The 72,089-nt window shown below is 50.7% G+C and overlaps 2 protein-coding genes and 1 long non-coding RNA gene across 7 annotated transcripts in view; all 3 read left to right on the forward strand.

Moving 5' to 3' along the window:
- Nucleotides 1-1,903, forward strand: part of LOC146583104 (uncharacterized) — a 3,332-nt gene extending 1,429 nt beyond the window's left edge. For 4 of the 5 annotated variants that reach the window (XR_014891276.1, XR_014891283.1, XR_014891280.1 and 1 more), the window contains 4 exons: nt 370-515; nt 921-1,091; nt 1,234-1,400; nt 1,546-1,903. This is a non-coding gene — a long non-coding RNA (uncharacterized LOC146583104). The remainder of the gene's footprint in view (nt 1-369; nt 516-920; nt 1,092-1,233; nt 1,401-1,545) is intronic. The other variant, XR_014891282.1, reaches the window with a different exon arrangement.
- Nucleotides 1,904-4,287: 2,384 nt separating this feature from the next.
- LOC146583105 (uncharacterized) lies at nt 4,288-32,163 on the forward strand. Its single transcript, XM_085279893.1, has 4 exons — nt 4,288-4,820; nt 6,798-6,875; nt 29,474-30,055; nt 30,941-32,163. Exons 1-4 carry the CDS (start codon nt 4,701-4,703, stop codon nt 31,772-31,774), a joined length of 1,614 nt encoding a protein of 537 aa, XP_085136019.1. The 5' UTR covers nt 4,288-4,700; the 3' UTR covers nt 31,775-32,163.
- A 9,153-nt stretch (nt 32,164-41,316) lies between these two features.
- On the forward strand, nt 41,317-42,249 carry LOC146583106 (ubl carboxyl-terminal hydrolase 18-like). Its single transcript, XM_085279908.1, has one exon. It carries the CDS (start codon nt 41,317-41,319, stop codon nt 42,247-42,249), a length of 933 nt encoding a protein of 310 aa, XP_085136034.1.
- Nucleotides 42,250-72,089: the final 29,840 nt, after the last annotated feature.

Genomic DNA, 72,089 nt, shown 5'->3' on the forward strand with positions numbered 1-72,089 from the left:
TGCTCATGTAGGTTAGCCTGCTTTATTTAATTTTGTGTGAGCTGCAGTACACAACATTAAAAAGTTAATGTGACATTAGGTTGGTGGCGCGAGGAACTCCAACCTAAGTTTAATATTTATTAATTTTTTAAGTGGGAAGGGGAGTATGGTTTTTTTTTTCCTTTAATACAACGTCTTCCAGGGTCTTTTTCATAGGAAAACCGTGTAACGTCTGTGTTAGGTTGGTCAAAAGAGCAATTAGTTGAATTATTCTCGAAAAGATGGGTTGTGTGTTTTTTTTCTTTTATTTACTTATGTAAATATATTTTTCAAGGGTTAAATAAATGCAACGTTAAATTAACAATTGTCTCTCTGTCTTTTCCCGCCCAGTGTGGTACATTGCTGTCCTCCTGCCCTTGCTGGCTGCGCTGACAGTGTGATGTAGCCTCAGTGTTTGTGTTTAAAGGCTTTTTCCACCAAGATGTCTGTTGAGAGAGAGATGACCTTACCCATCACACCAAGGGTAATAGCGCTCGGTAAATAAATAGTTTCCTCTTGTAATATTTTTGTAAAAAATCTATGTAATTATTGTGGTATTTGTACCCACAACAACTTACTTAACAGGGGTTTGTCTGTTTTATATTGTATAAAAATAGAATACACAGAGTTTGCTGCTGTTTCTCGTATTATACACAATGACCAACAGGAAAAAAAAAACAGCCTAACATTTCAGCACAGGCCAAAATGCCAAAACATTAGGCAGTTTTTTCCTGTAATTGATCATAATTTTCATGACATAATAAATAATAAGAGAAACAGCAGCAAACCGTGTGGATTCTATTTTTTTTTTTACAGTGTGAGGCCTGCTATCCAGCATTCTTGTGGAAACCTTATTTGTAAGGGTGAGCACATTGTCTTATTGGACTCTTGTCTGTTTTTAGGGAATAATTTCATGTCTGCAAGCCGCTGGATGATCAGTTTGGAGGGCAAGGTTATGAGCCTGAGCAGATGCATGACTTTACCAGCACCCTTGCTGTCTTCTTTGCGTCATACTACGTTTTCAACCTTGAGTATCAGGAGTCAGCGTCCATCACACTGGAGATGATACAGAGGTAAATACTTTACACCATTAAAGCTTACACCATTTAAGAATGAAATATATGTGATAGCTTGACTACAGTTGCAGAAACATATAGGTTTGCTGTAATGTATGTTTTAATTTTGAAATTAAAGCAGCCCTTTTTCCGTTAAAAGGTTCTTTTGTGAGGATCAATCCAGACATGGGAACAAAATGCCCTGCAAAACTTGGTACAAGCTGCAAGACAGGTCGTGTCGTAAAGAGGAAGGTTACAAGCATCAGCCCTCAGATCACCACCTTCCTCCAGCGGCTCTCTGAGTTTGAATGGAGGACTTCCAACTAGGTAAGAAGAGATGATAATATCTTTTACATAGCTGATAATTATATACATACTGTACACTCCATACAACAGTATGAATGATCTCAGACAGATGTGAACAAGTGAATAACCTGAGCAAACATGAATATTGATGATGTGTCTTTGACAGGTGGTGATAAAGACTACGCTGAACCCGACCATCCTGGTAACGGAAATCTAAATCCCATGTCACATTCTATTTCCTGGGACCCACTGATAATTATTATATTTTGTAAATGATTTTTGTTTTACAATTGTAATAGTTTATTTAATGTTCATGCTGGTGGGTTTGTCCTGTTTTTAGTGGAATGAAAAACTGTTTTCCTTAAAAAAATCAGACACAGAAAGGTGAAGGACTGTGTAGTTTTCATGTACGCTTCTATTTATTTTGGTTATTGACATTGTTTTTATTCAGTTGAAAAATGTTTTTCTTGTTAAAAAAATATCAACAAAAAATTATCAACAATAAATGTTGGTTTAATTCACTATTCTGAGACTACTTTATTGAATTATATTGTTTTTTGTAAATCAGAATCAGAATACTTTATTGATCCCTGGGGGAAATTATTTTTTGTTACAGTGCTCCATTTTAAACCAACATTAAGACAAGACAGACAATACGTTAACTAAGAATAGTACAATATATATATATATATATATATATATATATATATATATATACATACATACATACATAAGTCACTTATAAATAATGATTTGGAAAAGAAACATGTGTAGTTGTAGCAGCAAACAGTGTGTTAAGTGGATGCGTTGTACAGGGAGATGGCCACAGGCAGGAATGATTTCCTGTGTCGTTCAGTGGTGCTTTTCGGTAATCTCAGTCTCTCACTGAACGAGCTCCTGTGACTGACCAACATGTCATGGAGTGGGTGGGAGGTGTTATCCAACATTGTCTTTATCTTGGACAGCATCCGCCTCTCCGACACCACCTTGAGGGAGTCCAGCTCCATCCCCACAACATTGCTGGCCTTACGGATCAGTTTATTAAGTCTGTTGGCATCTGCGACCCTCAGCCTGCTCCCCCCAGCATGCAACAGCATAGAGGATCGCACTGGCCACCACAGACTCATAGAAAATCCTCAGCATTTTCTGGCAGATGTTGAAGGACCTCAGTCGCCTCAAAAAATAGAGACGACTCTGGCCCTTCCTGTAAAGTGCTGTGGTGTTTTTAGCCCAGTCCAGTTTATTGTCAATGTGTACTCCAATGTATTTATAGTCCTCCACAATGTCAACACTTGACCCCCTGGATTGAAACAGGGGTCAAGTGTTTCCTGGTCTTCCTGAAGTCCACGATCAGTTCCTTGGTCTTTGCCACGTTGAGCTGCAGATGATTCTGCTCACACCACGTGACAAAGGAGTCGACCACAGCCCGGTACTCTGTCTCATCATCCCTGCTGATGCATCCAACCACCGCAGAGTCATCAGAAAACTGAAGATGGCAGGTCTCTGTGCAGTGGCTGAAGTCTGTGGTGTAGAGGGTGAAGAGGAAGGGGGAGAGGACAGTCCCCTGTGGTGCCCCCTGTGTTGCTGATCACCTTGTCAGACACACACTGTGGGAGACGTACATATTGTTCTTAATGGATGGTCGTCAGAATTTACACCCTTTTATGGTCCTCGGGACCCAAAATGGTCCCCATGCAAAAGGTGATATAGCAATGGATTTTATGAATTTTTTTTCACATCAGATCTTTTAAACAACTTTAGACCTATCCACTGATATAAAGTTTTTCATAATTTTTTTAATAATTTTTAGGTTTTTATGGCTTTATTGTCATAAAAACCCCTGTTTTTTTGGGGGTAAAAAATCATAATATGCAATATTTTTAAAAAATGAGTTGCAAATGGAACTACTTGGCATGAGGTTATTAGAGCCTTGGATAGGTAAAAAATTCATAACAGAATTGATTTGGATACTTTATTATTTTTGGAGCAATAAGAGTTTTTCAAATTTACACCCTTTTATGGTCCTCGGGACCCAAAATGGTCCCCATCCAAAAGGTGATATAGCAATGGATTTTATGAATTTTTTTTCATTTTTTTTCACATCAGATCTTTTAAACAACTTCAGACCTATCCACTGATATAAAGTTTTTCATAATTTTCTTTATATTTTTTAGGTTTTTATGGCTTTATTGTCATAAAGACCCCTGTTTATTTTTTATTTATTTATTTTTTTTGGGGGGGAAACCCGTAATATATATTATAAATATATTCTCAATCACATTCACACCACTCTCTTATATCAGTTCCACTACATCGAGACTATTTTATGGTGGTCAGCTGTTTTATTGTCATGCATTTTGCATAATAAGATAACCATGTCCTGCATTCAAAACCACTGAAAATGTCTATGGTGGTGCTGTACCTAATATTGTGCTCATTTGATCCAAAACATATTTTTCCTTTATTTTGAAGCCTGAGGCTTAGATCCATTAGGTATTCACGAGAAAAAAATTATCACATGTCAGGATTACAGTATATCGAAAATATGTGATTATAATGGGAGTCAATGGGACCCAAAATGGTACGAGGACCACAGATGGTAACACTTATGTGAATCTCCTTTACTATACACAACACCATAGAGGGGATCAATGAATTTTAAAAATAATGCTAAAATGCACATCCTAGCCAAGTTTCATGCAACTAGTCTTTAAAATGACTGATATATTGAGAATCAAAAATCCAAGGGGACCCAAAAGGGTCCCTTTTTTGACTATGACCATCTGAGGGTTTTAAATGTTCTTATATCGAATATGAATGTTAATATTATTTCATATGCTGTAAAAACACAATTACAGTCTAAACAAATTATACTGTACACAATTACAGTGTTATACCATAAACCACATTTGCAGTACAGTGATACTATAAAACTTAATCACGGTAAGTCTTTCTAACTGTAAACCACATTTACAGTAAAGCTGTTGTTATACTGTAATATATGTTTACAGTAAAGTGGTTGAACTGTAAAACATCACAACAGTAAAGATACTGTAGATCAGTAATTCCAGTAACTTACTGGCAATAGTGAGGCCCCCCCGTGTGGTTCTGGGATCTTTGCTCACCGTTCTCATGATCATTTTGACCCCACGGTCAAAAGACCATCAGTGGTCTTGTATGTCTTCCATTTTCTGATGATTGCTCCCACAGTTGATTTTTTTCACACCAAGCTGCTTGCCTATTGTAGATTCACTCTTCCCAGTCTGGTGTAGGTCTACAATACTTTTCCTGGTGTCCTTCGAAAGCTCTTTGGTCTTGGTCATGGCGGAGTTTGGAGTCGTCCCCGACCTGCAGTTCCAACCTTCCCGACCTGCAGTTCCAACCTTCCCGACCTGTAGTTCCAACGTTCCCGACCTGCAGTTCCAACGTTCCCGACCTGCAGTATGTTAGTTTCTATGTGCAATATTAGTTCTTGTCAATCCTTGTCACTACTGTATGTGTTGACATTGCAATCACCATTTGTCAAATAAAACAAAAGAAATACACAAAGGGGTTACCGCGTATCAGCTTGACTGTGTCATCGGCTATGTGTGAGTACGTGTGCTGTGTAATACCAAAACGTTCACAGACTCGGTTTATAGTACGTACAAGACAAACTTTATTTGGTTTCATGTACAGTCTGGGGTAGTAACAACAGATGTGATCTTTCCGTGACCAACAGTGTACAATTATGTTCGGGAGATCACATTGACAAAATGGAGACATTCACTCAAACACAACCACCGTTCTGACTCCAGGGCTCTCCTGATCGGTGCTAGTACCAACGTGCACCCACACAGGTCCGTTAAGGTGAACCATGCCTGTTGCCGTTATGAAGACAGATGCATCTCCTCTGCATATCGTCAGCCCCCCACGGACCTGATCGGGGCTTCCCGCCCTGCGCGTCTTCACATTAGCTGGAGGTTGAAACCATTGTTTGCTCACAGGGTTAAGAGAAAACCAAAACTTGTCATATTGTAAATCCGGGGCGATGGGGCGTATGTAAAAGTCCACTATCATGGAGCCATCTACCTCATTGTTCACCCCAGTCTGTGGTTCGAGTTTCGTGTACCCAGGCCTTTCCATCACCTCTAGTTCTTCGGCCACCAATCTACCATTCGGTTCTATGAAGTTAGAGGCGATAATGCATACGCCGTGGTCGCGCCGATCGGGGTCCGCGCCGGCAGTGTAGACGACACAGGAGCGTTCGTCCTTGTTAAGGTGCACTCGCAGTTCATCACGTTTAGCTGGGCCTTTTGCAAGCGAGTCCAGGTTGTCGTTCACCACAACGTCGCCTTTTGCCGTAATGTGGTACGTGTCTCCCAAACGCACACTCCCACTGCATGTGGACACTACAATGTCGGTCGGCAATGAGGTGAGGTCACACCCGAGTGAACATGGGTAGGCTTCCGATTTACAGAGGTCGAGGTGGATTCCAAGCTCCACGCGTCCCTTGACGTTAATGTCATCTATAGGAGTATTGCAACCCGTACCTCTCGGGCATACTTTAACGAGGAACACATCACCATCGTATGTCTTGACAGGTACCGCGACCTTCGTGCCCATGGTTTCAGAACAATAGCAGCACTCACACAAGTCAGCAGCTGGCTTTATATTCTTCATCGGCAACACGGCTGTGGGTCGGCGAGAACCGTGTTGTGGGTCGGCGAGGACCGTGCTGTGGGTCGGCGAGGACCAGATTTGCTGTGTGTGTGTGTGTGTGTGTGTGTGTGTGTGTGTGTGTGTGTGTGTGTGTGTAACATTGGCATTTACTCAGATCCAAGGCAGGCCAAATGTCTGTGATACAACCTACACGCAAAGGACACACATTCACAATATACGGGTACACACGTCTGTTTTATTTCCAAGTGTTTCAGACTTTACAGCGTTTGCAGACCCAGTATCCATCATCCCTGCATTTGGCACAGGTGAATTTCTGACATGTTCTCTTGCACCTGCATGACACAATGGAAGATCTGTGCTGAGAGTCGAGGAAGGTGTGAATGTGTGTCTTTTATATGTACAGGTCAGTCGATGTGTGGCATATAGATACGGCAGGCATTTCTGAAAGTTTTAACACAGAGGTTTGGCCTGCCTTGGATCTGAGCAACTCCGAGTGAGCAAATGTAAATGTGCCAGGCCTCAAGGATAATGGGTGGTTTGCACAACAAAAAACCGGAGGAGAAACAAGCTGACGACCTGTGAAAATCTCAGCATGGGTGATTAACACTTCGGGACTTGCACCAGAAAATAAAAAAGCCAGTAATTCTAGGGGGTGTTGGGTTTAGGGAAGTTACGCAAATTTGCGCAGGTTAGTAAACCTAGTGTTGAAGCAGACCGTGTAATTGATTGTGATTTTTTTCTCGAATATACACACAGGAGACCGCTTCGTCCAGTTCACACCAGTTCACACCAGTTCAAGCACAGGATTCCGCTTCAGTTCCGTTCAACACACAGGTAAGAGTGTTACCTTTCCCACGTTGTCAATCTGTAATGCAGCCAACACGTCTCTCCAGTTGTAATAGAATGTAGGTTTGAAGCAGCACGCCGTGCCTTTAAAGCACACTGTGTAATTGTGATATTCTCCAATGTCGACTTGTGGTATTCCAAGGTCAGGTGACAACTTTATGTTGAAATAGTACACGGGTCCAGCTGGCGGTGGCTCTAGGTACAGTGATTCTGAGCTCAGCATGCGTGACACAGAGCTAGACTGGTTGAACAGCAAACACAATATGCAAGCCGTAGGGCTTGCTCCATATGTGTTCGCGGTGTCGTTGTCACACCTCGCGACGTCGGCGTACGCTTGAGGTGATATCAACGCTCTCAGCGGCCGGCGTTTGCCGTCGGCTGCGCTGACCAGCATGCCTTTGCAGTTATGTGCGTTTGAACAAAATGGCAAACGTTGATCGTTTAACATTTGCAGTAACAGGTCTCTATTGTACGTGTGTCGAACGAGGGCTCTACCCGGTATAGCTCTCTCTGCGAGAGACGCCATCAGGGGCTTGGGGTTCTTAGCCAGCAGTTCCATTATGGTCAGCACCGGAGTGCAGCTTGTGCACAGAGCCGATCCCTGAGTGGAATCACACGCACACGGCTCGGACGCGGCGTGCGTGTCATGAAACAATACTTTGATGTCAGATGGAGAAATGTGTCTGCTTTGCGACACTTTGCGCAGTACACGATGTCTGATCTCCTGTCTATAACGGTCCACTTTGCTCACGTCGCAAACGCGCCGTGTGTCATCCGCCGGGCAGTCCGCCGCAGATCTCGTCTTTGGCCACAACGTGCACATTTCACGACGCTTGCCGCGTGTAGTCTCTCGTGAACATTTGACACAAGGCTCGCCCGCGCTACGCCCGGCCGAGCATCCGGCACAGAGCCAAAGACAGCACACTTTTTCCACAGCATCCTGAAAGGTCGAGCATATCCCGCACACAAAGCGCGACATGACCTCACACGACGTGAAGTGCGGCTGACTTAAGTACCATGTAGGATTGCCTCCTAAACACATGCTGCAAACTCTCACGTTGCAGGGACACCGAAGCTTGACGCCTGCTCTGTGTCTGTCTTTGCTGCTTTTCACCAAGGTCACCCGACACACTAGGCACTTCGAGTCATTGCTGTTGTGTTTTTTGTGTCCGGGTTTACCCAGTCGGCCGCTCCGCGTGTCTTTGTAGCTCGTCGTAGATACGCGCCTGTACAGGTTCGTAGCTTTGCACACAGACCTGACCAGAGCGTCTTTGCGTTTCGTCTCGCAATCTCTCAGCAGCTCTTCTGGAACCCGAGTCGCGGACAACGAAGCGTTTTCGATGGCGAACCGAGGGCTTTGCTGTGCTCTATTCAAAGCACTGTCGCTGGAGCCCATGCCTGTGATAGATGACATGGTCTACGTCCCCGGGGCGGAAGGCTTCCGTCTGACTGAAATGATGTCGGCGGCCCCGTGTTCAGATCACAGGTTCAACTTTGCTCACAGCGTACACGTACTGCTGCAGCGGACCTCCGGTTCGGCAAAGGTACGCTGTCCTTGTGATCAGCGTACAGACGGCAAAGCCGGTGATATAGTGCGACGAGTCGATCACGTGAGACACGACCGGGTCTCCGCGAGAGCAGCAGCATATCGAGCGCGATCCGGAGGCAGGCCGCTGTGGGCCTTCGAGATGAGCCAAGTCGTCACAGCGTACAGATGGATATTGAACCATCGCAGCACGGACTACACCAAGTGTTGCGACGCTGTGGTTGTGTATCAGATACAGAGATCCAAGTGGCTGCCTCCGGGGCTTTACGTGTACAGAAGAAGGCCTACGCACTTTGGCTGCACAGTGGACAGACCCGTAGCTGTGATTGAACAATTCAACCTTAACCGAACAGCCGTCGACCCCGAGCTGCCGAACGCCATAACGATTGACATGTTCCCGGGCTGCGATAACTACAGCGCCATGTACATTGTGATGCGCAAACAGAGTAGGCTCACGCCCGAGTACGGCAATAGGATATTCGGAGAGGCCGCAGCGTTGGGTATCGTGGAGTCGGTGCATCCACCCGGATACATGTCAGCCTCCGAGCGTTACGAAGTGGCCATCAGGACAGAGAGGATGTATGTGTTAGACCTACGGTGGAAGGCGTTCGACACCAGAACGAGATGCGTCCACGCCATACCCAGGATCAAAGGCATGAAAGCCATCTTATGGTCTAACCACAACGGCGATGTACAGAACACAGAATGCAAAGTGTTGAGTTGGCTCTTTGGCCACTCCAACGAATTGCCCTCGGACGTGCAGATGGTAGACTACACTGCCGAAACTCTCGGAGTCCGGTATATACTAGTGGACATGGACACATTCACCGGCGTTTTACCGCAGCCTCCTCGCGCCGGCATGTCGTTTTTCACACACACACATTTCACCGGCGATTTAGCCACAGCTACGGCCGCAATCGGCCACGTTACGGGCCCTAGAAGCAGGATGGGCTCGCCTTGTCAAGGTAAACCGCTCGACGTCTGGTACACGTTACCCTCAATGGGTTCGTGCCATCCAACGCCTTACACTTGTGGCGATAGATACGCAGACGTGAACATAACAGATGAGATGAAGGCAGACTTGATCGAATGGACACTCAAAACAGACGCCGCTGACTGTCAAGGCCTTGCCGTTCAGCACACACTGTATTACCACTGGGAGACCGCTCAGTACAAGATGATGTTGTGTCACACTGTACCAGACGCAGACACTTCGCTTAACATGTTCAGGCTTTGATCGTCGTATTGTGCGATACTCTAAGCTGTCTCCTTCGTTTGGAAATTTGTGTGTGTGTGTGTGTGTGTGTGTGTGTGAATAAATTGCCACTGCTGGGGCTACCATCAGACAAAGACTGAGGTAGTACACCATCAGGCAAAGACTGGGGTAGCACTATACACTATTTATAAAGCACACTATCATCTAGTCCATACTGTTTCACGCTTTGTATTTCAGGACAGTGTCATGGCTCAACAGGATTATGGTGTTACAGAGTGGAAGCGCATTGCCAAAGCGCTGCATTCTGGAGCCTTGCACAACGACATGACTTTCGAAACGACCCAAGACGCTCTCAACCATCTGTACTATTACCAGGAGTCATACATCGCCGCGGTCAGCGGCCATGACCATGGACAGTATCGTGATTTCTGCTACATTCATAAAGACAAACCGTGTCGCACTCATCAATGTCAACTTAAATTGAGTGTGTTTTTTCCCGGGGTAGCCACTGACAATCGATGCGCATTGTGCAATGGCGTGACAATGGCCCCGACCGCCGACGGAACCGTCGCCTACGGGATCGAGAACAGAAGACCGTGGTGTGAGATGTCGGATTTGGAACAGTTGTCTCTGAAACACTTGGAACACTTAGCTGTGTACCACACGCCATATTTTGTGATGTTGTTTCTGGGGTCAGTGAAGAACAAACGACACGTGTTACACAGCGATCAGGCGAGCAGGCAGGAACTGGTGCTTGTCATCTACAGCAAGTACGGGCACGGAGAGACGCCATTGACCTTTCACGATAGACAGAATAAGGATATCACTTTCCTAAAGCTGTGGTGGAGATACACGAACCGACAAAGCTCTAAGGTACTGAATCTCAAGATCCCTTATTATCTTGAAATGCCCAACACCACAACCCACGGCACGTGGAACCCTGTACACGACAAATTTGCAGATAGAACACCGGAGCCCCTCTACTCGTTTGTCAAGAGTGCGTGCATATGCCGCGACGTGTGGTGCGAGGACGACGCGTACAACGCTCCGCTATGTTCGTCTCCGACATTACAAAGCGTCGCACGTGCAAACGACAACTCTGTCGTGTATTCGCTACAGACACCCGTGCCTAAGCTTCACATCAATACAGTCTTGGACGCCACTGTGACAACGTACAACACCAGAGATTGGGAGTCCTTAGGTATGTCGTTGCCGTGTTGCAAACCGCTCGCCCCCAGGCTGGACTCGCTGGTGTTGGAGGAGTCTGTGGACTGCACCGTGCTGTCGCTGCGTGCAATTGTATCACTACACGAGATCTGGATTCCTCTCGAGTCGTGGCTGTCGCCGGAACACTGTAACGACAATCCCATTCTACCCGTGACCAGGCACAGGGTTGCCGCGGGCGTGTTGGGCTGCTTCAGAGATATCTACGAGAAGAACACAGTGCCTCCCAGGCAACTGTATGCTACCCACCGAGACTTGATCAAGACGTTGCTAGTGAACACGCGCACGTGGGACGTCGTGTCTCTATTACCCTATGTCTGTATGAATAAGATGTACAGGGCAGTAAACAGTGCGGCGGACGAGACGAGCCTGAGGAAGGCCTGTTGTGGGATAATGGTGCAGATATTGCTACCCCTCACCGGTGATGTCGAGAGTGCAGTGGACAGTTGGTGGAGTAGTGACGCGTCGGACAGTGCCGATACTATCGAGTCGCAGTTCTTACTCTTGTGCAAAGAAGGCTTCCGTGATCTGAGCACTTGGGACGCGTTACAACCCGAATCGTTTGGCGTCCGATGCATGTCGATAGTGGACGGCGGCTATGTCTGGCTGGGCGACAGCGTGACGGACGACAGCGTTATGAGAGATCGGCTGTCGGAGATCGGCCTGACCGAACCTGTCCGCGTCACCGTCATCGAGATACCACCGAAGCAAACCGTGCCATCTGAAGGATCTCTCACCGCGCCGATCCACAGGCCTGGCACAAGAGTGCTAGAATGTTTCAGAGGACTGGCAAGTGCACTCACAGTGAATGCTATGTGTGTGTCTATGCCCAACGACATGATAATACGCCGACATGAATTCCGTCGTAGCCAAGCTAGTAATAATGCCTACCACGGACCCGGTAAGAGGCCCTTGGCTCCTGACAGCGGCAGCGATCCGCAGGACAACGGCAGCGCTCGACCTAAAATGTCTTATGTTGAAACGCACACCGATGAGCCCATCATCATAGAGCTAATGAACTTTCCCCATAACAACGACACCCACAACATCACATTTCCAAGTATAGGGGACAACGTTGTCCCGAGCGAGCCATGCCATTCCATCAGCTTTTCATTCGACAGCCGCTTGTTCGACACTGGGACCTCGCTGGCGGACGTCGATGATTTAAACGCTGGATATCCGCTGATGGCACACATCGAGGATCTCGATACTATAGACGCTTCCGCGCTGATGCTGCACAACGCCACAAATCATTCCTACGACATCGTTGCTCCAATGCTGAACATGGAGGTAGACGGCGAGGAGGTAGACGCCGAGGAGGTAGACAGCGAGGAGGTAGACGGCGAGGAGGTAGACCCCTACGATGTAACCTCTTTTGATGTCAACACCATGATCTCGAGCTTGTTTCCCAATGTAGCGGCCGACAAAATGCATGTTAGAAATGGCGAAGACTGTGACATATTGGCTTTGAGTAACACAGACAAACGCAAGAAGCAAACGGTGGCGCCACAGTGTGAGCAGATGGGTGGTTGCGATGACACGCCAGCGGGTCCGAGTCATGGAGACGACCAGCCAACCCAGGCCGTACATGACGTCCGACTCGAGAGCCCTGTGAGCGGTGACAGTGCACGGCGCGCCCAAAGAAATCCACTGCCGACAGACGACGCATCGGCGATCGAACTACCTGACAGTGTCCTGTACCCAAGCGAATACACATCGGACGAGCCAGAAGTACTGCGTGCTACAACCGAAGCCGATCTGAGGTTCTTAGATAAAGTGCCAAAATGGAGGTCTAACGGAGTGCAGTACAGTCACCTGAACGATGCACGCTACGGGACGACGCACTCGCCCTACTTCACAATGGCTTTCACGACAGCCTTCGAGATCCAGAAACACAAAGGCTATGCCACTAAGCTAATGCTAAGGAAAACCCCCGACACGCCTCAAACCAACCCCACCGTGGGCTTAGAGAAAGTCGTTTGCACGCACGGTTGCGATGCCAACGCTCAGCAGGCGTCCGATGTTTACAGAACAGCTGTCGAGGATATCAACTCGAACTACATTATGGGCATATACGTATGTTCTAGACTGACGAGAAAATTTACCCGTCCGAAGGAATTCACCTACACACGATCGGATATACCATCGGTGACAATAAACTGCAAGACGGGCGCTAGGGTATACTACGCAGTAGATCTATCGAAGCCACCCGAGCGGGGGTTTCGCTACGTGTGTCTACACGTCAACGAATTCCCGATCGGCATGAGAATAGATTCCATTCTCGACATCAAGAGCACAGAAGCCTTGTACTTGGGCCACGTACTGACTACACAGAACGTCGCCGGGCTTTTGATCCACAGGATTTTCTCCGAAGACGCAGAGTTATTGGAGACTGTACTGGACATGCACACGCGGTTGCAGATACACCCGTTTGTGGCAAGGACATTCGCCTTGCACCTCATGAAGATGCCCTTCACGGACACAGGCGTCACCGGGGCCTTTGTCGGGGAGCATGTGGGCGAATGGAATTTAGGGAGTCCAGACGGATTGGCAAATATGACCGACAGCCAAAAGTGTACGCTGGCGTACCACGTCACCACTTGTCTTATCAAAGCACAAATCCTCACAATGAGTATACTCGGGTTTCCCCTGTTGAGACTACACCCTGGTAGGATATGGAGAGACGGCGCGCGCTTCAAAGTGGATTTGCTGGCATGTCTGCTCGATCACATCACGTCCAAACTGATTTCGCAGGTCTGCGTGCGCAAGAACGCGAAAGAGGACTTTGACAGTCCCATTGCGCCAGTGCCGGGTGGTGTGCGTGCCATCACCGACACGCTCAGAACGTTAGACCTCGACCGATTTGTACCTCAGTGGGAAAACCTGCCCGACGATTACGAAAACGACGTTCCCGATGGCGACATAGAGGTTTTCTATAGTATGTATGAGCAGTTAACACAGCAAGACGTGCGGGACGTGCACATATTGTCTCTCCTGGGTGAATGCGAAACATATCAGCCTTTCACTGTACCGACGGCAAACTGCCGGTCTGCACCGTTTGCGCCGTTTCATGTGCAAATACACAATCAGTACGTCAAGTGGAACAAGGTCATAATAGTCGAACCGGTACAGGCAGCGGACGCTCTGCCACTGCCTACGTTGATCCCACAACATTCATCGAAAAATAAACAACGTTCTTCTTTGACCACACGGCGTCGTTCTTCGACCACAACGAGGATTCCTGCACGTGAGCCCAACGAAACCGCTCCTGCTCAAAGACAGCTTCCTGCGCCAAGACCATCCAAAAGCAGAGCCCCCCGCAGGTCAACAATTTCTACACCGACCCCAGCCGTGTCACAAGCACGAGCATCCCGCCAGAGAGCAGATGCCGTGTCGCTACCACGAACACCACCTTCCCTCGAAACAGAGCAACCTCCCCAACCCGCATCGCCCGTCCCTGACACTGAGCGCAATCATAGCTACGTGCACGCATTGAACTGCGGTGTTGACTATATGAACACACGTCACAGTGTTTATTACGACTGATTTGTCTCCCTGTTCACTTTGACCAGTACATGTATATATGAATGCCAATTTATGCGCGTGCACGCCTGTGTGTTTGCTTTAATGCTTTAATGAGTGCCTCACAGTGTTTATTACGACTGATTTGTCTCCCTGTTCACTTTGACCAGTACATGTATATATGAATGCCAATTTATGCGCGTGCACGCCTGTGTGTTTGCTTTAATGCTTTAATGAGTGCCACAACTAGTCCCTGCTGCACTGGGTTTCATTTGCTATATATATATATATATATATCCACAAGTGATTTTTATTCTTGTCAATGTGAAAATGAACATGTTCATCTCTGTACATAGGGCAAGGGTTCTTTATTATACACACACAGATTACATTTGCTGTATGTCTACGAGTGCTTGGTTTTATTTTTTAATTGTACATTCAAGGACCGCTCAGGGCATTGTTGCCCTAATAATAGGTTGGAAATGATTATTGTCAATGTGGAAATAAACATGTTCATCGCTGTACAGAGGGTATGAGTTCTTTGTTATGAACAGAGAGTTTTTCCCGTGGGCTAATAAGATGAATTGTACTTCTTCCACCGAAAGCCATCTCTCCGGTGTCATAAGCAGAGTGTACAAAGCGTTTTCACCGTCGACTTTATTGTCATTAAGGTACACTGTAAATTCTCGGTTCTGCGCTCTTTGCGCAAAGATATGAGCCGCCGTTTTTCGTACCAATATATCTCGTGCCTCGAATGAACATTCTAGCCCCAGGTCCAATAACACCGAAGCGGTGTGAAATCCACAGTACCCGTCGCTTTTCACCGGTTTCACTGCAATGTCATTCAAGCGAAGATATTCCTTCAAGGTGTCACCCACGGGTATCGATCCCCGTGGTGTAGGTTGATCGCTGATGACACACCAACCGCGCTGGGTCAAATGCAACGCACCGTGGGGCCGGTTTACATAGTGCGGATTGAACACGTTGTATTCGCTTCCGTGCGCGATCACTTGGATGTTCAGCCCAAACATACCTCCGACTATAGCCGTTATAGGGACAAACTCACGCTCTCTGTCGCAGATTTCACGCAGTTGCACAATATCGTTGCACACCGAAAGCGTACTGTGTTGACTTGGGAGTCTTTTCACTATCAAATGTACCATAACTGCGAGCGTTTCTGGTGTCCTGGGCTCGCTAGTAGCATGGGACCGTTTAGTCGTGAGCACCCATAACGCTTGTATCAACCATGGATAAATGTTGTCGGCGTTCACGTCGTGGTGGTCCTTGGACCCCCGTACACTGTATGATGTCCGACCTATGTTTGTCATGCAGGGATTGTTTATCACGGGATCGTCATTTACTGTGTACTCCTCTTTGTTCGCAGGGGCCAGCTTCGCCAAGAATGCGTCCTCCTCGTCAAACCCCAGGTTCTCGACACTGTCGACCACAAGTCCCTTGCATACACAGTGTTGTCTTGGTACGACGCCCTGGGACACACTAAGGTTAGCTACACCCATTGTCAACATGTCCACCTCGACGTCAACATCGTGTTGACGTGTAGTCTCCTCACCGGTGGTTGTATTTGAATTTGTCGTCTCGTCGATCGGCTTGTCCGGTGTCGACACGAGACCCTCGTCGACTGATTCTGCAACATCCGTGAAAGTAGTGTCACCGTCCTCCAGTGTGCCACGGAGCGATTCTTCTGTGTCACCGTGGTCCGTACTACTACTGTACACGAATAGCGAATCGCACCACAAATCAAAGTCTCGGACGGTGCCGTCCACCAGCGACGTCGCCACGGGTCTAATTGTGTCTGCGCTCAGTTTGCCCTTAATGCTGCTGTGAAGACCGTACGCTATGTTACCCAGGTACTCGAACTTAGGCCCCGTAGTAGCATCGGCCTCGCGTCGACTGGCTCGACCGTGATGTTCGGCGAACCAACGGTCTCTGCTTTCTATAGCCATCTTCACGGTTGCCGGTAGCAGGGCCGTGCGACGTACGTAAGGCAGCTGTGTCAGCATCTCGGGCACGTAAAGCTGCACCAGTCTGAGGCGGGTGTGTTCGGCGAGCATGTCCCGAAACACCAAGCGCGTGGCCTTTGACATTTCCCCGCTCCTGTACTCCACGACTGAGTCGGCCGCGTCGGAAATGTCAAACGTGCGACACAGGCACTTGTCGGCGTCGGACCCCGACTGTAACAACTTGCTCCGTAACGTCGGGTGAGCGTATATAGCCGATAGATACACCATGAGATACCAAGCCGCGAAATATAACAGTCCTCCCGAAGTAACGCAGACCAAGTCGCACGCAAGAGCCGAGGCGACGGCCTGGCTAGACCGAGACAGCGCCGTGACCCCGCACGCGGCAAAGCTCAGCGCTAAAGTCGAGCTCAAGAGGCGATCGCACGAGCTATCGCCTCGACCTGCAAAGCAGGGCACGAGTCCGCGGTGAAGCGCTTCGACGATCGCCCCTCTGTCGCTCTCCGTCATCACCCCCAACGACACGAGATTCCCCAGTGGACCTAAGAAGTAAACGTCGTAGTGTTTGCGATCCACGTGCCAACACGGGCCTGCTGTCATGGGCAGGAACCGTTGCAGCGTGCGTTCGGGTAGGCCTCTCCAGCCCCTGGCCAACAGTTCAAGTAAGTACGCTGGGCTCGGGGTGACCGGAATGGCCAGCGCTCTAAATAACTGGTAACAAGCCCTGGTGGAATTCACAAACACGGGCCACAACTCCGTCGTGTAGCATTTTCTCCCAGGCGGCTCGAACATCAGTTGATCTATCGCGTTTTCCGCGACTCTGGGGAAACACAACAGAATGGCTAAAGTCACGTCCTCCGGGTCTTGCGCTCTGGCTTCCATGGCAATCGGAGCCACGTCCATCACATCCACTGCAGTGGATATGTCGGCGTATAACTCTTCCGTTACCTTATCTGTGCGACGCGACAGCTTCTCGCCAGTGGAGTATCTAGCGTTTGCGCGTATTTTACTCTCGAGCTCGTGGTCGGGTTCGTATGCTTGACTGGACGACGACGGCAGCGGCGGCAGCGGTGATTCGTCGGACATCTCGCGTGCTCTTGTAGATACGTGGTCATTTGCGAACATAACCACCAGGGCCTCTGCGTCCTGTTGCTCTCGAGGCTTGTACACATGGTATCCCACGGAATGCGCCACCGTAGCCAGGGCCCAGTTTTTTAAGTTTTCATCATCGGACCCGGGGCACTCTCCAAAGTTTATGCCGTACAGAATCCAACATAATTCTATCACGGCTTCGTTTCGCACAAGCCAATCGCCTTCTCCAGACGCTTCTACGGCGGCACACTCTATTAGAAACGCACAGGAGGCCAGAAGACGAGCTCTGCACAGTCGACACTTTACCTTCGCTATAGCAACCTCTGCTACGCGGACAGCATGCACAGCGGACCAAGGCGTGTAACCCGACAGTCTCATTGAGCGGAGCACGAGGCGTGTGATCGCCGTGTGCTCGTTGCCGCACGCGTCTCCACAATCACGCAGATGCGTGAACATCGGGCATCCTCTGGCGTCTTTGGCAACGCATTTGTAGTCGTAGAATTCTTGCGCCCAACCTAACTTGAGATCGTTGTTAGTGTCCAGTGTGTCCTTGCGTTCCTTCACCCAGCTCGATCGCAAGATCACATGCAGCACGGGAGCCAGCATGGCATCGCATGCGAACGCACCGAACAAATCCACGGCCCAGGATAAATTGTCAGTGTCCGCCAAGTAGTCGCGAATCAAGCCTAGCAATCCGTCGTCGTTCTTCTGCTCTATCACCATTCTGTTAAGCTCGGGCAGAGCGATGCATGCCAAATACGCGCCCCGTAGCCGTAGAATCGAACGCAAGCATTCCTCGGGCGATGACAACCAGGTGCCGTTGGGTGGTATGTCTTGTAGATGTATGTCCCCTTTCAATTCAACCACAGTGCTGTCCGCCACGTACCACACGGCCGTGGTGGATGACTTCGCCACTGCCTCACCAGAAGCGTGCTCGCTGATCCCCGCATCTACGTAGGGTACCATGGCTCCGGCTGTGGCTTGGTCCAACGACACGCATATCGCCCCACCTTTCCATTCGTAAAACCCTTGTCGTATCGGTTCTTTGCATACTTCACAATCCACATCATCATCATCATCATCCTCCTTTGGCCCTTTAGGTATATCCAACACCAAGTAGTCACACTGACTGTCCATGATATCGTTGCCTTAAACAATCACATATACAACAGAGGGGTTATTAGTACATGTCGGTAACGTGATCTCCAGTACCGCTCGCACTTCCACTCACAGGGCGCGTTTCCACTGCGGCATTTCGGTCAGTGGAATTGAACGCAACCCTGAGTTTTCACCAATTTGCGTATCTGACACACAAGCAAATGTCTCTCGTGTAACAGCGTCTTGGCAGAGAGCGATCCCACACCAACTAACGTGTCTAGTACAGCGAGGTCGCTCCGAACGTCCAAGTACAGGTCAGACATGTGAGAATCCGAGGCGCATTGTTTCGCATCCAGGTCCAGTCTCTGTCGCATGTCTTCCAGCAGTACTTCGAGATCCTCTTTGTGAACACCCTGGTCCCGGGGAACGCGTGTCAATTTGAGGTTCAGAGCGTTCAGTTTCTCAGCGCAGTAATCAGCCACAGAGCGCGGCGCCAGGCGCTTCGACCTGTCGATTATGCGGCGTATGTACGCTCTGGCTTCACACCAGGGTTCTCCGTGTTCAACACCGGGTCTTCCCTCGGTGTAATTCAACAGTTCCATCACCGTGATGTCTTTGGACACCTTCGCGCACATTTCGCGCCAAACTTGTATGTATCGCACATACAGATCAGCGTATCTGTCTAATATCAACCTGAGCGCATCTGCGTCGTTGTAGCAGATGTTCAGGGCATCGTGTACCGCGGCGATGTCAGCCGTCGTAGACTCGCCGTAGGACTTTGGCGAGCAGGCAGCTCTCGTCGCGGATAAGCGTACCATTTCTCGAACTAGGTTATTGCGACCTAAGGCCGCCTGCACCATGTAGTACAGACGCTCATCGCTACAGTCTACTTTGAGCTCGGGGTATCTCTCCAAGACTTTCTTGAAACCCGCCATGAGTTCTGAAACGGTTTTCGTGTAGTTGTCTAACGTCCTCCTGTACTTTTCAGCCGATGATTTGCAGTGAGCATCGTAGGCCTTACACCGGTGGCACGCTACTTCGTCGTTTGACTTGCGCTCTCTGTGGTAGCTAGAGGTGTTATGTAAATCGGCTGGTGGCCACTTAGCAGGCTGCCACGCGATCTCAACGTCCCGATCCACACTTTTGTCCGGCTGATGATGCAGTTCGGATGGCGAGATGGTCATGGTTACGTCGCTGTCGCTGTCATCAAAATTGAGAAACGGTCCGCTTGCGTTTGGCTGCCCGTGTGATTCAGCTGAACTCATATCATCATCGTCATCATAATCATAATCACAATCATCACCAACATCAACATCATGAGCAGACCCTTGGTTGCTAAATGTCATAGACTCTTCGCATTCCGGCGATTGTCCGTCTGTTATTGACACTGCAGTTTCCTCAACCGCCAATTTGTATTTATGAAACACAGCATCAATTGCACTAGACAGCAAGGGTCGCAGCGACCCGGAGTAGTCGAAATCAGCATGTCGCTTCCAAAGAGAAGCGGAGACGCCAGGTTCGGTCATGATGGTAGCGATAACCTGCCGGAGGACAGGAAACACAACTCTGTGATCATTCACAACGGCAGACCCCACAAACGGCCGCCTCGTATGCATGATAAATACATAACGTATGTGTACACGTGCCTAAAGCGAGGCAAGCTACAGCTTGTCGACAAAGAGTTGTCACATTTGTTTGGACCAAATAACACCGTGTACCCTAAGCTAGATCCCATCTGGATGGCGAGGTTTCTAACTAGATGCAAAATATTTTACGATGACTATGTCAGCAAACACATACGCTCGTCTAGCTCCGTGCTCTCTAGCGACGGATTGCTGCTGTACGAAGCGAGAACGGCCCGCAGCACCCACACCGTGGCGGATGACCGCGGGCGCATTGTGCGACTTCACAACTTTGCAGATCCTTACGAAACCAGAGAATTATCGTGTGAAGAATGCGCTCGTTTTGAGGAGAGCACAGTCCTGTTTGACAATGCGGCGTTTGTGAAGCGTGCCGATCGAGCGGTTTTGTCTCTGGTCCTATGTGACGGCTCGCATCGGTCCCTTCACGAGCCGTCTGTCGGTATCTCGTGGGATGCGTATTTCACAGTGAAGGAAAAAGACATACGTGGATTGGAAATGGATTCTGAGTTCGTGTACACCGCAGACGGCGTGTGTCTGTATATGATGGTGGCCTCGTGGAACACGTCGGTGTGTTTGGTGTTTGACAGCTCTTGTCGAACCGATACAATTCGGACACTGTGCGCTTTGGCCCTAGGCGATCCGGAGCTCGGGAGCGCTTTCACGCTGCGGTGCAACATACCAGAAGGAGTACGAGATTTGGACCTGAGAAGCATACAACCGTTGCGGGCTGCCGACAACACCCTAGTTAAGCCAAACATAGGGCACGTCGATCAATGTCGGCGTGGGGATGCGTCGAGTGTACAGAGAGGCCTTATGTGTTTAGAGGAAATGGTCAGGGTGCCGGCGGGATTCTCGATCGTAGCCGAAAACGAGCTAGTTGTAGTGTTGAGACACATACTACGAGACGCTGTCATCGTCGTGCCCAAGGACACTTGTTTGGAAACGAACCGGACCGCAGACTGCCCTGATTCTGTCGTACCCGAGGGTTGTGTAACGGAATGGTTTTCGTGCAATTACTCTTCGTTTGTGATACACAGAGGAGTCACGGGCGTGCCTCCGCTTGCTATATCCACTGCGCAGATGAGCGGTGACGCTCCCACGTGTACCAACGGCACATCGGCTAAAGTGGCAACGCTACGCGTGTTCCCAGCTACACCTTCCAATCGTGTAGCACCAACAACACGCCGTGGGTTTCGCGGTTATGCGTTTGACCACGCGGTGTGCCTGTTGCCAGGCTCTATGTCAATTGTAACCCAGAAACGATTGGAGATTCCCAGTTGCATTGCTATCATGTATTCAATTCTTGCGTTCAGAGGCCTGACTCTGAACGACAACACAGAGTTGTCAAACACTCCGACTGGTCTTCTCTTTGCCTGGAATGTAGAGTTAGACGAAGCTAAAGTTATCACGGCGACTTATCTGTCGTTATCCGACTCGTTTGTCCTGCCTACCGACAGTACGTTTGAACTAAGGGTGGAATCGCACGGGAGCTTGATGAAACTACGCAAGATGCTATCCGCTAACCCCAGGCCTTTGGTTTCGACCGTGAGACTGCATATGCCGGGTACCGAAAGACCAATGGCACCTGACATAGAGCAAGGTTTGCTCGACGCACAAGAAGCACTGTACTTTGAAGGCAAAGAAAACGGAGACGCTACTACTACTACTACTACTACTACTACTACTACTACTACTACTACAACGGCCGAACACGCTCAGGGGGCAACGGATCGCGATGAGGACAGAGCGTCGGATCGCGTTCTGCCTTTGACAACAACAAAGCTGAGATTTGGATCGCACATGATTCCGACGGGACACTGTGTGTTATTTGGCCATGGTGTTGATGACAGCAAGTGCTTTGCACGTGTGACCGTTGGTGTACGCACATTGGGTCTTTTGAACGTAAAGATATTGAGAGCGTGTGGGGTGTTTCACAAGAAGCACGGGAGCGGGAGAGCTGTGCTCCACATACCTCGGACAAAGGGGGTCGTTCCAAGACCCAAATGGCTGGGTGAAGACACGGTGTTAAGCGACGACCTGTGTGTGATCGAACTCAACGGGAGTCACGCCGACGGCCTACCGGCTCCGTTGATGGAGCAAACGGGTTTCTTCTTTCAACTAAATTATTCCCCGTCATCCCCGTACGAGCGGACGCAACAGACCGCATCGGAATGCCCGGAGGTGACGATGTCCAGGATCGAACAAGCTATATGCAGCGACACCGCCAGAGGCTACGAGGAACAAAGACTCGTACGCCTATTCAAGTCTGCGCACGCGAAATACGAACAATGTCTATTTGACGTAGAGACGGAAGAATGCGACGATCCGTCGGCGTGTCGACGAGAGACGATGTCATGGATCGTGGCGGCTAAGAGACGAAAACCTCCGGGGGTGCGCGAGGAGAAAGCCGTCATAGGAGACGGTGAGTTTTTCCCTTTGATCCACGTCGCCGTGGACTCGGACCGCGACAGGATCGAGGAAGAGGAGCTGCTATCGTCTCCTCTAGCCGAATACAAACTCCACCTGTCCCGTAAGTCCCAACCGGGACGGCACGCGATGGCCCGAGCCGACAGATCCGTGGGCGAGTGCGGTTGCGCGTACGAGGCCTGTTTGGACGAGGCCGTGTTACTCGGACACTGCGTCAGGGTGACCGAAACGGCGGGCGCTAAAAGGAACTTCGACGTCAGTGCGTGTTTGACGTGTTTCTACAGATCGGTGCATCCCTGCGTGCCCGACATGAAAGTAGGGGACATCGTGCTCGATTACGAATTCGTGGTGCACGGTAGAGGCCGGCTTCATCCAGTGTATGCGCTTCTTAGTCATTTGGCTCAGAGTTGCAGGGTCAACTGCCTTCCCTCGTATAGACTGATAATCCTGAGTAGGCACAGGGGGGCGTCGGTATGGACCAGGGGCACGGACGAGACAAACTCTCGCATGTTGCGAGCCAACACGGTGGGCGCTTTCCTATGCGCCCAAGATCACAGATTGGCCACGCTACTCGCGAGATGTTGCAACCCGACGCCTTTGCTCTGCTCGGAATTCTACAACGGCTGCGGCCTATTGCCTCGCGGGGACGAAGAAGAGCTGCTTCGGGCAGCGTATTCCAGAACCCTAGGACCGGTGTTTGAATTTGAACAGGTCGACGCTTTCCCGGGGAAAGTCACCACTAGCTTGGGCGCGTGGCGTTTTCTGCGACTGACGACGAAATCCTCAGATGTCAAGCGGTTCCCGGGTATAACTGTTGTGGACGGCCACACCGTGGCGTTCGCCTCGGAGTCGCCGTTGTTCTACCTCAAAGGCGAGGGTCCTTTGGTGCAACACTTGGAATCGGTCGCGGTGATAGTGGACAGTAGCTCGCAGTACAGGACGGACGTACTGAGAAACGAGACACCCGACTGGCCAGATCCTACTGTCATACAAGACCCCATAAGACGTAGGCCTAAACACGCCGTCCTCGACGAGATGTTCATGCGGAACGGTTACAGGGACCCGTTGGAGGTATCTAGTGTGGAGCGAAGAGCGTGGTCTTCGCTCGTATGCGCGCAATGGACTTTTGTCAAGCGCCGCGACCGCGGCGGTGTGGAACGCGACTGGGAAAACGAGTATCCTGTATCTCAGAGCCTAGTCAGCGTAGGACCTAAGGACTCAGGTGTTGCTGCTATCAGATGGCTATGCGGAGCGCCACCTGAGCGTTTTTGCAACGGAGGGGCAGCGTTGCAATCCGAGGGCAGCGCGCTGGATCGCATCGAGTTACATTCCGAGATGGCTCGGCTCAAAGACCCGCTCGTGTGGCGAGGCTTCGACATCTTGTGTTCGCGCGTGATGGCCTGTCCTGCCGAAAAGCTGTGGTCCACGGGTCTCTGTACAGTATCGAACCACGCGCTGGATGCGTTCGACGAAAGATCCACGGTTCCCGCGGCGCACCTCGTAACGATAGTACACTCGAACGAATGGTACGCCCGTCCTTTGGGCACCGGCGACACGGCCGTCGAGTCTAGCCTTCTGTTTTCTGACGCGCAGGTTTGTTCAGCCGCGGAATTTGTTCACGCTTTGGCTCGTGTGATGCTTTCCGGGACCGTGCACGAAGAACTGGAGATTAGGTGCTTTCGCCAGGGAGTTTACGCGTACATTCAACGCTCTGTGGCTTGGTTCGCCAGAGCCGCGGGGCCGTTTAGGTCCCGTAACGTGACCGTGTTTACACCAGAAGCCGAGCGTGGCACCAAGCCGTGGACGCATACCCTCCCCGCGGGGGTGGATGTTTTGAAGTCCAGCAGAAGCAGTTACATCGTATCTTGTACGTCTCAGTGCGCCGAGAGATCGGACGTGAAAGCGATGCTCGCTAACGGTGTGGCAACCGAGAGGGTGAACAGCTTCGGTAACCTAGTGTTGCACGCGGATCGCAAAAGCGTACAGCTCTCACGGCAACAGAGAGAAGCCGGACTGCATGTAGCTGTCGAGACTCTCTACTGTGACAACGCATCGCACGGCGCCGAAACCGGCGACGACTTGGACCGAGTGTACATTTACTGCGATCGTTCACTGAAGCGTTTTTGTGAATTCCACAATGTGCCTAAGGGGATACGGGGACCTGAACTGTGGGCCAGACCTATACCCTGGTCTAAGACCAACCCGTCGGCTTTTTGTTTCAAAGTATCTCAGTTGAAATACAGATGGGAGTCTGGGCTCGATGAGCCCACGCAGGTTCCCGTTCGCGACGCCGGCGCTGTCCATTCTCAGTACGAGACGCAAATACACAGGTGGCAACGGTGCGCCTCGGACGGCATGCTCGTCCCCAAAAAAGCTAGGTTTTGGTATTCGGTAGATCACAAAAGATCTTTCGCGAGAACGACTGAGCGCTCTTCGGTCAGCGAAGGCGAATCGTGTGAAAGCGAGGACTCCGACGGTCGCCCTCGGGCAGACCCGAGGCCCCAGGACTCGGATTCGGTGACGTTGGGCTGCGAGTGGTACGACGAGGCTGCAGCTGGTGTGCTGGTACTCAATTCTCACATTGCCATCGAGTTTACATACGCTACCCCTGCCACCGAGGGACACGTGTTCTTCGACCCCGTCCACAACAAGGATTACGCCGGAGTAGTGCAGTTGCAGGAGGACGGGAAGTTGATCAAGTTCTACAAGCCGTACAACTACAGATCTCTCACCTGCGACTTGTACACCGTTCTGATGTACGGATGCGGGCTAACGCCGGTGTTTGCGAAGGAGAGTGGGATCGCGCACTCGGATGCCGCGGCTGACAATGTGCTGAATCTAGCCCTGTGCGCCGTGGCGGTATCCCATCACATAACACCAATGGCCCGCACCCCGTGCAGAACCGTCGCAGTTGTTACGCCGGGAGGTCGCGAGCAAGCCCTAGCAATCGCCAGAGACATTAACCGTGTCGTCGTGGTGACAACGCCTCGTATTAAGCGAAGGGGAATAATTGTGGCGTACTCCTTCAAGCGGCTACCCGAAACGCTAGAGACTGAATTCAGAAACGTGGCTCTCCCTAGGGCTATAACGGCAAGGTTCAGCAACTGTCCGTGCCCCACGGATTTCCTATGCCGTGTCGGCGTGTCTCTGTACAGCAAACTGATGCAACATTGGCCGCATCTCGCCAAACGAGGTGACGTGAAACACCCTACGAGTTCGCGAGACCCGAGATGGATGGGCCTGAGTTTGTGTCTCGCCGAGTGGGAGAGGAAACTGTCGATAGCGGACAAGTTGGCTCCGGGGGCGATAGAGTGTGCGCTTCGAACGCTCCGTCGACCACGCTAGAGCTTTACGACATGGCCTGTCGAGGCAGAATAACGGGAACGATCGACCCCAGGCTGATAGATTTCACCTCGTCCTACAGCGAACCCAAGTCCTCCGCGCGTACTCCGGAGCAACCGACGGATAAACAAGTCGGCGAGTACACGCTGTGGCTTACGATCCAAGCGCTAGAGAGATCTCACTTCATGCTGTCGAATCAAGCTCAACCGATCACGTTGTCGGCGGCCGTGGACGTCTACAGAGCTTTACTGCGGGACTTTGTGACTTGCTCTATAGAGGAGACCGTGGCAACGCTGGACCTGTTACAGGGCTTTTTCATAATAATGCTACGGTATCCGTTCATGCCAGAACTGTCGGTGGACACCAAAGAGTGCCCCGAGTGCTATTTTGAAACCGAGATCACGATGGACTCGTGGGAGCAAGTCAGGAGGCAGATTTCCTGTTGTCACTTCACGCTCAGACACGAACACATACCTTACGCGCGGGACGAGGCGCGACAAGCGAACGTGAATTTTCACATCGACGGAAACGGCGAAATGTGCCGCCTGGGACCTCGTAGAACCATGTTCATAAATCAGGGAGCCGACGAGACGAATGAGGGCGAGCGCGTCGCGAACCCGGGCAAGTTCGTCGAGCAGATAGCGATGCTTAAGAGACGAGACGAAACGATTAAACAGAAGACGATGGGCAAAGAAATATTCCATCAGCTTTGCTTGCACACTCGAACTCTCCGGGAACTCGAGACGCCTCGGTATCTGAGCGCCTATCCCATCGCGTCGCTGTACAGGTTTTACGGCTCGCTGAACAGAAGCAGACAGAGAGCGCAGCTGCTCTCGGACCACTACGCACTGACACCCGTGGACAGGACCGCGGTGTCCGTGAAAACGGAGGACCTCCGCATGAATCTAAAGTCCATCTCGACGACCGGCAACAACGACAAGCTACTGTCGTACGTGTGCATGGCGATGATAGGACCCCTGCGTAGATACAACCCCAGGTACGGATGCGTGGCCGACAGAGTCGTGCTATTCAAACACCTGACGGCGTCCGGCTTTCCCGTGGAAAGCGCCTCGATGCTGGTGAAGAACGTGCTATCGGTGAAGCGCTCGCTCATGGTCGAGTCGACCCTGGACGCGGCCCTGGAGTTGCAATTGCGAAAAACGCTAAATCCTACAAACTATAACAGAAAGGTGTCGGCTCTGATCTGGTTATTCTCGCACATCGCGGCGTATTGCACGCTTCGTCAGCTGGACCATGGACACGTGCGCATGGGGGACTCGCCCGACGAGATGGACGCCGACGGAATCTACGTGTTCGACCAAGACCACGTCGGGATTAGAGTGTCCGGCGGAACGCCGGCCGCAGCAGCAGGCGATCGACGCTCAGTGCCCTGGGCCTCGGCCTACATGCCCTTCTCACGCATTCTGGAACTGCTTGCGTTGCGGGATTGCGCTAAAGAAAGACTTTGTTGACAAGATATCGATGTCAGAACCCGAACATTGTTACGATACACTCGTTCAATGCGGCTACATGCCTCTGACCGTTTTGGTGAACATGAGATGGAAACGAGACGTGTTGGAGAAACACAACGCGGCGCTGGCGGAAGACCACGCCGTTCACATTGAAGACCTTAGGCGCGAGTACGAAGAATCGAGACAGTCGAGACGGAGGCGCAAACCTTCGACCGAGCGAATGAAAAACACCGTGAAGTGGAAAAGGCCGGTGTCGGCTGCCAAAACGCCTAGAAGACGGCCAAAGAAGAGGACGGGCCGATGCGGCCCGTGAGCCCCACGGATTTTGCCGTTGTGCATACCACCCCAATATGTGTACATACTGTGTGCATGTCTAAGGGTGGAATTGTTGTTTGTTGTACTGTATAACATGTATATGAACATGTATATGAATCTAATGGTGATGACAATAAAGACAACAAAGAAAGTAAAAGACACCAGTCTGTGTTCATGACACGATGCTTTATTTTTTTTTGTTTTTTTTTTGCTCACTCGCTCACACATCGGGTAAACATCATAACGTAACATGACATTACATAACATACGGCGTGAACTCTAACACGGCGTGTGTAGGTCGAGCATCCGACGCGTAACTGTCACTTTCTGTCCAACTCGCTCGCCCTCGTCCTCGTAGTATCCTCCGTAACACGGGCCTTTTCGTTTTCTCGACGAGAGCCTTTTGGTTTGCCGCTCGGTAGCACGGTCGGAGACGGATCCTTTCTCCGCGGTCTCCTCCGTGTGCTGTGAGCGTGGGTCGTTGCATTGTCCGCCATCTGCGAGGTCTCTGTCGTCCATCTCTTGCTGTAATACTGCGTTTGAAATGTACGTATCCAAGATCGCGCTGACCGCGGTAGGTAGCCTCTTTCGCTTGTCCGGGTTCGTCAGATGCACTCTCTTGGCGAACGCCGCGTCGTTGGCGTGACGATGCACGTGCGTGGATAAAGTGGACCACTGATTGTGCTTAGTTGTAGTTTTGTCAAAGAACATGATCACCAGATTTCTGTTGTCGAACATAGTACCCAATACACGATGCTTTAAATACGGGAAAAGGCAGAGGGAGACCATGGCCACCATCGTGTAGAACCCGGTGCGACTTGCGTGCTTGTCATTGTATTTGCCGGCCAGTTTTCTCATGAACCGGTTGATTTTACCTTCTTTGCAATCGAAGAGAGTCGACACGGCCACGGCGTTGCCGAACGCCGCGTCGCGAATTACGCTCAGATGTTCCCTCGAGCACCTCAGCGGAAAGGCAGACCTAAATGCTACCTCTTTGGCAAGGGACAGGGTAATGGCCATCCAGGGCGAGCACAACACTCCGATAGAGGTGCTGGTTGACCCTCTATCGTAATGTACATGGCGGTACTCGTCGGAAAACTCCCGGGTCAATAGCGTGGCGAAAAGCGCCACCGTCACCGGCAACGAAGCCGTCAAAATCATCTGGTTCAGGTCCGTGTTACGAGGCGGCGCTGTGTTCTGTCCGGACGTGTACTCCAGGCCTCCGTATCCCAATTCCAGGCTGAGGTCCCTGGACGGCATGTGGTACGAGGCTCTGAATTCCACTTGCGGTTTGCGGAACACCAGCAGTTGTTCGACGGGGCACTCTGGCGGAGGCAACCTCTTACGTTTCGTCCAGTCCACCATGTCGCGCACCAAGGTACACCCCGGGCCGGAGCACACGTGTCTACTACAGTGATCGTGACACACGTGTCCTAGGGCCTCGCTGCTGCTGAACGTGCATGCGTTTTCGACGCAATAGCTCACCCACTGGGGATCGTCTATTAACCCCATAGGTAGGAGATTCGCACCCGGATCCCTCGATCCCATCGCCGTCTTCTGTGTGTCTGCCCTTCTTTTCCTGTCCTTTTTTCCTCCTGTCTTGTGTCACGATTCCTCTGTGACCGTTGCATGCACGTTCGCCGCGATTGCGATGACGCGCAGTTGGTTCTGATCGCACTTTGTCCGTGTGTTTTTGTGCTTTCGTTACAGGCGAGTAGGGGCCAGAGCGCCGATCTGATCTTGGTAGACGAGGTGGGATTCGTCAGCTCCAAAGTGCTACTAGCCGTTCTCCCCAATATAGCGTTCAGGGGACGTAAACAAGTGCACATCACCAGTCACGTCAACAACACCCCTTGGTTGAATAAAGTAGCAGACATCCGAGGGGACGACGGGGAACCCGCCTATCACGTTGTATCGCAGAGCTTCAAATGTAAACACCACGCCAGGGACCCGGACTCCACCTGCGTTTGCATGGGAATCTACTGTCCACAGCACATTTCCGTAGACAGCCATCTGAAGCAACTGATGAACATAATTGTGCCTAGGGGCTTCGAGAGCGAGGTGACGGGTAGCAGCAGCACGTCCTCTTCGGACACCAAGAGCGACACGACTACTCCGTTCGAGGCTTGTATCATAAACAAGTTCCTATCCAGCAACTGCGTGGAGTTGGAACGCATGGTCCAGAGTAGCGTGGCCAGGGCCTACATATGCATGGACCCCACGTTCGGCGGAGGCTCCAAGTCCTGCGCCGGAGTGTGCTGCGCCGTGGAGCTAAGCGGCGGACAATTGGCGGTGAGTGCGGTCGTCTGCTGACAAGCCCGACACGAGCAGTTCGTCGAACACGTAGTCGTAATCCACCTTAGCCCATTGTTGTTGTCGTCGTCGCGAGTCTCCCTGTGTGTCGCCCTGAGGCAAGTCGTCCGCGTGGAGGTCTAGCAGTGTACAAATGTAAGCGGTCACCCTGGCCTCCGATTGTAACGTCAGCGAGGTTTCGGTATCCGCAGTAGAGCACGACACCATGTCCATCACCTGAGCCCACGTTCCGCACGTACACTCTAAACCTGCCAATCTCATCATCCACCCCGTGATGGCGGTGGAAATGATTACGTGCAGATCGCGTCGCCCCCGCTCTCCCTGACTTTGTAACACAGCCATGTATCTCAGAGCACCGCCGCGGATGCCTTCTACGGACGCGAAAGACGCCAATGTCATATTGTCGTAACTGAGAAAATTACATTGGGCTATGCAAACGTGCACGAACCGCTTAGGCACTCTGTTGCCCAACGCCAGGGTTATAACGTCCGACAGCGTACAAGGCACGGTGGGCCTGACGAGCTCCGCGGCGTGACGGTGCTGCGCCTTGTACGTAGACGCCAATTTGTCAATCACTAGGATCCTGGCAGGGGAGTACGAGACCAGTTGAGCATACATGGTCTTAAGTTGTCCCAAGTCCATGTTAGAGTAGAACGTCATGTTGCGGCGGTAGGCGGTGAACACGATCATGAATTCGTAGTGCGATATCACATAGTCCCACGGAGCAGCGAGCAACTGGCGGATGTCTCTTCTGCACATCTCACACGTATCGCAAAACATTGTGTGTCCGCAATCTACTCAGACCGACAATGATGTGTGTGTGTGTCGATGTCCTTTTCTTTTTCTTTTTCTTTTCCCTTACAGGTGGTGGGCTTAGAGGAGTTGGAAATAGCGGACCTGGATCAAGTGACTCGCGTGTACTCGGCTCTGCTGTGCGCTCACGTCAGGCTATTGAAGGTGCTCATGCCCAGAGTCATGTGGAAGGAAGTTCCTGTGGTTATAGTATTCGAACAAAACACGTACGTCAACGCACTCGTGGACGTGAAGAACCTGATGGAACAATCGCTGTTGGGTTCGGGGTCTTTGATCAAATTCTACAGCAAATGGTCTCACGTCAACAACAAATACATGCTCGGGAAACACGTCAGCGCCAAGACCAAACTCGACATGGTGCTCAGCGCGGTCTCCGGCATATGCAAGGGTGCGCTTTGTTACTGCGACACCGTGATGTCTCTAGGCTGGGCCGTGCTTTCCGAGGCCACGAAGAAGACCAACGCTGTAGAAATGACTATGGGCTACACCAAGGGTGCCGGTTCCAGCAACCGAATGGGTTCGACTATGAACGTGGGCATGTACAAGCGATCTCGCAGGGGTGGCAATCTCCCCACAGCTATCACCTCGAGCGTGCTGGAGTCGCACGATGTGATATCGTTACCGGATCACAGGTTGACGGACAAAATGCACGCGGAGCAGGGCAAGTTGCTACTGGGTAAACTGAGAGAGGAAATGTCCATGGTCACCATAACAAAATCACAGAAGGGCTTGGATGTCGTGAGCACGGGCGGCAAAAGGTCCGTGGACGGTCAGTACACCAGAGACGACATGATTTCAGCTTTCCTTTTGTTGTGTCACACCAGAGAAGAGTTACAACAAGGGGGCGAAATGGTCCGTGTGCAGGGCGAAGTGTATTACAGGTGAACGATAGACTGTGTGAACCTTTTGTTGTTGTAGAGTATAGGAATCACACTGCCTAATTCATATGTCACATCGAAATAAAACGCTCGTTGAGCACATCGGTCGGTCTTGTTGTGTGGTTTGTTTGTTTTTTGTTTGTTTTTTTTTTTGCTTGTGTGTCTGACTGTAGGTCGGGGATCCGAACTACCCCAACCCCGAACTACCTAGGTCGGGGTTGGGGAGGGGAGGGGGAGTATTTTATTAAGACTCATATATTCCGAACGGCAAAGACAGTAATAGGAGCCACAAGTATCACACGTTAACAATAACCTCGGTGAATCGACAGCGAACGATATGACAACGTTACGCCTTTCGTGTTTTTGCCGTGTTGCGATGTTACTGTGCGCCTTGTCCCTAGCTACGGCTCTCATTACAAGAGGTATGTAGTCACTTGCAATGTTTAAGTGCAATGGCCTGTATTGCACACTCTTGCCTTTGCTTTGCTTGAACGCTGTCCATTGCACGCCAAAAGTAAGGTTGTCACCTTTCGATCGTACCCCGCTGTGTGACTACTCAAATGTTTTTTCTTGCCATCAGATCCCAAACACGTAAGCGCGACGAGCGGACAAGATGTCGCTCTTCACTGTGAGGGTCTGAGGCGTACCAACGGCAACCTGATCGCATTGTGGACAAAGGAAGGACACGCCGCTGACAGTTACGTGTTTCACGTTTGGAATAAGCGTTTAAGGGAGACCAATCAACACGCAGACTTCCACGGCAGAGTGCGGCTGATGGACCCATCCATGAACAACGGAAACGTTTCTGTGATTGTAAGGAACGTCAGTGTGGCTGACACAGGGTTGTACTCGTGTATGGTTCTGACAGGTGAACTCAGAGACCCCACAAAGCTTGAATGCCTTATCGTCCTCACAGTCACAGAACACGGCGAGTCCACAATGGACGAAGAGCTCACGATCTCAACAGAGATCCCGCTCCATTTCGACCCCACGACCGAAGGACACGGCGAGTCCACAATGCACGGAGAACGCACAGAGATCCCGCGTCATGTCATGCCCACAACAGCAGCACACGGCGTGTCCTCAATGCACGGAGAGCTCACGGTCTCAACAGAGATCCCGCGCCATTTCGACCCCACGACCGAAGGACACGGCGAGTCCACAATGCACGGAGAGCTCACGGTCTCAACAGAGATCCCGCGTCATGTCATGCCCACAACAGCAGCACACGGCGAGTCCGCAATGCACGGAGAACGCACAGAGATCCTGTGTCATGTCATCCCCACAACCGCAGCACACGGCGAGACCACAATGCACGGAGAGCTCACGGTCTCAACAGAGATCCCGCGCAATTTCGACCCCACGACCGAAGGACACGGCGAGTCCACAATGCACGGAGAGCTCACGGTCTCAACAGAGATCCCGCGTCATTTCGACCCCACGACCGAAGGACACGGCGAGTCCACAATGCACGGAGAACGCACAGAGATCCCGCGTCATGTCATCCCCACAACCGCAGGACACAGCGAGTCCGCAATGCACGGAGATGGTGCATATTCGCGTTCTACGCTATCCACACGAGGCTCCGTTGTGATAGCCTCCCTGAGCATGTTGACGTTCATCCTGGCGGTCTAATGTTTTTGCAAATGTAACATAATATAGGCTTGCTACAGGAGCAGCTTGCTTGAAAGTATGGCAATTGTGTTATCACCAACCGCAGGACACAGCGAGTCCGCAATGCTTTCCTTTTGTTGTGTCACACCAGAGAAGAGTTACAACAAGGGGGCGAAATGGTCCGTGTGCAGGGCGAAGTGTATTACAGGTGAACGATAGACTGTGTGAACCTTTTGTTGTTGTAGAGTATAGGAACCACACTGCCTAATTCATATGTCACATCGAAATAAAACGCTCGTTGAGCACATCGGTCGGTCTTGTTGTGTGGTTTTTTTTTTTGTTTGGTTTTTTTTTTTTTGCTTGTGTGTCTGACTGTAGGTCGGGGATCCGACTCACCTAGGTCGGGGATCCGAACTACCTAGGTCGGGGTTGGGGAGGGGAGGGGGAGTATTTTATTAAGACTCATATAGTCCGAACGGCACAGACAGTAATAGGAGCCACAAGTATCACACGTTAACAATAACCTCGGTGAATCGACAGCGAACGATATGGCAACGTTACGCCTTTCGTGCTTTTGGATGTTGCTGTGCGCCTTGTCCCTAGCTACGGCTCTCAACACAACAGGTATGTAGTCACTTGCAACGTTTAATGGCCTGCATTGCACACTCTTGCCTTTGCTTTACTGTCCATTGCACGCCCAAAGTAAGGTTGTCACCTTTCGATCGTACCCCGCTGTGTGACTACTCGAATGTTTTTTTTTCTTGCCATCAGATCCCAAAAACGTAAGCGCGACGAGCGGACAAGATGTCGCTCTTCACTGTGAGGGTCTGAGGCGTACCAACGACAACCTGATCGCATTGTGGACGAAGGAAGGATACACCGATGACAGATACGTGTTTCACGTTTGGAATAAGCGTTTAAATGAGACCAAGCAACACGCAAAGGAGACCAAGCAACACGCAGACTTCCACGGCAGAGTGCGGCTGATGGACCCATCCATGAACAACGGAAACGTTTCTGTGATTGTAAGGAACGTCAGTGTGGCTGACACAGGGTTGTACTCGTGTACGGTTCGGACAGGTGAATCCAGAGACCCCACAGAGCTTGAATGCCTTATCGTCCTCACAGTCACAGAACACGGCGAGTCCACAATGGACGAAGAGCTCACGGTCTCAACAGAGATCCCGTGGTATTTCGACACCACGACCGCAGCACACGGCGAGACCACAATGCACGGAGATGGTGCATATTCGCGTTCTACGCTATCCACACGAGGCTCCGTTGTGATAGCCTCCCTGAGCATGTTGGCGTTCATCCTGGCGGTCTAATGTTTTTTGCAAATGTAACATAATATAGGCTTGCTACAGGAGCAGCTTGCTTGAAAGTATGACAATTGTGTTATCACCATTCATTCTGTATCATGTGTTTAACGCATACTATTTGGAAATAAACAGTATTATGTGTTTTTTGTGCTCCCACGATCACTGTGTTCTGTGTCAGTCGGTCGACGTACCCCCTTATTCTCACAAACACACTGGGGGGAGGGGGGGGGTCCATAGCTACATTACCCGGCCGACCTGGCTACATTACTCGGCCGACCTGGCTACATTACCCGGCCGACCCGGAGTATAAGACAATCCACCCAAGAAACAAAGTCTCATCCAACACAGCTTCTCGAGTTACACCTCGTACACAAGCTATGGCTGTGCACCATTACCTGACCATCTGGAACCTTGGACATTTGTGCGATCGGTTTAAAAACACGTCTTTCGCGACCTTCTTGGGCATGACGCGTCACCACGCTCTGCATCAATACGGTGAAGAATTTGCCGATCGCCATCAAAGATTGTGTAACCAACTTAGAAGCGTGTTGTATTCAAAACGACTTATGGATACAACGCACGAGAACTCTTTGCAAGCGTGGAACAAAGTCCAGGGCCGGACGACTGAGGCTACCTGCATTGAGACTACGTCTGCACTGGCTCAAGGGACAGGGGGCTATCCCACAGAAGGGGTCGTTTCACCCATGGCGCAGCTTGCCGTGTCGCCAGTGCCACCCAGAGCTCCGGTTAAAAGTCGTCTCGGGCTGAGACGTCGAGACCGGTCCGATTTGAAGCGTGCGGGCGGCAAGGACCGTATTCGCAGAAACCTGTCGTACGAGTTTGAAGCTGTGAATATGTACTATACGCCACGCAGGAATAAGCAGTACACCTCGAAGGGGACTCGGGTTCCTGTCAAAGCCAGACTGGGAGCCCCAGTGAAACTTCGTGAACCAAGTATGTCTCACCGATGTGTGAGACGAAGACTTGAGTTGAGAAGAAGACTGGACTTTACTTGTACAATGCAAGACAACTAATGTATGAAGATATTGTAACAAGTGCATATGACAGTTATTTGACTGACAACAAATGTACGACGATATTGTACCAACTGCGGCACGTAATAAAAATTTTTTATTGTCAACATTTAAACAGCAGTGCGATTCTGTTTGTTAGTGTTCGAGTAAACATTGGGTCAAATGATTCACACATACATAAAGAAAAGATTTTATATATTTTATTCAGCAATACCATCAAAAATAGTGACTGTTAAACAGAGACGCGTAGATACATGCAGCAGGTACAAATGGGAGGCATCGAGATACCAAACGCAGCCTCAACGCACGACCCAGAGACAAGCACAGTAGTATTATTATGAATCACAGCATCTCCAAATAGGACGCTTGCAGTCCCTTGCAGGCCGTGTAACACTGTCTACAGTCACTTCTCTGCGCTGGCTGTGTCGATCCGCTAGTAAAACAGTGGTCTGTTGTTGGGCGATCCTGCACTGTGCTTGTAGAAACAGTCCGGCCCAAACACACAGTTGCCTTTGAGAAAATATTTGCATGTTATTTTGGACAGAATACTCGTCTTGTAGAGGCTGATGATCTCGTTCTTTTCGTCCTGATCTGTCACCCAGCATTTAGACGGTATGAAGTAAAAGGACACAGTCCGACATTCAGGGCATCCCTTCGCCGCGTTGTATGACACAACATCTGTCTTTCTTCTCCAGGTTCGTATACAGTGCAGGCAGAAGCAATGTTGGCAGTTTGGTAAGATGGCAAAGACGCGCTCCGAGGGATTCTGTTTGGTAAGTATGACGTCCATGCACACACCACATGTTCTGGCCAGGCTTTCGTGTACGTGGTGCTCAGACTTGACATACATTCCTTCACTGAAACGACCAACCTCGACCTTATTTCCTTGCAAAGCCATAGTTGTTTGACATTAGAGCTGCTTCTGTATATATGTGTGTGTGTGTGTGTGTGTGTGTGTGTGTTTGTTATACTGTTCTCTCTGTGTGTGTGTGTGTGCGTGTGTGTGCGTGAGGTAGAGAGAGCTCTAATCGTCATCGCTCTCCGCGGCGGACCGATAAGCTCCTCCGGAGCGACGCTGCACGTGGGGTCGTTTCCCAACAATAGCACAGGGCTTCTTTGGTGGGATCTCAGGGTTGACCTTGTGCGTCGAGGTGAGTTGTCTGTTACGTTCGGCTGCTGTTTGTTCGTGTGCTAGAGTATGCCGAAGTGGGACGTCGCCGGGGTTATAGAGTTGCTGCTGTCGATGATGTTGTTGCGGTGTAATATCACGGAGCGTCAAGTGTTCCTGAGCATGTGTAGCGGTATACCTCTGTTCGTGTTGATGGGTACTATTCACCTGTGTCATTCCACTAGGTTGAGGCTGTTGCTGCTGGCGCACGCCGGGAACGCTCTGGTGTGCGATCATCATCGGAGGAGCGGAGGGGAAATTCGTGGATGTCACAGATTGCATCCAAGACGTTGGGATGTCCGTAAGATGCAGCGTGTGCTCTTTGTGAACTCTGCCAGCCGAACCGTGCTCCGCTGCGCTGACACAGTAACGGAAAAGGAGATATATGTAATATCTAGCCAGTTTCCTCGCGTCTACTGCAATACACTGAGGGATATCCGGAGGGTGGGATCCAGCGCTCTTATATTCCATCGCATGCAGGGATTCTAAGTCGGATTTCGGGACGTACAACCCATCTACCTTTGTCCACATGTCCCTTAGAAGCTGTAGGCCCATCTGAAGTGTCCTCACATCCCTGAACGAGGCGGCGTGCAGGTAGCCCGTGGCAGGCGAGCCGCTCATCACCAAACACTCAAACAGGTTGGCTGTCGCTGTACCCGAAAACGTGATCTCTCTGCGAGAGTTCATATTTATTTACCTGTCGAGAGAGAGAAAGGACGGAAGATTAATCTGAATTCGCTGTATTTCAACGTCCGACCCGCAGCTCTGCCAATGGCCGCCCCTGCGCGCTCCGGCAGGGGCAAACGATACTGCGACTTGCTTTTGGATCTGGTCGAAAAATACAGTCCGTTTCACGTGAGGACGTTTCGTTATAATGATCTACAAGGGATACTGTCTGTCGTCTCGGAGACCGGCCGAAGTGGATTCGTGCCAGGTCCCAGTTGCGACACGGTGGCCGAACTGGAAAGATATATACGAGAGGAAGATCGGAGCGATGTGCAGCTGTTAGCCATACAGGAGATAGCCGTACAGGAAGAGGTTAAAATCAGCAAGCAAACAAAATACCTCCTGGTGTACATAATAAATGCGATATCCAGTAAGTACAACTCTGTGGTGGTGTTTCTCATGACTAACCCTAAGATTACGGCCCCGTACTCTAAGAATGTCAGCGACCTACTGGACAATACAAACCGGCTGATCAAAACAAACACCAGACGCACTTCGTTCCTACCCACGTTCACCGCGCAACCATACCAACAGATACATCCGAGGATCCAGGGCGATCACCCGATACTCCACGTGCATCGACCACAAAGCTACAGTTCACCCGCGAAAGAAAGAAAGCGCTCCAGCTCGCTAGACAGTTTCCATAGAGAGTACGTCGACGTTGCTGACTGTGAAGCTACTACGGTAAACCCTTGGTCCGTGTACAGCGGACTACCCAGTAACCTGCAGTGTTCCATTGACATTCAGCAGTCAATGCAAGATCCCAGTATGCTGTTGGGCCGAGGCGGGTTCGGCATCATCGTGGAAACCTCCAACGTGCAAGTTGCAAAAGTTAACATGTTCCCAGAAATGGCAGACTGGAGCCTGCCGTTTATAGAGGATCAGTTTTACCGATACGCGCACATCGCCACTCAAGTGGAAGAAATCGCCATAGGCGTTTCGATGAAGCACCCAAACATACTACGTACCTTTGGAGGATATTGGTGCGACATACCGCAGTATCCGTTAGGCGGCAGGGCCGTGATCGTGATGGAGAGAGCCCTATTCTCCTTACAGGAATTCATGGCCAGGATGAACAACCTGCAGAGGCCCGAATCGAGCACCTCCACCGACAGCGCCGTGCACCTGGCGCTGATACCCATTGTGGAATTGGATACATTGAGAGGACTGGAGTACCTACACGCGAGACATGTTCAACACCGAGACCTGACGTACAGAAATATCCTCGTGTGCCATCAACCCAATAGAAAACCGGTGGAGCTGTCGTTTAAGATCAGCGACTTCGGCACAGCCTGCAACTACTCGACTCCAGACCAGCAACGGGGCAATCGAGTGCACACGGCCCCCGAAGTGCTTTGGTGCCTAAATTCCACCACGGCCAGCGATGTGTTCAGCTGGTATTGTGTCATGTGGGAACTGTACACGGGATCCCCGTTGATAGAATACAGGCGTGCTCAGACGCCGTCCGAATTCTGTAAGAAGACCTACGGGGATAGCCTCTCTAAACTCGTCGGCGTGTGCACGCCTTCAGACCCCACGACTGCATTTCAAAGCAACTACATGAAAGCGTACGACGGCGCGACGCTGTACGGCAAGTACGGACACTCTAGGCCCACCACCGCAACCATTGGGCGTACGCTGGGTGAAATGGGCCGCAATATTCGAGACAAAGCTTTCGTTAACATGGGCGTGCTTTGCATCACCTTGTTTCCCCAAGAACGTAGCACGCCCGGCGAGTTGTTGAATTTGAACCGTTACACGTATTTGAACGATGACGTATCACACGCCACCTCGCCGGTTCACGTAATCCCCAGTAATATGCAGGTCGGCCAGTACAGAGCGACGGATGCCATCGTAGCAAACGACTGTGTCCCCGACCAGTTCCGCATACTAGTGCAAGAAAAGAAGCTTGGGGTGTATACACACACGAGCAAAAGGTACTACGGCATAGACTTGATACGCTTATCGCCGGATTTACAACCCAGTCCGTGGTATAGAGAAAAAGAAACAGCGCTGTCCGATTGCGTCAGAAAGGCATGCTCCGAAAAGCGTAGAGCTGGCGAATCGCTGGAAAGTACTCTGGAGACGCTCTGTGCTGCAGATGCCGACCGCGTAGGGGCGTTTCGTCCGTGTGCAAAACGAACACAGGCCGCCGCGCAGCCGGGTGCGGTGCCCGGCTTTCACAATGTCACGGCGGACGCTACCCTTAGCGGCCAACAGCCGAGCGATGAAACGGGGGGGCGAGCGCCTACGGGTGTCGTTGCCGCGGAGGACGCGCTTACCCGGGCACCCTCGGTCCCACAGGTGCCAGCTGCGTACATAGCCGCTGCGGGAAACCGTCAGTCGACTAGGCCGTCTCTCAGTCAACCCAGTCGCGTCAAATGCCTTGTTCGTACTAAGCAGACCAAAGGCGAGTCCGACGTCACCATGGTCATTGTCACGAACCCCACGGAGGACGACGTTGCGTGTTTCCAACGCGACGTCGTGGAAAGAGCATGTCGGCTGACAAAAGAACATCCCTCATTGTTTGCCGGACCTAGGGAATCTGTGTACAAGCAAGCTAAGGCTCATGGGCTATACGTGTTTCAATACGGTCAGTTCTTCAGATCCACCAAGATGATCAACTGGGTGTTGCAACAGGGAGAATCCTTTTATCCGTGCTTGATGCAAGTTCTCTTGACATTGAAAGCTGCCGCCGAGAACAACGTGCTACCTACGAACATGGCAACCGAGCACCTACTACTCGGCCGAGGGGCTGTGATGATCGACATAGTGGGTTATCTGAGCGCTCACTTTCCCCAGCCGGACCATCAACAGTTGCTAGGTGCCCACAGCCCGAGAATTACATCTGTGTGTTTGGAACTACTTAGTAAGCACGAGCCGGGATCTCCCGCTGTGCCATTTCTAGAGAAATGTCAGTCTTCTTTTTCAAATAGCCAAGACATAGAGCGTTTGGTCACAGAGTTGAGCCAGCGGAATGTTGCCAGCGCTATCACAAGAGTTCAGCCCGTTGTGTCATCGCTAGCGCACACGCACTTTACGTTCAGAGAATATTTGTCCGACGTACCAAATTGGGTAGGCTCGAGGGTCGGCGAGGCCAACTTGAATAAATGTACAGCTAAGGTTCTGGTGTGCGGAAACCCGACCCGTCTTCCGTTCACGAGGTTTTCTAAGACCGCGTGCCGCCCGGACTCGGCCCCCGGCGCGGCTGATGCGACACTTCACCACAGCGGACTCGTCAAAGACCTTGTGCGAAACATTGTCTTGAGAGTAAAGGCTAAGGCGCTATGGGATAACGCGCTCGCAGTTACCACTCTGGACTGCACTCAGGGTCTTACTAAGATCACACTAAGACCTAGTGCACTTTCAGGAGTGCCAAGCTTGGACGAGCTGAGGCGAGATATGTTTGAGTCCCTCGATCTACTATGCCTGTACACTCACGACAGGGCAGCGCTATTGGATTGGGCTCCCGTTATGAAAATCACAAAACATGTCACGTTGACTCCCCTGTCAAACTTCAGCTCGTATCACTTCAAGATAATTATACTACTAGTGCATATTGATGCAAAGGAGACTACCAAAGGAGCAATCAAGACACTGGACGAACTGTTTAGGGGTGTGCCACTTTACTGCACGACGGACTATTGAGCATTGTCTGCCGCGCGCAGCACGCAGGATAAACAACATGAGAGGGCTGATCAACGTTGGGTCTCACTGCGCCGTAAACAGTGTATTGCAGTGTCTGTATGTCACAGATGACTTTAGGATCACGCTGACCAGATCTGATGACGACGATGATGATGTTGTTGTTGTCGATGATGTCGACGACGCCGACTGCGATAGAGCCAGCTACAGCACCGTGACGAGCGAACTGACGAGTGTCTTACGGGACATGGACCGTAACACTCCGGGAATGCCGCCGTGCGATCCGAATTCACTTGTGGACGCGCTAATTCGATACAGTGGCATGACATACGAGGTTCAACAAGATGCCGATTCGGTGTTTAAGTGCGTGCTAAACGCACTGGCGGACGACGGCGACCCTCGATGCAAACAAGCATCTGACCTGTGGACTATACGGAAACGACAATCGGCAAAGTGTTCAACGTGTAACGCGGAATGCGTCTCGCACCATGCGGCGAACAACGTGATTGTATATATTGGGGAAAACGAGCCAAGTAAGCTACAGGACTACATGGACGACTACTCTGAGTCCTTTAGAGTGTCCGACTACCACTGTGGCACCTGTCAAGAGGAGACGGAGCTGAACGTCAATACGGATATCACAGAGCTACCCGCGGTCCTGTGTTTCACCCTTGCCAGAGGGCAGCGGTGTGTGCAACGCGGAGAGCTTATGGTCAACGCCAGTGCGATCGACGTACCAGAAGAACTAGACTGTAGCAGGATGTCTGCAACTTCACAGCCTACAAAGTACGAACTGTACGGTATGATAACTCACACAGGCCCCTATGAGTTCGGTCATTACGCAGCCTTTGTGAAAAAGATGTCCAAGTGGTATTTTGTTGACGGCGATGTTGTGAAACAGTGCCCTGTATTACCCTTATCGTACTACAACCTGCCTGCTCATTTGTATATGTTAATGTACAGAAGAATCTAAGTGCACCCCAGCGGGTTGTTGGTTTGTGATTGTACAGTCTGTATGTGTTCACTTTGACGAGATGTATGTCTGTCATGTATATTATTGAATGTGTTATACGGATGCAAAATAAACATGCTATAAAACAAGACAGCGTGTGTAATGTTTATTTGCAACTACAGTCAACAGGCGAAATCCAAACGTATTTATTTTGTATCCACCACAGTTAGGTCAGTCACATGAAAACTCTTACTGTCGGCCCAGTGTTACACGTTGGACAAACCCTGGTAGAACAACCGCAGGTTGCATGGCCACATATCATTATGTACACCCTAGGCTTATTGCACTCTACGCAGACAATGTCCGGCTGGACACTGCTCGTGTCCACCGCACGACAAAAAGTCCATTCCGCTTTGCACAGAAAACACGAGCGCTTCTTCGTCACCCTGACGCCCTGGTCGATGCATGCCGAGCAGCACATGTGTCCGCAGCTCAACATGCACATTGGCTTCCTTTCGTAACAGCAACAACACGCCGGCAGATCAGCCCCGCGAGATCCTGCAGCCGCATCCGAGTCCGAGCGTTCTCCAGCGTCTGCGCCAATCACACCCGGCGGACCACCAGGCCCGTTCGCTTGCAAGCGACCTGGATCCTGGGTAACAAATGTCAACCGGCGTTCATGTTCAAGGTCCGGCGAGGCGAAGCCCTCCCATGGTGATCGATGATGCGGCTCCCGGACTACAGGTTGCATTCGGCCCACACCCACGCTGGGAGCTCCCCTGCATCGAGCCATCTCTTCTGTGGTCAAGGCGTCAGTGTACTTAGGTTGTGTTTTCATAGAGTCCCACACCCACCACGGTACATGCGCCTCCTCGTACCTTACAATACGTGCACCGAATGTAATCGCGGAGTCACTTAAGAGTTCTCCACGGCTGACAAAATAGGGCCAGTTATTGTCAGATACGTCCTGGGCGAAGGCGCTTGCAAGTGATGTCGTTGCGATCGGCTCGTTCGGGGCGTGAGATGTTATCCAGCCTTCAAAACGTGCCTTTAGTCGCAACGAGTATTGCTCGAATTTATCTGCAGGGATCACCGCATGTATCAGAGTTAAAGTCGTTTCAATGATCCTACGATCCAGGGTACGCAGACGCCATTTGCTCACGCGATAACGTCGCACGTATGAACTAACAGGAGGCGCTTGTCTCACATCAGGCCTCCCTCTGCGGACAACGCCGGCGATTATGTGGATCTCTACAGAAGACATGGCTGTATCTGGGATGCCAGCTTCAGCGATACCTTTACCGGCAATGTCAAACACCCCAAAGCAAGCGTTTGTGTGGCCTCTCAGGTTGTGTCGTATAAACCACGGGACAGTTGTATTGTAGGTTTGCGGCCCGTGCCGTAGGTCGGCCGGTGCCGTAGGTCGGCCGGTGCCGTAGCCAGGTCGGCGAGCTTGACACCCCGAGGCACAGTTTAAGTGGACTTCACGCATGAGCACAAATACAGCTACACCGTAGGCTTGAGTTTGACAAGATGGAGCCGATTGCTAACATTTCACACCGTACCATCGTGCGGTACAATGAGACAATCAGGCCTCTGCTCAGCCGTACACATAGCTGTGACCGAAACGCAGCATACAACAGCAGTGCCGTGTACGTGCCTGTTATCCATGGGGTGGTGATGTTACTGGGCTTGTTTGCGAACTCGTACATGTTGCTGATACTTCATTCGAGAAATGGAAGGAGGAAGAGGCCTGCTAACATCGATGTGTATTTTACCCAATTGGGGATCTGTGACATATGCACTCTGCTCACTCTGCCTGTGTGGCTTACCCAAAGTGTGTTACACGGCCGCTGGATATTCGGATACGCAATGTGTAAAGTCTTTAAAGGCCTGACCACGGTATGTGCTAACATCGTAGCTACTACAGTACGTTTGACGTGACACCGTGACTTGGACATGTGTAACACTCACTGTGTTTTCATTTTTTTTTTTGCCCACAGCTCTTTTTCCAGTACGGGGTGTGCCTGTTGGTCTTCGTGAACGTCAACAGATATATGAAGATTGTACACAATAGAGGAATGAGCGCGTCCCGCAGAAGCAGAAGCCTAGTGAGTGCTATATGCGGATGCATACCCGCTGTATCTGCTACGGTGGATATGTTTTACTGGCAGACTATTCGGTTATCCCCAACGTCTCCCGTAATGTTTTGTTACAACGCCATGCCACCTATAATGAAGGACCTCAGTTTTTGGCTTAGGATGACCGTGTCTTTTCTTTTGCCTACAGTTGCTATCATATACTGTAACAGCATGATTGTACACACTGTAAAGAATCACATACAAAATACCGTGCTGGGCAAGCGCGTAACACGCACATACAGAAGGGCGAAGATATTGCCGATGGTCACTGTTGCATCGTTCGTGTGCTGTTGGACACCGTGGCTCGTCAGTGTGCTGTACTTTCGTTCACATAGACATTGCAACGTAGCTACAGTGTTGAACATTTGCACGGGTGTCGGTCATTTATATTGCCTGTCAAACCCTGTGTTGTATATATTCGTCAAGCGAAGGTCCAACGGTACTCTGCGTGCTATGAGCAAAAGTACCAGTTTCTAGCTACCAGGGAAGCGGTGTAATGTGTATATATTTGTGTAAATAAATTCACCGAAAGCTTTATTCTGACTTTTGTCTTGAATCTAATTGCTTTTGAGGTATGTTGGTCTTCTACACATTCCTGTCCTTCTTCTTTGTCCTGCACCGCACACTAGCTAAAAAGAAACAAACTAGATGTGTATAGTAAGGAAGCAGCGACACTTTATTTCATGGAAAGTATATACAACGACAACAACAAGACACTTTATTTCATGGAAAGTATATACAACAACAACAACAACAACAACAACAACATGTACGTGCACACTTCTAATCACAAGATCTGTGTTTCTTGGACGATCCCCGTTTCGATCCGTGAGATCTCTCCCGTTGCGAAGAGTGGTGCGATGGCGTCTGTTTTCTTTTTTGTGAACGTTTACCCTGTGGTGCAGCATGCGAACATTGCGTTGGGTCACTACAATCCTCTCTCTGTCCACCGTGTGTAAGAGGTGTGTGTCTCCGCAACGCAAGCGCCGTTCTACCGTCGTCTGGGTCCCCACGACAAGGCCCCGAGCGTCGATAATCGCTGACCATTGTGATCATGGTCGCAGCGTAATCTCGTTTCAACATGTCGACCGTAAAAATGTCATCTTTGAAAACGTGATTGAACACATCACACGCATCCTTCCACTCCCAATCTTCTTCCAATTCGAAGAGGTAGTCCCTGTCCACTGTATCGTTCGTCAGAAGCACTTGATCCTGATGATACGTAGTCCTAGTTTTGCAAAACGAACTCATGTTCTTAACCGGTACACCCGCGTAGTCTCCGGAATACACCGTCAACCTCGGTCCGTGGAACGTGTGCCGCGGGCCCACGTTGGCTTCTTTGAGGTGGCTTTCGTTGTAAGCCAGATGGGGAGCCTCCTCGCCCAGCGCTTCGAGTAAAACAGCTCCGTAATACAAAGGCGCCGAGCACTGAAACGTCTCGCCGCCCAGCACACATCTGTGGAAGGTTAGCTCGTCCAATGCCTTCACACCGGCTGTAGCTTCCAACACCAGCGAGCGAAGCGGGTCCTCTGTGAAGTCTAGCGTGAATGACAACCTAGGACACTGCGGAGGTCGCTCGTTCGCGTTCTCGTAACACTGACCCATAGCATTCTCCCATTCCTCCTCGTCGGCGCTCTGCTCGTAAGACTCCACCATACCCGAGGTGACTTGAGACCAGAATCCAGCATGAGAATCGGGGGCGTAGGTCGCTAACATGTCATACAGCATTTCAAGGGACAACGTGACAGTGCTCACTTTTTTATTCACCTTCGCCCGACCTCTCTTCACGTGCGAGGGAAGCTGGCTATGGGACAATCTGTACGTGCACAATTTACGCGTCTTCACCTCGCTGTTGACAGCAGACCTAGCCGGCACTTTACACGTCGAACACAACATGAGCATCTCGTGCGCAGTGCCATTGTCGTCCTTGTTGTGCTCCGCCGAGAAAAACATGTCCTCTATCCCCGAAACAGACAGGCTGCCGTTTTTGATAGTCGTCTTGAGTTTCTGTTCGTACACCTGTGTTAAAACGTATCCCAACACCTTACACGCAAACCTTCCCTGCGAGTCGAGGGCGCGAGGACATATATCCGGCAGACAGGCCGCCGTGCACAGTTTGTACACGGCGTTGGTCTCTAAGCATATTTGTCCGAAGGACAGCTTGTTCAGCGCTCGCAGTCTGTTTTCGTTCAGCGTCCTTGTGAACGATTCGCAATCCGGGTAGTCGGCCTTATCGGGAATACGAGTCCAGGGAGGGATCCAAATGTCAAACACAAAATGACAGGCCAGCTTCATCGCCTCCGCGAACACCAGCTGGTTTATGCAGAAAGCAACCCTCCGGCCCACCATCCCCGCGCACTCGATGTGCGTCTCGTAAAACGCGGCGACGCACGCGTCTCTAGCGCTGTCAAACCGGACTCCGAATTGCACGACCTCGGAGTCCGCGATCATCGTAGCAGACTGTATTAGATTCTGTCTGTATAGGCAAAGCGCTGCGATGCGATCCATCTTCCGCTTCTCCACCACATCCCTAATTTGTACAGTGCTTCGAGTGCGACTGACCTCTTTAGGATGTTCAGATTCCATTATCAGACACCTGTCCGCCCAGGCGTCGCTCATGAACCCCATGGTGTTTGTGTTCCACACAAACCCGCAGTTGTGAACAGCTTGGAACTTCACCGTGGCAATTTTGCCTGTCATGGGGTCTTTGGTCACGACGTCGCTTTCTAGGGTGCTGGTGTCCAACAGATTTTTGAACGTGTTGGGGATGACGTTTGATTCTCTGTCGATCGATTTGGTGTTTTTCTCGTGTGTTATGTGAGCGTCGTCTATCATCACCACACAAGCGTTCCTCTTCTGCTTGTACTTGAAGGCCTGCATCGTGAACGAAGTTAGCCTCTCGATGCAATTCCTCACCGCGCGAAATTGATGCTCCAGCACGTTGTTAGCGTAACTTTTACCTTCCCCGGGACCGGTGATGTTCAACAGCATGATACGTTCGATGGTGTATCTGGGTGCGGTGTTTGTTATGATGTAATTAAAGGTGGTCGACGCTTGAAACAGTCTAGTTATTGCCAAGGTGTCACAGAACAGGTGTTTAACCACTGCCGCGTCGTACACCTTTACGCTGGCGTACTCCCGTTGGCCGTCGTCGCAGACTGTCCTGCATAGCTGTGAATGTATGTCCGGCAGGTGGTGTCCGAGAGACAAAGATGCGTTGCCTCGACTCCCATCTACAACTTCGTGTAAACCCATGTATATTGCATCTCGTTCGCCAAAGTGCCGTCTTGTCAAGATTGTAAAGACCATATCCGCTATGAGCTCAAACTGATCCCTGTCACCGTACTCCTGTTTCATTTCTTTGCTCATACGCTCGACTTTACCCAACTGTGGGAACAAGTGTGCAAAACAGTAGCTGTGATCGTTTTTGCTTGTGACAAATGGGTGCGTTTCTGCGTGATTGTAGTAGCAGGCATACGCCGCGTAACATTGTCCTCGGCACGGCATGTTGTCGCCACTCCCGCGGCTACAGTCGCAGCGTCCGCTGTCTAACATGCGCGCGAGATGTAGAGTTCTGCGCTGGGTGCGTATTTTGCGCAACCCGACATCCACGACACTCCTGTTCACCGGTACGTGTTTGTGAAGCATGCTTCGAGTGAACAAGTCTGGGGTGTCAGAATCTATGAGGCTGTCCAGGGTGTATCTAAACACAATCAGTCCTCGCGAGTCGACTCGCGATTGCGATCCCCGTGCCAGATCGCGGGTGAAGGCCTTGAGTTTCTCCACGTGTGTCACATCGCCAGGCACATCTGGATTATATGTTGACATGACGCTTTGTTCGAGCCACCGCGTTGGTCCTAAACTAGCCATCAGTGCTCTGAACAACGTCTGGCCTTCGCCTCGCAGGCAAATGTCCGTCATCGTAGATATCGATGTCTCGAGGGTCTTAAGCTTCAAACGAGTTATGCTCTGCGGCAACACCACTGCAGTTTTCCCAGACTGACACACCGGTGTGTACAAAGATCCCTGTAATTCTTTAACTGTTTTCTTGTCCAACTGTTTAGAGTTCAACGCGTCCGAGACAATGTCCACCCAATGGAATATGGCTGACAATTCAGCTTTCTCATCCTTCATCGCTACCATTGCATTGTTTAGCGAGGAGAGTTTCTTCCTGACCAGCTGCAGTCTCATGAAGGCGCTGAAGGCTTGTTTGTGCAGCTCCTCGTCGTCGTCGTCCTCGTCGTCCTCGTCGTCCGATTGCACATCGGCCACGTCGTCCTGGCCAAACACGTCTATACCAGCGTCCATGTCAAGTAGATCCAGTAGATAATTACTAGGTGTGTATCCCACCTGCGAGGAGTCGGGTTGCACTTGCGTACTGCCGTCTCCACTTGATACTTCGTTGTCATTGTCCATATTTAGAATAAAACAAAACAATCTTCCGTGAGCGTTATCCTCTCGGATAGGTGGCGACATGGACACGAAGTCCGGGTCCTCTAGTGTGACTTGAAGCACTGTACCTTTGCAACAATACGTGAGATATAGAAGCAGTTGGAACGTAGCTCTATCGGCGGTGGACAACGCAGAGAAGGACAGTTCGTCCGACGGACTGTCGTGTACGACATCATTGGAAACCGATAGAAATAAAGCTTTCCTTTTCCGGGGCACAGTGACATTGTCAATCACAGCAGTGTCCCTGTCAATATCAGGCAGGTAACATTGTCCAGTACTAAGCACGACCTTGGGCCTGTCGACCATGATATCGGAATGTACCGATAAAACTAACTAACTAGCTGCTGCTACTACTACTACTACTACTACTACTACTACTACTACTACTACTACTACTACTACTACACAGTATGGACCATTGCCATCTTGTAAATATTACTCGTAGTCCTGGCTGCGTGCAGTAGCTAGGAACTTCACCAGTAAGATGCGTGAGTGACTAGATTTTGTGGCTTCACAGCTATGATTCTATCAGTCATGTTCTTGGTTGTCTACGAGGTTTATTGGTCTAACAGGGTATTGGTTAACAGAATTATACAACAACACAACGGGTTGGGAAGGTTGTGCTACAGGTCGGGGGCTTTGGTGCTACAGGTCGGGAAGGTTGGAACTGTAGGTCGGGAAGGTTGGAACTGCAGGTCGGGAACGATGGAACTGCAGGTCGGGAACGATGGAACTACAGGTCGGGAGCTTTGGAACTACAGGTCGGGAAGGTTGGAACTGTAGGTCGGGAAGGTTGGAACTCTAGGTCGGGAACGATGGAACTACAGGTCGGGAGCGATGGAACTACAGGTCGGGAGCTTTGGAACTACAGGTCGGGAACGATGGAACTACAGGTCGGGAGCTTTGGAACTACAGGTCGGGAAGGTTGGAACTGTAGGTCGGGAACGATGGAACTGCAGGTCGGGAACGATGGAACTACAGGTCGGGAGCTTTGGAACTACAGGTCGGGAGCTTTGGAACTACAGGTCGGGAAGGTTGGAACTGTAGGTCGGGAACGATGGAACTGCAGGTCGGGAACGATGGAACTACAGGTCGGGAACGATGGAACTGCAGGTCGGGAACGATGGAACTACAGGTCGGGAGCTTTGGAACTACAGGTCGGGAAGGTTGGAACTGTAGGTCGGGAAGGTTGGAACTGTAGGTCGGGAACGATGGAACTACAGGTCGGGAGCTTTGGAACTACAGGTCGGGAACGATGGAACTGCAGGTCGGGAACGATGGAACTACAGGTCGGGAGCTTTGGAACTACAGGTCGGGAAGGTTGGAACTGTAGGTCGGGAAGGTTGGAACTGTAGGTCGGGAACGATGGAACTACAGGTCGGGAGCTTTGGAACTACAGGTCGGGAACGATGGAACTGCAGGTCGGGAACGATGGAACTACAGGTCGGGAGCTTTGGAACTACAGGTCGGGAAGGTTGGAACTGTAGGTCGGGAAGGTTGGAACTGTAGGTCGGGAACGATGGAACTACAGGTCGGGAGCTTTGGAACTACAGGTCGGGAACGATGGAACTGCAGGTCGGGAGCTTTGGAACTACAGGTCGGGCACTTTGCAATTGGTGTACTGTGAACATAATACAACTTTCACAAGTAGTCGTCTCTTGTGTGTTTTACATAGTGTTATGGAATATAGTTCTCAGGGTAGGGTGTAACACTCGTGCATTTTGACCACCAGATTACTCTAAGCTATGTGTTGATGTTCCAGGAACAACATAATTTGGACCTGTGTATTCTCCGGAAGGCGTTGTGCATCCAAAGAGAAATACAGATCCTTAGTTTATGTGTGCACACCGTGCTTAAGAGGATCTCAGCTCGTTTTCACTAGGGAACATGGCAGAGTACTATGCACCATACCAATGGCGTCAAGAAAACGACAGCGAACGGTGTGGACCCGTACGACCACCAGGAATATCCTCTGTTTTTCGGAACGTGCAGCGGCGACGAGAATACGAGAATAATAAGACACATCGCATATACAACAATGAAAGCCGACCATGCGGTCCCACGAGCTCAGGTTTGAGAGAATCGACAACTGTGAATCGCACCCATTCACGGCAGGAATACTACACCCCAGCTAAACAGAGACGATACAACGTGGAAAGCAACCAAACCGTTTCGTCTAGATACCAAGGGCAACAACCACAAGAAAAGCACCGTCAGCGCCTTACGTCCCGGGATACCAATACCACACCTATGTCAAATTCTAGGACTGGGTATAAACAGAAGCGTCTGGATGTCACACCAAGTCGCTTAAACAATAAGCTCGCGGGACAAGACAGGAATCGGAGCAATAGGCAGAAGGACACCTCATACCTACCCGCTAAGGCTGCTCAACCACATCACGACAAACCAAAGCCTCTCCGGGTTAAAGGAAAGCCCATCACCTTACAACGTGCGCCTCTCAGTTCTACTGGGCGCGATGCACAAGACATCAGACGCCGCGCTATCGGCCAAGAGCAGCCTCGCAGTTCACACACTGTGCCCACCCAACCGTCTCAATCGACGAGACAACCGAGTCCGAAGCAAACGCCACCGCGAGTGAAAAGGAACAACAGTGTGAAAAGACCGTGGAGGAATGCTAAACTCACTCGCACCCCCGACTCAGAAGACTGCGACTCTGACGAAGACAACAATGCCGGGTTGACACGCAGCACGGAGTATAATTATGGAGCTGCGCCTCAGGAGGAAGAGAACACAGAGATCCAAAGACACTCTTTGACGAACGGCCGAGCACTCCAGGAGGGCAATGCCGATGATGCCTCATCATCCGATTCCAGTGCGAGTGATGCAGAATCGCATCACTCCGGGTCGTCCGGCTCGAGTTCATCTGGATCGAGCGCGACGCCGTCTGCTTCGTCGTCATCGGACTCATCGGACTCATCGGACTCGGAAGACGAGGTGGCATTACCCGAAGAACATAAATCAAACAGTCAGCGCGCAGCCTCCACGAAAAAGGCCAGTCTTACTACCGCCGCTGTTGCAGCCACCAAAGGGTCTTCTCCAACCGTGGCAACGACATCAAGACAGGTTCATGGTATTGGAAAAGGATCATCTGGGACACGTACGCGGGAGCATGTCGGCGTCTTGCCGCGCAAACAAATGTCTAATCAACGCAACACCCACCGCAAGCCTCAAAGCGGCAGCAACAGCGCACTCGCTTCAGAGCAGAGCACACGGCCAACCATCACGACCCAAACTAAGGTCACATCTCCAGCAAAACCAGGTGAAACGCACAGCCGTTCCACTCCTCCTGGCCCTCGAACGGCGATGCAAACGCCGCACCACAAGCATAGGGCTCGCGGGCAGGCAGCGAGAACGACTCCTCAATGGAAACGCAAGCCTGGTGTCGTGAACGGTCAGGAAGTACCCAATGGTGAAAAACCCAAGCTTGATACACAACAAACAACGCCAGACCTTCGTGTTTTATCCAACAACCAGGCGCAAGATATTAAATGTCGGTGGGTCGCCTCAGTACAAGTAGAAGAATCCAGCCAAAAGGCCGCTGAGGCAGCCCTAAAGGAAATCAGTTCGAATCTGCGCTCCCCCGCCAAGCCTATGGAAGCGGAGCCCCTAGAAACAATCGAAACAATCGAAACAACTGACGCGTGCCGGCATCTGACATCCATTACCGAGCCTAGAGAAGAGGAAACAATCGAAACAATCGAAACAACCGACGCGTGCCGGCATCTGGCATCCATTACCGAGCCTAGAGAAGAGGAAACAATCGAAACAAGCGACGCGTGCCGGCATCTGGCATCCATTACCGAGCCTAGAGAAGAGGAGCCCCTATGCCCGACCGAAGCAAGCTCACAGTTGTTGCCCTTTGATGACTCCGATTCTACTGTGGCCGTGGTGAGCCTACAGTGTATGAGAGACATGTGTAACACTACTATAAAGAAGAACACAAGCGACGAGCCCGCAGAACAGCCGCCGCAAGACGAGGTGCCAAAATACCAAAACCACAGCGAGTTGCCTCACGAGTCGCCTGACGAAACCGTCGACGATATCCTTCGGTACCTAGATGTTGTACCGGCCCCAGCGACAGCAGACAATGTTGTTTTATATCAGGGTGCAATGCAACAACAACACAGCACCAGCCCAAGATTAATTGGCAGCAAGAGAAGCAGGGAGACAACCGAGGTTCCTGCGGCAAGGTAAGTGTACTATATCATCTACATGGCGAGGGTCCCACAGTCTGTGTGTACATCGCCAATCGTCTTTCTAAAGCACTCACATCTAATTTGTACACTGTGTTTGTGTACAAAATAGGTTCGCGGACATGGAGACAGCCCAAGAGTCTGCAGATTACGTGAATGCATTCAATGGTGACGACGACCTTGGGTTTGCCCCGGCGAGATTGTGGACGGACAATGGCAACAGAAGCAACAATGAGCAAAACGTACCAAATCCCAACTATGTGTTGTCATCGACATCATCACATAACGGAGAAGCCGTCACAGGCCATGGGTACTATAGCAACTCTAGTGTTTCAGATCGCAAAGACGATCTGAGCTATACCGAAGAACACGCGATGGTAGCACACGCAGCAGATACATTATCCTGCGAACGCGTGTCGCCTGTTAGTACGCCAGCTGTAGCTCCGCCGCAGCCGCCGACACTGCACGTAAACCCAGAAGACGGAGAATACCGCGAAGCACTCAAGTCTATACTAGAGATAGTTTCCAACGCTGTGAAATGTACAGTGTGTCAATGTGCATTTAACGCCACTGTGCTCTGTGTCGACTACACGATTAAGCTAAACAGACCCCTGCAGTGTGCCTGCGGGTGTGTCATATGCTCTGTGTGCTACACGAAACACAAAGGGTGTGCCATACACAAAGTGCAGTCGAGGCGCGCTATTGTCAATGTCACTGTCAACCAGCTAGCTAGCGTGGCACACGTGCAGTGGAATCTAGAGCTAGACCAAACGGCTGCTTTCAGGACCGAAGGGGACGAAGGTGTGCGTACGATCATGCATCTGCATTGCAGTGCTCCGACTGTGGACGAACTGAGAAATGGTTGGTTCTGCGCACACACACACACACACACACACACACACACACACACACACACACACACACACACACACACACACTGCATGGTTTCACAAGAGCACACTACGCTCACTTGAACATTTTTTTTTGTCTTCCAGCTTTCGAGAGATTAATCAACAACCGAGACGAGATGGCTTTCAAGTACTGGCTGAACTCGCCCATGCCGGAGGCGATGGCCTACAGATTTGTGTGCATGCCGCACATTCCGGGCTTTTGGGATCACATCGCCATGGGTTGCCACACGCCTAACACGCAACTCATGTTGTCGCCCGATGTGTACACGCCACAACTGTTCGATGTGAACATGGGCGGTCTGCATTTCCACTGGTGCTGTTTTGTGTTTGTTGACCAGACTATACTGGCCGTGTGGTGCTCAGGGCAAACCAACACTGGTTTGGCAGAAGTTCTGCCTATCACAGACAGAAGGGACCAGAGAGTACGCCAGTTGACGTCGTCTAATGCGTTCAACTCTATGCTATATTATCTACACAGATGGATCCGCGTACACTACGGTAAAGGTGATGCGGATGTCGTTGAGGTTGTGTTTGACTGTATGCCTTCCGAGAGCTCAACCTTTGCGCATTTCATCTCTATGCTGGCAGCTAAAAGTTTAGCCTTGTCCGTGTTCTCGCCTGCGATTACACAACGCAGGGCGCAGACAGATTTGCATTACACCATCGACCACAGATACCCAGAGCAACTATTCAGTCAACCTCCAAATGATTTTGACGGGGGTGTCAAAATTGACATCAGACAAGAGTTTGGATGTCACCACGACGTGGAAATACAATCGAAGCTTTACTTTACTTCTAACGACCACAGGGTATACACTTGACACTTTCGTGTAACATAAGTGTTGTAAAACCATGAAGCTAAGTCTTTCTCACTGTACTTTTATATTTATATTTATATTTATATTTATATATATATTTATTCGTGTTTTTATATGGTTTTTGATATACATGCACAACATGTGTTGTAAACCATAAAGTCTTTCTTACCAATGTGTATCTGGTATAATTGATGAAGACAAATGCTACACTGAAGGGAATGTTTCTCGCCATAAAGTCTTTCTTACCAATGTGTATCTGGTATAATTGATGAAGACAAATGCTACACTGAAGGGAATGTGTCTCGCCATAAAGTCTTTCTTACCAATGTGTATCTGGTATAATATATGAAGACAAATGCTACACTGAAGGGAATGTGTCTCGCCATAAAGTCTTTCTTACCAATGTGTATCTGGTATAATTGATGAAGACAAATGCTACACTGAAGGGAATGTGTCTCGCTTGGTGCCTAAAGCGTTATGTGCAAAAACGCGCATGCTACTGGTATTGTGTCTCTTATTGTAATCGCTGTTGTTTATATACACATGTATATAGTACATTCTGGTTTGCTGTGTAATCAAAGCGTAATCTACAAACGGGTGAGTTTGCCCATGGCAAGACAAATAAAATGACGATAATATCAATAAACAGTTACTCTGAACTTCAACAAAACATCACGTCTCCTGTCGTCTGTACAACAAGCAACTGCTGTAGCCCCGACAGCTCCGTGCTGCAGGCGGGCTCTGTGCTACAGGTCGGCGGGCTCCGTGCTGCAGGTCGGCGGGCTCCGTGCTGCAGGTCGGCGGGCTCCGTGCTGTAGCCCGGACAGCTCAAAGCAGGCTTTATGTTGCATCTGAATTCAGTGTAGCTTCACAGCAGTCAGAACTCCTTCTCGTGTTCTGACATGGAACTATCATGGCATTTCCGCATATCTTATTACCTGAACAAAGAACCGTCCGCTTTTCAGTGGTTGGTGAAAACGCTCAGCGAAGACACTGAGTTCGTGTACGAAACCCGACAACATCAAGAGATCAAACGCGTCTTGGAGAAATACAACAAGACCGACGGGCACCCGGAGTGTCTGATCGTACTCCTTTGTCGGCATTTATGCTGCGATGTGACGAGAGAAACAATCGAAGCTTCGTTCCGAGCTATGAATCCCGACGCGCTGACAAACGACAAGCATTACAATGCGACATGTCCAACCCAACTGGTTCTGGAGGACGTCGACCACGTTCACGCCCAGCGCATGCTTTGCCAGTTGATGTGTGAACTCAGCGGCAGTGAAATCCGTAGGGTTAAAATGCTTCTTGCTTGGAACATTTTGGATAGTCGCGATTGTCTGCGCATTCCATATGGTTGGATGGAAGAAAAGAGCATCTACGAACTGGCCCCCAAGATTTTAAACTACTGTAAAAACTATTACAAGTGTGTCATGTTTGCAATCCTGAACCTTTTGGATCGTAGGGATCTGCTGGTCTACCTGGGGATCTCTTCTGAAACGGTGTTGGCCTTGTGAAAAAGGCACCACTGATTGTATGTTGTACCGCTCCTATGTATCTGTGCATACATCTCATTACTAATGATGCTTTTTAATAAAAACAAGCTCTTATACACATTGACGCTCCTTGTGCAAGACTGTGATTTTTGTCTAATACCACCACACATTACACGACCAACCATGAGCGGTCACAACGATTATAGCCCATATTGGTGGTGGACGGAGAACGAGGACTGGCTTAAGGTCACAGTTATAGCGGCTCCGGTCTTCATTGTCTTGGGGTTGGCACTGATCAGCTACAAACTGTACGAAAGACGAACCCCTTCGTACATTTACAAACCGGGGGATGGCACCGCAGTATACAACGCCGTGTACAAACCCACCACCTGTGCAATGGACGACGAGTGCTGTGACGGTGGGCACTTGGTCGTCGTTGGGCCACAGAGTCCATCGGTTATGACCGTGGTAACCGAGCAAGAGGAATCACTGCTGAAACATCATCATCATCGCAAGACGGTCCAAGACTGACACTGCTGGACAGTGTGTCTGTCGCCACACTTTTTGGTTAGAAGCAGCATTTGTGACACAGGAGGTCCGAGGAGCCCCGGGTCGCGGAACAAGCCTTCTTTGTACTTTTGTGTGGTTTTTTTTATTATGAGTATGTGCAAAAGAAGAAGACAACAATGTAATGTGAAAATGTTTTTGTCTTTATTTCATGTCTAACACAAAAATTATATACGAGTGCTATGAAACCTGACGATTCGCCTGTGTCTATTTCTTTCGACGCAAAGCGTACACATGCAGTACGCACCATACACAAGAAGTAGGACGGACACCATCATTACAAGTATCATAGACCATGTACACCACATATCCCGGCGATGAGTACACGTCGTACTGTTGTTCAGCATGGTGTATGCGGCTGGATTGCTAGATGAGCTTGTGTCTGTAAAGCCAAAGGAGAGTGTTCCCAGCCGACGCTTGTTTAGCCGCTCCTTTAGAGTCTCCCGTGCCTGTGGTGAGGAAACACAAAAGTTTCACAGAGAATTACTACACTTGTTACCGCCATTTATGTTATGGATATGACATGCAATCCCACGCCTGCCCACCGTGTTGCCCACCGTGTAGTCGTGTACGAACGCGATCAGACGTGGCATCTACTGCACAGTCGGCATCACTTGCGTGGACGTCCAAGGGTATAGTAAGTTGACATTGACATGCGTAGCGACGAGGACCCTCAGTGAAGACAAAGTTATATTTGGGCAATGGCCAATTGGTCTGCTGGCAGATTTCCTGTTGAAAGAGGCAATACGATGTGTTATATGTACAGCATATTTGCAATTGTAACGTTATGTGTGTAAATACACACAAGCAGCCTGACACACCTGCAGTTGTCCAATGTGATTATCAGACTGTTGAGGGTAGTGTTCCTTTGACCGAGGTGTCTCTGTGCAGTCGTCGGGGTCGGGTTGACTTTCTTCACACTCGGATGCTTCTAGGTCAGTCCGTTTTCGTTTATTATCGAGTACCGTGTACTCATGGAAGGGGTTGCTACACTTGCGTGCGTTGTCGTCGATTTGCTCTTGAAAAGGTTCGGTAGCCTTGGACGCCGTTTGCCGGTCGATCCTGTCCTGTAGTAACGCATAGAGCGCTTTAGCTGCTGTGCGTTTGGCCTCTTTCTTTCTCGAACCACGGCCCGTGGCCTTGAGATCTGCAGCGTTCTCCACGTGTACGTTGACAACGTGGACCAGTCTGTGTTTCACACCGGTCACGCTTTCCCTATACACAAGTTTAAGACGCATGCGAGCTGCGCGCATTTGTAATGTGGAAATCCAGTCGACGTCCATGATTCACAAAGGCCGTAGTTAATTAAATGTGTAGCACTGAGAAATTGCAAACGCTACAAGGAGCACGAGGCCTAGTTGAGCGGGTTGCGGTCTGGGAGTGACACACTAACTTGGTGACTTTTACTCTGCGCCCAGCAACAAAGCTGCTGTGAGCAAAACAAGAAGTGCTGTAGGTCGGGAACGTTGGAACTACAGGTCGGGAACGTTGGAACTACAGGTCGGGAACGTTGGAACTGCAGGTCGGGAACGTTGGAACTACAGGTCGGGAACGTTGGAACTGCAGGTCGGGGACGTTGGAACTACAGGTCGGGAACGTTGGAGCTGCAGGTCGGGGACGTTGGAACAGGTCGGGAACGTTGGAACTGCAGGTCGGGAACGTTGGAACTACAGGTCGGGAACGTTGGAACTGCAGGTCGGGGACGTTGGAACTACAGGTCGGGAACGTTGGAGCTGCAGGTCGGGGACGTTGAAACAGGTCGGGAACGTTGGAACTGCAGGTCGGGAACGTTGGAGCTGCAGGTCGGGGACGTTGGAGCTGCAGGTCGGGAACGTTGGTGCTGTGGGTCGGACAGGCATTTCACGTCACCGTGTGGAGTGTTTTGTCGTGACTCAGAGACATTTCACAAGAGTTGAAGATAAGGAGAGAGCTTATCCCACACAGCAATTGGAAACATCTTGGTTGGAGCAAGAACATAAAGCAGGGGCATTGCTTTCCCTTGTACATCAGAGCACTCACACACGGGACGAATATGCAGTTCGTGGTGACCGACAAGCCTGCCTGGTACTCAGATGAACAAAAGGACAGTCGGGCGTTCACATGCACCGACACCGTTGGTTTATTCGACCAGGTAGCCGAAGCCATGACAGTGAAAGAGTCTATGTTATCCGAGAAAAGCAAAGCGTTTCAACACAAGACGACACGGAAAATCGTCAGAGACATGGTGATCGAAGACATCGGCCGTTTCAAACAAAACCCTTCCAAGTCGCTTTTGACTGCTTTGATGGATATTATGGACTTGCGAGCCGATGGCTTAGAATGTATGTCAACCGAAGACAGGGCCGGTATGAAACAGCTAATGTTGGCTTTGAAAAACTACACCCTCTTTTACATACCCTCTACAGCGTTGAAGTCTGTCGCAGAGGACCGCGTTGTCATACCGGTCGTGACAATGTGGTCCCAAACGGACAAGGAGTTAGAGCTACGGTTCTGTGACAAGCCCAGATCGATGTTGGGCACGTACACGGTGAATTTGATGAGCGGGAGCGCTGCTTATTTCATGCAGCAGGTCCTAATCGTGCCGGGTGTCCAAAGCTTAAACCTGTTAAAGGACATAACGGGCGATAGATATGAGTTCTGGGACATGTCTCTAGAAGTCCCCACTCATCCGGATGCTCTCACTCCATCGTTCAAGCACATACAACCGATGCAGTTGTTACGCAGCGGAGAGGACAATGACAGAACGTCTGCTACGCAGACGTGTGGGGAAACCGGAGACACCATTGCTGATGTGGAACCCATGTGTTGTGTACTGGACACTGAGTCAGCTGACCTGCAAGTCAGTAAACGACCGGGAAGCGTGGACTGTTTCTCGGACGTGGACGTGATATGCGATCTGTCGAGATTCACGTGTCACGCCGGCGTGGCCAAAACTGTGTACTTCAGACGCACGGCACGCGTGGTGGGCCGTAAGCGAGGTAACATGACACCGGTGGTTTCGTTGCGCGACCAGCAGAAGGACAAGCGAACGTTATACATATCTACCACCGCACGCTTTTGCAGGGCCTTGAAACACTCCTGCGTAAAAGGTAGCGGAGAGCTGCTGCAGTGTTGCTACACACTGCTAAACGAGCTCAGCGGCAGAGAGACTTTCCTGGCCGGACCCGAGTTGCATCAGGACATAACCAATCCTGCGCTTACCGCGTTCCTAAAACGGGTGAGCCCTCCCGCCAGCAACTGGTGTAACTACACCCCAAAACACGTGGCCTGCGCGATCGAAGAGCCGATAATGTGCGAGATAGTGGATCTGGGCATCAAGCTAATGGACGACAGGGTGCCCAATGCGTTTGCTGTTGCAGAGCTGTTACTGTGTAATACGCAAAAAGCCAACCAGTACGTTCGAGCCTACGAGTGCTACAACGAAGACGGCGCGTATCGCGCGCAGATTCATAGGAACAACATTGCTTTACTGCAGCAACAGTTCAAGGAAGACTGGCGCGCCCTGGCCAGCATCGACAGGCGGATTAGAGCGTCGAACAGCGGTGTCATCAACAAAGCGCAAAGGCATGCAACGAGAGACCTGTTCAGGAACTTGGGCACCCACAACATAAACGACACCTTTAAGAAGTGGCAACAGCTGATAAAAGACACACCGGCTCCGAAAGACACTGCTAGAGGCAGAGATTATAGCAACATGAAAGTGCTCTTCCACAACCTGAGGGTGTACCACAACAAAATTAACAAGCTGAAGAAGAACACCAAGACCGCCGACGATATCGACGACGACGACAACGACGACAACAGCAACACGCCGCCGGACGACGGTAACTCCAACCGCAAAGCGTCGAACGTCTCAGTCGGATCTGCCTCGCCTAGGTCAGAAAAAGCGTCGAGACGCGACGTCGACGTCGCAACCGGACCGGTATCACCGTCCCAAAAACCCTGGTGCTTTTCTATGATCGTGCCTGACAACCCCCCTTTGGGCACGTGGGTCAGAAACATAGGGACTCTATTACAAAGCGCAGCTTGGTTGTACGCAGATAACACAAGACGAGAAGCTGTGTGCAGCGTTCTCGGCTTGGAGAAAACGCTGCTGCACGAGAAATACAGTTTGGTGTTGGAACAATGGGTGTCTAGCAATCCCATCGTGGTAGAACAGCTGAACGCCCACGGTTTACAAGATAAACTGAGTTTGGCTCTGATCGACCGCTTGGGCGCCATATCGACCAAAAACTGGATAAGCAAAATCAAACGAGCTTTCACGCGTGCACCCGCAACAAAGGCCACAATTTCATCCGAGGCAAGAAAAGGCAAACGAGCTTTTGCGCGTACGCTCGCAACAAAGACCACGCTGGTGGACCGTGATCAGTGCAACAAGAAAAGCAGAGCCAACAAAACGTCCCGCTCCAACGCTGACAGAGAAGAATTGCTTTGCCAGGAAGCAATGAGCTGCGAGGATGACGCCGATGAGGAATCTGGCCAGGACGAAGAAGAAGGGGAGTACGATTACACAGCGGCCCAAGGCGAAGAGTTGCTGGCCACGGAGGAGTATGACAAGGATGAATTGTCGGGCAGATACGATGATGACAAGCGTCTAGATCAATACGACTTGGAGGACGACTTCATTGACGACAGGAGCGAGGACGATTACAGCATCGTAGAGAGTGACTCTGACGCTTGCGGCCCTGTGAAACAGATAGCCTTCGGTCGAATTGACCGCCGCCGTCGCGCTGACGACTCTGACGCTGAGTCGGACCACGACATCCCCGAACACTCTGGTGTGCATAAAGGCGCGTTATTTTCCTCTGACTCCGAGGAGGAGGAGGAACCCGCCCCGGCGAGAATAGAAAAACGACGACGCAAACACCACGGCGATGAAGATGACACTGATGGTGACGATCGACCGACGACAAGTGCAAAGTTCACTAGCAAGTCGCCCGCAAAGTCTCCTACAAAGTCACCACCTAGAAAGGTAAAGGAAACGCCGATTGATCGCTTAAGCCGTAAGACAACAACCAGCAGGAAGAAGCAGCACAAGGGCGATCGAGCGAAAGGTCCAGGCAAGCGTCGGAGAAAGTCACCTTCTTTTCATTCGGATTCGGACGCCAGTAATCCCGAGAGCAAGTGCAAGTCTCCAAAGATTAAACGCCCAAGACTGAGCTCAAGCACGGACGACGGGTCCAGTGCGTGTAAGTCTCCAGAGATTAAACGCCGAAGAACGAGCGCCCCTACAGAATACGAGTACATCGAAGACGAGTACATCGACCACGCTGCTGTGGATTCACATCGCCCTGCGGAAGACCCAGTGGCACCCGTAGAGTCCGACGGTGATCTAGAGGACAGCGTGGACTTTTGTGGACACATCGTTGCTATGTGAGCCGGGTCGAGGTGTGTAACTACAAACGCCGATTGCCCCTGTGACACCGTGGCCACTATGTCAGCCGTGCGCAGAAAAGAAAAACCGTGCCCTGGTCCTCAAAGTAGCGTCATGATCAAATATTTAGAGTCGCTGGCAAAAGCAATCGATGTCAGCCAAACACTGCAACCTTGCTCTGACCGACCACCCCTCGCAACACATTCTGATCATGGCGAGCCCGCCGCGAAACGTACCCGTGTGAGCAATAGCAAAGGTACACTGTTGAAATATTTTGACAAGAAATGACATTCGTTTGTAGGCCATGTTATGTATTCAACACACGTGGATCATTGTACCGCTGTGAAACTGTGTATGTTTGTTGCCATGTCACAATGCTCTTTGCTCTTTGTGTGTATTTGAAACAATGAAAAAATAATAAACGAACACGATCACTTTGCTCAGTGTGATATGTTATTTATTATACATATAACCACTATATGTTACACCTAAAGCACTATATGTTACACCTAAAGCCCCCACTCCTACTCCAAAATAACAAGGTGGCCGACCTACGGCACCGGCCGACTTAGTCAGCCGACCTGGATACATTATGCAGCCTACCCAGCCACATTATTCAGCCACATTATTCAGCCTACCCGGCTACATTATCCGGCCGACCAGGCTACATTACCCGGCCGACCAGGCTACATTACCCAGCCGACCAGGCTACATTACCCAGCCGACCTGGCTACATTACCCAGCCGACCTGGCTACATTACCCAGCCGACCTGGCTACAGCGACCGACTGGGATTTACACACAAGTTGCTCCATAATCCAGATATACCAGCGGCTAGTAGACGGCATCATCAGCCTTATACAGCCGTCGCACGAGTAGCCGATTGAGATAAGTAGCCAGCTGAGACACAGTAGCCGACCGGGAACGAGTAGTCATCACAAGCTTTCTAAGGCTAAGCTTGGATCGCGAACATGAGCCTAGAGAAACTCGAAGCGTACAGGCACGACATAGCCGAGTGCTACGAATCGTTATCCGACATAGTTGAGGACGCCTCGGAAGCGTTCCAAGGCTACCGCTTGGAGTGCAAGTTACTCTCCACCCCGAACCTAGTGAGGAAAACCCGTACGATCATCGATCACTGTTTGGAGAACGAAGAGCGGGCCGCTAAGTTTCTTCGTATAGTGCAGACTAACAACAAGGAGTTGTACGAGAGCATGGAAAAGCACGGGACAAAAGGTCCCCCAGGTACTATAACTCGCAAGATGACACGTTACACGCTGACTTTTAAACGTTAAATGCTAAGTCGCCCTGTCTGTTGCTTTCCACTAGAGCGAACCAAAGCCACTCACACCTTAACGGAGGACGCGCAGTCAGCGCTTGGAAGCGGACTCGACCGAGTATCGAAAGCCCTCGCCGACTACAGCTTCTTACCCAAAGTCACCGAGATCCTGGCAGCCGTGGACCACATGTTCGCAGAACGCGTGATACTGACAGAAGAATACGAAGACTTTCACGTCGTGTTCCGCAGGGGCAATTCACGGCTGCTGGATATTCAGTTTACGTGCTACAAGTGGCAGACAGCTTATCAACATGATAGAGAATACATAATTGATGCGTGTGAAAATGCAATGCTGGACATGATTCGCATGCTGCTCCATAATCCGGATATACCAGCGGTTACTAAACACAGCATTAGCCTTATACTGCTCTCACACAACATGCACATATACGGCCTGGATGACTGGGAGGCGAGCACGGTTTGCATGCGGATCGACTGACTGCTGAATAAGAGTACGGAAAACGTGACCCTGAAAGTGTGTGTGATGTTTGCTGTTATTAGCTGCCTTTGTAAAGCATTTCGAGTGTTGTACGTTGGAATTGATGATTGTGAAATAAACAGAAATTACACACACACACACAAGTCATAGGCTCGGTTTATTCCCAATTTTATTAGCACACAGATACATACCACCCCCCCCATGTACATAAACACACAACTTTCATACGTAGCACAACGCAGCCACCCCAAAACTTACGCCGTTTCGGCAAAAGTCATAACACTGTTCTCGTCTACACGGAAACCATAAGCTTCGCTTCCTTTTGGATGCGTCAAGCTCCACAGGTCGTACACATATTTCATGGTTCTGAACGTCAGCGACGATCGCGTCGGAGTCCAACTGGCTTGCGTTTTGTCAGGGATCTTAGCCATGAAAGCCAATGTCTTATAAAGAACGTGGTACTGTTCCAAAGATGCGGCGCGATCTTCGTTATCCCACGCAGCCTTTAGATCGTCACACCAGCTCGCGAACCGATCGTTCGCACCAACCTTTAGAAGCCCCTTGGGTCCGAGTCCTCGGAACGTGCGGGTGTAATCCGTACCGAACAGGATAAGAAGGACGAGGAGTTTATGTTTTAGCCGCCGGTACTTCGCGACGTCTTGCTTGACGCGAACGTACAGATGAGAGCCCATTTTGGTCAGTCGCAGGTACCTGCCGTGACTGAAGCGAGGCACCTTGCCTTCCATGTACAGCTTGCTAAGTTTGTTCATGCGTTCGAGTAGTCGCTTTGAGCTCGCGACACACGCGTCGTCCTCCGCAGTGAGCTCTCCCCCACATCGTTTGTTATTCACAGCAGAGCCCTCAGAGGCCACGGCGTCGTGACATGCGGGTAACAACTCAAAAGTGTCAACGAATGCCGATTTCGATTTCAACCCCCGCGGACCCACCACGGCAAGGCGTGCTAGTATCTTGCGCGCAACTTCGGCTTTATCCGTTGCATTTAACTTGAACACTCTGGTGAGAAATTCGCCGTACACGGAGCCTCGTATTCCACTCAGATAGAAATACCTAGCTAATCGTTGCGGCAACGTGGAGTCTTGGTCTTTGTCCGCCACGAGACTTTCCCACTCTCCGTGCAGGAGCTCGAGCTCTTCTTCCCCGAGGTGATCGTCGTCTTCCGCAATGTCGTACAGCGTACGGAATCTGGGCCTGCGGGCTTCGAAGTCCGCGTCAGTTGTCCGTAAACCGCCAACCGTGGGCGCCTCCGCGAGCAGGTCGCCAAACGCGGAGCTGTGCATCGGTCGATTGCTGTCGTAGCTCGTGTTGGCCAACCGCAGTGTGAGCCCTTCGCGCCCGCAAGCCGTGAGCACGGCTATCACGTCTGAGTCTGCCGTGCATACCAGAACAGTGCCCGGAAGAGCGTTGGCCAGTTCTACCATCAGAGTATCGGCCTCTGTGCTCGAGCTCTTCCGGCACGCGCCGTCCAGAAACACGAGGTGTCCCTCCAGAGGTCGATTCGCAAACGACGCCACGTACGCCCCGTGGACTCCGGGCGGTCTGGCTACGGTTCCGATGCCGTCGACTTCATTTTTCAGATGCAACACCACGTCTTCGTTGTTAGATTCACACAAGATGTCACGGGAAGAACCCCAGTCCCGTCCGGTGACCAGAAACACTGCCTTTTTTGCCACGTTGGTGTCGCGTAGCAGTTTCAAGGTGAGATAGTCTATAGCGTCCGCGTTTCGTCTACAGAAATCCAGGTGGGGCGCAAGCGGGTAGCGGTCTCTGGTTTCTCTAACCGCCGGCTTTTGCGCTCCCCGTCCGTCCTTTACCAGAATCAGACACTCTGACGTCCATCTGTCTCGATTGTAATGTTCCGCCAGTGTTCTTGCCATGTTTTCGATGGACGCTAGCCGATCTCCTTCCACGTAGTCGCTAGCCTTGACCTTAAATCTCATTATCAAATGGTCGATTAACATCCAGTCGTATCGTTCCGTGGGTCGCTCTATCACATCGAACGGCGATAGATGGGGATTCGCGAGCATAACGTGCAGCGCCTGGTTCTTCAGTCCCATTGTCAGACGTCGTCCTATCAACTCGTCGCGGCCTGACTGGCGTTATTATAGCAGCCGCACTCACGGGCACACACACGGGCACACACACACACACACTTCAGTGATCAGGCACGCGTTGTGTCGGCTGCTGCGGAGGCTGTTGGTCGGAGTGCACTTTGTCGCGTTTAAGTTTCTTCTTTTCTTCGTTGAAACATATGTTCCTGTGGCTTAGATCTCCCGGGTTGACTTGTGAGCAAAGGTCCTCCGTGTACATAGTATCGCTTCTGTTATATGACCTCATGTGCACACAAGTAGGAGCTAGACAGTTGAGAACCTGTGTGCAGAAACATGTCAGCCAAGGGAAATTACGCCTCATGCTTTTCGATACGGTGGGCTTGGTACAGCTCCGTATTCTAACCAAATTCGTCCCGGGTCTCACTATGACCAAGTGGGCGCCGGAGCGCTGAGCCGCGCTGGGGTAGGTGACGGAAAACATCACCCACGTCAGCCACAGCTGGGTGTTATAACGCCATAGCGTCGCTTTATCTAGAACGTCGCTATGCCTGGTCTTGAGCTCTAGCAACGCCACTGTGTTTGTGACCGTGTCGTACGCAACCATGTCGATTTCGGTGTAGAACCCCCAGTCTGGCTGTATGCCCTTACACCCGGCTACACAGCGGTTATGGTACGTGTACCGCTTTTTTGCACCCGAGCAGCGGTCGGGGGACGGTATGCCGGCCACTCGTAAGCCTCCGCAAATCGGACGCAGGTGCAAGGCCTCTAGTTGCGTGAGGATAAGTTGGGAAACTGGACCGACCTGGGGTTTGGTTTTTTTCCCGTTGAATACATCTTTGCAATCTGCGTCCACCGCCACTCCGATGTGCGTTGACATACGTGTTTTATCCCACACCCGTCTACACGCCGCTACGCTAGGGACTTTGCTATACGTAAATATCCGCAGCACACCAGCCTGAAACTCTGAAGCCTTGCTCTCGGAGACGTTCAGTTGTTTGATGTAGTCGACGACCCAGTCCAACTTACTTTCGGGGTTGCTGTGTCGGTCTTGCAGCGCTCGTGTGAACACGTCCATGTTTATCAGGTTATGGTTTCCTCGCCTTCTATGCTGAGCCATAGAGTCCAGCGTTCTCGTTATGCCTTGCACTTTGTACCACCGATGATCATTCGTCGACTTCGCGTGCAGGCAGCCTGACACGGTCTTGAATTCGATCGTCGCGTTTCCTAACATCGTCGCGCAGAGCAAAACTAACAGCGGCCAGTTCGGCAAAGCGTTGCGTATCGGCCGACATGGTGTACTAATAGTCAGTAGATACTAAAAAAAAAAACCCGCACGTTCGCCAGACACGTTACACGCAACGACGATGAACCGCAAGAGAATGCCCGTGTTAAAGTCGCTCGTGTCGAACGGCAAAGACATGTTTGCGGCAAAATTTGCGCCCGTGTCGGGCGCCGCAGCCTCGTCCATGGCGCGATTCACAGGCCGCCTCGGAAGCTCGATTGCTGTCATAACATCTCTCATCGTGGGTTTCCTGACGCTACCAAATAACATCATGTATTTCCTCGACCATAAGCATTCGTCCAAGCTGACGTACGACAACGACGACGACAGTAACCAAGAGCACAGATACGCTTACATTCACGCTGGGATTGCTCTGGTCGTCCTAGGGTGCCTTGCCATGGTGGTGAGCATAGTGCTAAGTTACTTCGCCGCAATCAGCAAACGGAAGGTCGACGCTTCGGCCGCCACTTCTACCAACCCTGTCACACGGAGCACCATGACTGTGTACGCGTGCTTGGCGATGATGAACGTGGAACTGTTTATGGCCGTGATCGCAGGGTGCATGGAGTTGCTATATCGTCCCCTCACCAGTAACGAGCATAGGTCGCATAACGTCGAATGTGCTATTGCGGTGTTCAACATCATCATATACGCGATGTACGTGGTCACCATGATACTTACGGCATCCGTACTGCGAGGGAAACACGAAAAAGAACACAGTGACTCTGACCCCTCGGATATGACGGACGTTGTGACCAACATGGCAGTGCCGCGGGAATATGTCACCAGAAATTCAAACCTGTACAATTCACCAACTGGTTATATGATGTAGTGCTATTCTGTTGTTGTTGTTGTTGTAGTGTGCAAAAAAAAAACAGCAATAAAGATTCACGCCTGTGTAGGATACCAAAGTCTCTTTTTATTGTTGTTGGTTTAATATCAATCACAGTGTTGTAGATCAAGTTCAAATTGTAAAATGTCCAAAGACACGCCAAAGACAAAGATCACATCTGTTGTTACTACCGCAGACTGTACATAAAACCAAATAAATTTTTGTCTTGTACGTACTATAAACTGAGTCTGTGAACGTTTTGGTATTACACAGCACACGTACTCATACATAGCCGATGACACCTTTGTGGGTTTTTTGGGTTTTTTTTTTTTGTTTTATTTGACAAATGGTGATTACAATGTCAACACATACATGTACAAACATCACAATGCAAGCAAACACACGCCCATTCTCTTGTTGTAGAGTACAGGTGCGCAAGACTATGTCTAAGCGTGACACATGTTACACTTAAAGATACAACCTGACCGTTTCTCCGCGTACACATTCTGAACAAACAGGATTAGGACATTCGCAGCTAGCGTGACCGCAAGGCTTGATGTACATCTTAGCCTTAGCACAATCCGAACAGATTACATCCTGTGACACGCTACTCATACGGACGAACCGGTACCACGTCCACCGGCTTTTACAGTAGAAACACCTTCGCAACCCTGACACTGTCACGCTTTTCAGGATGCAATTCTCACATGCAACGTGTCCACAGTTAAACACACACATGTGTGTCCGTTCGTAACAACAGGGACACGTGTATAGGTCCGTAGGTCTTCCGATTGACACAGAAGGCGTAGAGGACGTTGACCGTTGGGGTTCGTTGAAAGATGCGTCGATTGTCGCCTGCAACGCGGACGGTCCGTCCACGTCGATTGCCTCCTGCACGGATGGTCCGTCCACGTCGATTATTACCTCCTGCGACACGGACGGCCCATCCGCCCTGTAGCTCCCAGGCCCAGGTCTTTGTGCCGCGGCGGGCACTGTAGCAGAAGACACAAGGCGGGGAGGTAGCCCCATTTCACGTCGGGTGTGATCGTCCATGACAGGTGCACGCGTGGTCTCCCACGAGTTAGGACGTCCAGTGGGCACGGTTCCATTGTAGCTTTGGATCTGTAAGCCGAATGTAGGCTCGGTGCAAGACCTTTCGGCGTAATCCCTATCACTCGGATCGGGGCCGGTGAAGTCTACGGTGTTGATAAAGTAAACGGCCCCGCAATCGAGTTCGCAGTCCAGAATGTCTTGAAGCGATAACTTTGAACACAAATTCTTGTTGTACGGTGGTAACCAGGAGAGGAAGGTTCTTTGTACCCTTTGGCAGTAAGCAAATAGCTTCCTTTCGGGCACCAATGCGTGCACCACCGCCAGCGTCTTGGTTTGCTGATCCTGTACGCATTTCCATTTGCTTACATGGAAACGCTTCATGTACACGGCCCGCGGTAGTGCCCGCTTGGCGTCCGGGGTTGTGGGGCGTACAATGCCGGCTATGATGTGCTTATTTGCCAAGGACATGACTGTAGACACAGCACAAGTCTGCTACCCTGTGCTGTTCTGTTAAATAAGCTCTTGTTCTGGGTAGGCCAGCCCAGAGTTACAGGTTGCCTGGAACCCTGGGTCGGCTGGAAAATGTAGCCAGGTCGGCTGGAAAATGTAGCCAGGTCGGCTGGAAAGTGTAGCCAGGTCGGCTGGAAAGTGTAGCCAGGTCGGCTGGATAGTGTAGCCAGGTCGGCTGGAAAGTGTAGCCAGGTCGGCTGGAAAATGTAACCAGGTCGGCTGGATAGTGTAGCCAGGTCGGCTGGAAAATGTAACCAGGTCGGCTGGATAGTGTAGCCAGGTCGGCTGGAAAATGTAGCCAGGTCGGCTGGATAGTGTAGCCAGGTCGGCTGGAAAGTGTAGCCAGGTCGGCTGGAAAGTGTAGCCAGGTCGGCTGGATAGTGTAGCCAGGTCGGCTGGATAGTGTAGCCAGGTCGGCTGGATAGTGTAGCCAGCTATTGCTATATCTCTCGAATAACCATCTGCGTATATACATACACCGCCACCCCACGTACGATACAGTTATGGCTGTGGAACAACTCAGGTCGTGGAAGCATGACATTGCAGAGCGGTGCACTCACATAACCGAAAGTATTTTTGACAGATACACCGACGGGGACCAGGACCTAGATGCAACTGCTATGACGAAAATACCAAACCATGTGCATCGCCTACGTGCCCTTGTCGAATACAGCTTGCAGGATGAGGTCCGAGCCAAAGTGTTACTGTCAGCGGTCCATGAACTCAATCCCTACTTTTACCAGGACTTGGTGGACCGGGGACCGCAGGGAAAGACAGGTACTGTATTTCTTTTCGTTGCAAATAAAAAAAAAAACATTGTGTTGAACGAACACCTTGTTGCTTGTATACTTATGTCTCTATATCTCCGCAGAACGAAAACTGACACAGTTCAAGTTAACCGGCGCTGTCGAGCAGATGATCGGCTCGTCGCTGCCGAGGTTCCGACGTGCAGTCAGAGAACGCAGCTTCCTGGACAAAATCACGACTGTAGATGACGCAGTCGACCTCATGGTTCAAGAACAGCTGATCTTACCCGATGAAGAATATATGCTATATCACATGTATGAAACCACCGAGGGGAAGGTGGGTGCGCTCAGATGCCTCTTTGAATGCCCACAACTACCCGACGAGGCGAAGGCCAGCATATCGTTGATTCTGGCCGTGTACAACCTACACGCCTTCGGTATCTTCCCAGAACGCTGGTTGGAGACTGTAACCCCCCAAGCGGGGGCTTTGGTTGTGTAGACATGTGGTGTGTCAGCACGAGTGTGAAGCGTGGTGTTTGACTGTATTTGACAAATAAAATAACAACCATTACACATTGCAGCACAGTGTCTTTATTTTTTTTATACATGATACCAACAAGTACCTCTGCAAAACCCTTGGTACAGATACATTTCATTACGTGGTCAGACTCATACATTGGAACACGTTTCGCCCTCAGGGGTCTTGTGTTTTTGGTTTGCGCGGATCCACACTACACCACACAACACGGCGATGACGGTCAGCAACAGGATCAGGGCTGCTATAATACCAGGGCGGCCTCTAGGTTGTGGAGAGTGTGAAAAAGGAGCCGTTGTGAGCTCTGAGACTGTGAGGTTGACACGTCCCTCGGACTCTACGTCAATCTGGCCAGTTGTTGTGTTTTTGGCTGTAAGCTCACACGTATATAGCCCTGTGTCGGCTACACTGACGTTCCTTAGAATCACAGACCAGTTTGCGTTTCCCACGGACGGCTCGAGCAGCTTCACTCGGCCTTTAAACATGTCACATTGGTAGTCGTCGTACAAACGTAGATTTCGAAAGAAGTACAGGTAACAACTGGATACGGTTGATTTCCGCCACTCCACCAGGGTAACTGGACTCGCTGTAGTATCCTGACAGCGAAGAACCACGTCTTGTCCACATATCGCCGTTACGTATGTGTCAGCTAAACGAGAGAAACGCATTTGGTTAGTTATTCGCATAAAGGTTACAACACTACGTTCGTTCTATGTACAATGTACAATGTCTTTCATCCAGGAAACAAACGGCGTTCAAGCGAGTTCACAAACATGCACGTCAACAATAGTGTTTTAGGAGTGACTACAAACCTTTTGAGTCAAGAGACAAAGACATTATTGGAGTGCACAACACACACAAGGACAACCAGCTTAACATGGCCATATTTTCTCAGTGATCCACCGAGAATGTCCAATGCGATCATCACACGTTCTTCACAATGAGATTATACCCCAGGTCGGCTGGATAGTGTAGCCAGGTCGGCTGGAAAATGCAGCCAGGTCGGCTGGATAGTGCAGCCAGGTCGGCTGGATAGTGTAGCCAGGTCGGCTGGAAAATGCAGCCAGGTCGGCTGGAAAATGCA

The sequence above is a fragment of the Mchenga conophoros genome, linkage group LG1 (genome assembly GCF_057382185.1).
Source record: "Mchenga conophoros isolate Kocher_MC1m ecotype Shallow Benthic linkage group LG1, M_conophoros_male_GT1.1, whole genome shotgun sequence".
Lineage (NCBI taxonomy): Eukaryota > Metazoa > Chordata > Actinopteri > Cichliformes > Cichlidae > Mchenga > Mchenga conophoros.

Excerpts from the sequence above, each read along its gene's own strand:
- LOC146583105 (XM_085279893.1), top strand. The coding sequence starts at position 4,701 with ATGGCGGAGTTTGGAGTCGTCCCCGACCTGCAGTTCCAACCTTCCCGA. Across the intron at positions 6,876-29,473 it reads CAGTTCCGTTCAACACACAG|GCGAGTAGGGGCCAGAGCGC; the intron begins GTAAGAGTGTTA and ends CTTTCGTTACAG. Across the intron at positions 30,056-30,940 it reads TAAGCGGCGGACAATTGGCG|GTGGTGGGCTTAGAGGAGTT; the intron begins GTGAGTGCGGTC and ends TTTCCCTTACAG.
- LOC146583106 (XM_085279908.1), top strand. The coding sequence starts at position 41,317 with ATGAGAGGGCTGATCAACGTTGGGTCTCACTGCGCCGTAAACAGTGTA.